The sequence below is a fragment of the Carya illinoinensis genome, chromosome 4, assembly GCF_018687715.1.
Source record: "Carya illinoinensis cultivar Pawnee chromosome 4, C.illinoinensisPawnee_v1, whole genome shotgun sequence".
NCBI lineage: Eukaryota > Viridiplantae > Streptophyta > Magnoliopsida > Fagales > Juglandaceae > Carya > Carya illinoinensis.
The window spans coordinates 22,437,443-22,509,531 of record NC_056755.1 but is presented as its reverse complement, the minus strand read 5'-3'; the positions used below and the strand labels follow the sequence as shown (position 1 = coordinate 22,509,531).

The window sequence follows — 72,089 nt, the reverse complement described above, 5'->3', positions numbered from 1 at the left end:
TACTTGTAAACTCAATTATGAGTTTGTCACTAAGGACTTGGGCTCTCTCAGCTATTTTCTTGGTCTTGAAGCTATCCCAACTTCTGATGGTCTCTTCATCAGTCAGCTCAAATATGCACGAGACATTCTTTTCTGAGCTCAATTACTTGACAGTAAGCTTGTTCACACTCTCATGGTTGTTTCTCAGCACCTGTCTATGGATGGCTCTCTATTTTCTGACCCCACTCTCTACAGATCTCTTGTCGACGCACTTCAATATTTGACCATCACCTGCCTGACATTGCTCATGCTATCAACTCTGTTAGCCAATTCTTGCATGCCCCCATTGAAGATCACTTTTTGGTTGTTAAGCACATCCTCTGCTATGTTAAAGGCACCATTCACTTTGGCTTAAAGTTTTGCCTCTTCTATTCTCCTAGTGCTCTCATTGCCTACTTTGATGCTGATTGGGCAGGCTGCCCTGATACTCGTTGTTCAACTTCTGGTTATTCTATCTATCTTGGTGATAATTTGGTTTCCTGGAGTGCTAAGAAATAGCCGATTGTCTCTTGTTCCAGGTGCGAATCTGAGTATCATACCCTTGCTTTCACTGCCTCCTAACTCATTTGGCTCACACATATTCTGCATGACCTCAGCAGCCTCTTCTCTTATGTGACAATAAAAGTGCAATTTTTTTGAGTTCCAATCCAGTTTCATACAAGTGGGCTTAGCATGTTGAATTGGACTACCACTTTCTCCGTGAACTTGTAGTCGTAGGTAAACTTCGAACACAACATGTCCCCTCTCATTTACAGGTTGCTGATATTTTAACCTAGAGTGTTCCTTGTCCTCTATTTGAGTTGTTTCACTCCAATATCCACGTTCGATTCAATCCGACGCTTAGCTTGTAGGGGGTGTTGAGGATATCACTCCTTAATCACAATCTTCCCATATGTGCCAAAGTTGACCAATGTGATTATAGGAGATTTGTTTGTATATTATTTCCTTTTTAATTGTACAACCATTGATTTGTATTCCAGTTAAACAATTTGTAAAGAACTATATAAAGCAATACAACTCACCTCCAAAAAGCAAGGAGGATTTCAAATAATCTCACCACCCACCAGCACTTCCTCTCTTATTAAATTAAAGGACAACATCATGGACAAGCAAGGCAGGACAAAAGTCATTATAATAAGTTGTTGTAAATATCATAATTAGTTAAAGTCTTACATTTATATTCATGATCCTACTTAAGACTAGGTAAGGCATGAGATGACATTTTACCCTTAGGCTTAATGTGGCAACATGCAACTTCTTCAGTTTAATTAAATATTTAACTTTCCACATTTGAAAGAAGGGGAAACCTAAGGTACACATCAATTTAATCGAGATGACAATGAACCAATTTTGTGGGGTACAATGCCCAGTACTCTCTCAAAGGGATGTTTGGAAATAATTTTCATCTCATCCCATCTCATTTTCTTCCCAAACACCATTGAAACATTTAATTTAATTCAAACTAATCATTACAACTTTTTCAAAATAATCATTAGAACTTTTCCAAATTTTTAAATAAAAAAACAATTCAACTTTTTCATATCCCAAAATAAAAATAATATTAAAAAATAATATTTTAATTTTATAATATTTTTTATTCAATTTTTTCTTCCTCCTTTCCCAAAACCTAAAAAATACCTAACTCAAACTATCTCATTATTATTCACAAACTATGTTACTACTATTCATAAAATTGTCATCCCATCTCATTCTCCTAACATCCCTTAGTCAATGTCCTAAGCTTGTGACCATTTCGGGTGGAAAGGGTGACTAGCGGAGCCATTAATGGATCGGGGGCATGCCCTTCTATGGATCAAAAGTACTTCTGATCTACACATAAAAGGCAATACATTTTTAGGATACGACCTCCTTGCTCAAGAGTAATTTTTTTCCTGATTCATTGGCTGTAGAAATGTCATTTGAACATAGATCATCACCTTTCAAAGATTACTAATTAGATGTTCAAAAGATACTCAATGAATGCAAATTATCTAACATTTTGTTTTGGGCAAGCAAACACTCCCCGTGTTCAATTAATGTTAATCAAAAGGTGCCATTTTATATTTGTTAAGAAAAAACGAACAATATCAAATTAATGAAAGGGAACGTATATGAAGATAGCTGATCATGGGTAGAGATCCCCTCACATACATAGATATTATATATATATATATACACATGGCTCACGAATATAATTCTTTGTAGTAATTATCTGCATACAAATCTCCACTGCCAAAAGCTTAGCATCTTGGAGTTCCGAACCCTACACTGCGCGCAAGCTCTCTACTCGTAAAGCATAGATAAAAAGCTTTTTATTGTGTTGGTGCGCTAGCTGCCTGAAGCCTCAATCTTGGCATGAGCTGGTAGATCGCTCTAAACACTGTGTATATATATATGACTATAGGCGGGAAAAATAATTAATGCAAGTGTAATATTCTAATACAAAATTCAGAAAGAAGGAGTCCAGTATTATATATAGCTGCGAGTGATAAACTTATATAATTGTATACAAACCAGAAATATCTGCAGGATCCTGACATTTTGTCCCATGCATGCAAGGTGCGGATTATGCATCAAATTGTGTTACTTCAACATCCAACAATAAATCCAGATCACTGCCTTTCCATGATTTTGATGATTTAAATCAATGTTTAATTACTTTGATCATTTCTTCCCCACGTAAAATGAATCCGCTCTTCATTTAAACCAGCAGTACTGCTTAAAATAACAGGAATCACAGCTAGCTATTTCTTTCATTTTTCACTCAACTAAAAAAAGATAAAACAAACCAGATTTACCCACTTCTTTGGTATAGATGAAAGCTAATATCATCTACGTACGATTTATATGATCGGTCTGTCTCTACTGATGATCTCAGTCTCCAATGCCGACACTGCATGCGTGGTGAACCAGCAGTGCTGTACAGAGAGCTTGGAAACTATGTTGTTTGTCATGCTAACTGTTGCTTTTATGTCATATTATATGGAGATTGTTGTCATAATTTACATCTCCAAAACAGTCAAGTTCGTGCGTACAGCTTCCTTTTTTTTTATGTTTCTCTTGTTTTGTCTTTGCTGATCATTCGTTTCCATTTACGTACACACATCATTCTCATGCGCCCTTTAATTTTTGACTCCTAGCTAGCAATTATGGCTCAAAAGGACATGGCCGGACGTGCAGCATGTGAGACCTGGCAATAATGTCTCTCCGTTCCTTTATTTCTTCCTAGGTATTAATTGGTAGCTGTTTTGATTTCATTCAGCAGGTAAATCATGGACATCGATCGTTGTAATTCATATAATTACAACCAAATTAGATCATAATAAGCTGAGACAAATATTGCTTGTATATATTTATAGGATGCTTCCGGGGATTATCAGTTGTCCAACATATATTTCTAGCAATATCCTGCTTGCATGGGATCATCGATTCATCAGTTGTCCAGCATGAGTACTCGTACGTTGGGGCTTGACAGAGAAAGCATCCAGCTAGACCAGTGAAAATTCACGCGTGCGTGTGCAGCTACTTTTATATTTTGTCCTCGATGTTTACGTTTTTCTGTACATTAACTATTAAATATTCAAAGTGGTAAATCGGCTTTGCTTTTGTCCACTACTTTCTCTGTGTCCTTTTTTTCTTTACGAGAAATGATAAAAGAACCATCACTTTACACCTTCCAACGCTTTTCTGTAATGAAAAGATTCTTTCCGTACATTCGAATCATTCATTAATTTTTTTAATTGTGTATACTAATTTTTATAATAAATCATACATCAATTTATTATTTTTTTATATTATTTAAATAATCATTTTATTAATAAATTTATAAAATCTATATATATATATATATATTATATTTATAATATATTTTGATATACAATGGAATATAATTCAATCTTATATACAAAATAAGAATATATAAGTTAAATAAAAATTAAAAAATTTCCATAAATTTTTATGAGTTAGATTACTTATGCCCATTATCATTAGCATTTTTCTACATTCTATAATTTTCATTTTAAAAATTGATCTTTTTTATAAATTATAAGAAAATTAAATAGTATGTATAACGATATGTACTTACAAGTTATGATATACACGTGACATCCTCACTTTGTTGACGTCATATTGACATATAGATATTATTAAGACGATGGAGGGTATCACTTTAACATATTTCAATTTGAATTAAAGAAAAAAAAAATTAATAATATGCGTAATGATTTATTATTATTACAAGTTATGATGTATGCATGACATTCACGTTTTGTTGATGTCAGCATATTATTAAGATAATGGATAGTATCACTTTAATATATTTCGATTTCAATTAGAGAAAAAAAAATTTAGTAGTATGCGCAATGATTTGTGATTACAAGTTATGATGTCCACGTGACATTCACATTTTGTTGACGTCAGCATATTATTAAGATGATGGGCAAGTAGTACCACTTTAACATATTTTGATTTAAATTAGAAAAAGTAAGATTTAATATTATGCGCGACTATTGTTATTACCAATTATGATGTATACATGAGATCATAAACCTAGGCAGGCTTAGAGGTTTTTTCTCTATGCTTGTTTAGTGGTTCTTAGGTGTGTTTAGAGGTGTTTCTGTTCTGTTTGGGTGGTTTGTGTTGGGGGTGTTTTGTTTCTATTATTTATGTAACCTCTTGTTTGTTTTTCTTATTTCATGATATTCCTCTTTCACAAGTAAAGATTTTTAATAAACTTGAGACGATGTCACTATTAGACATGTGGCTACCAGCTCTTTAATTAAAAAAAAAATACATTAGATCCATGTTTTGCTAATGTCACATAAATATTATAGAAAATCATAAAGAAACGATTGATGGTAAAATATATATATATATATATACATACCAATTAATAGCAGGAATTTGTTCAAATGTAGGAGACATGTTTGTTATGGGGTGACAAATTTGCATAGAGGTGCAATGATAAAACTTTCTTTTTAAGGCTCATCGATCCTGCATGTGGATGCATATGAGTATCGAATTATGAAGACCATTTTACGTACGTTTAACGTCTTTACTTTTCCCTATATATATAAATATATATAATTAGATCAATAATATAACATTGAAAGGAGAAAATAATTTTAATTTATTTAATATATATATAGAGTCATCTTTTGCATTATTAATTACTTAACAACTTGCATTAAAAAAAAGGGACATATCAGAATCACATTTCCTTTTTACTTTTTCACTTTTGGCAATGTTGTCCCTGCAGCTTGAGGTTTTGTTAATAATATATAATTAAAATGAGCATTATTCGATCCTTTTGATCTATCTCTTTCCTAGCTACCTAGCTAGGCCTTTATCTGTCAACATTAACCGCGGCACTACACTCTGCCGGTAGTCAAGGGAACACAATTAATTAGGATAGTTACCAAATTAAGCAATCACCAAATTAAGATCGAGATTATCTTCTAAAGCACTCCACTCGTTTGACGTTGGACCTTTCACTCATGGCCGACCGAGTGCTTGCCTTTGTTTGGAAGGGGGGCGGGGGGGCCTTGTAAGTCAGTGCAGTCCTTATGCGAGACGCCGAGATCCACTTCACTACAAATATGATGATATTTTTGCTCAATTTTCTAACTTTTCAAAGCACTCGTACGTGTAGTTGAACCCAAACGGCTACTTAAGCTAGCGGTGTGTGGGCTCATGATGGAGTTAAAAAAGCAGCTAGCAGAATCTAACACTCAAGTACTTCGACAACTGTTTTTCGAGACTTGTTTATTTAATCCACGACAATTTGATACCTACCCAAAGAGATTAATATAGTTATGCCTCTCTAAGAAAATGCCTCGTTCAAGTACATTAATATTAATCGCAATTTCTATCCTTTTTTTCTCTAATTTCATTTGTTCACAAAATCTGATTTAGGATAATGAAAATCTTTGTTGTACCTTTCTGCATGTTTTTTATTTTTAATAACTAAATATAGAAAAAAAGTTAAAGAATGATTATTCCTAGAAAGGACAATAATTGGACATTGTTGGGAGAAATTATTAGTTAGGTCTAACAAATGATCTATGGAGATGTCTAAAAAGCCCCAAGAAAGATATTATATACACCCATCTCCAAAAAAAAAAAAAAAAAATCAATTGTTAATAATTTGACATTGCTGGTTTAACTCCTTCCTTATACCATAACTATAGTTTATACAACTATAGTCTTATAATCATAAATGGAATCAAAGTCATCAGAATTTGTCTTAAATGAGAAGTGGCCCTGACCTAGTTTCGCGCTTGCATAAACAGGCTTGGGCCAATTTGTTGTCATTACATACAATCATCTCACTATCATCGTTATCATTATCATCACCTAATTTCTTGACTAAGTTGATTCTTAAGATATTATGTTGTCTCGAAATGTTTTATAACTTACGATGTCTTGTCTATTACCTATAAATTAATTACAAGATAAGTTGCTTGGAGTGGTGAAAGTACGTACCACTTTAGGTTACTAATTTAATATTTACTTAGAAGTGAAGAGATGGGTTATAGAACCTAGCTATTTGCTTAAAATAAAAGGTAAAAGAACTCGAGTTGTCAAGGAAATATTTGATGGCATGACCGAGAAACCACTTTACTTTTGAAAAGATTCGAAAGAATTAGCCTAAATGGAATCGTTCTTGCCAAAGAGAATTCATTATAAAACAGCTATTTTTCACTACAAATTAAGCCTCATGCATCCATATTTTGGTAGAAATTAGATCATAAACAAAGAGGTTTGGCATAGCATGCATTTAATTTGCTTCTTTTTTTGTTCGATCTTTTTTGTTTCTTTCTTCCACGCATTAATTAGTGTAATATAAACTAAGAGAAAACACTTCACCCTAAGGAAGAAACATTTAGGCTAAGTAATATATTATATTGTACGTAATTGCAATAAAGTAATAAATAAACCTCAAGAAACAAGGGTTAGATATGAATTGATTTGTATATAGCTAGCTAGTTTGCATCAAATGAAAGGATCGACGACCATTATGCAATGCATACCAAAAGCGATGAATTAAGCAGAGAGAGTCACATGCATATTTGAATATTGAACTAAAATATAATTGGATCCACTACACTACTACTGTTTTCTTTCGTGAACATATCCCTGCCGACTAATGATCAAGAGACATAACTTAATTTGTCGTACTCCGGCAGCCAGTACTCATGTGAAATGGTTCGTTTCAAGATAAAAGTTGTGGCCCTCTGAGAATATTTTCTCTTTGTCACTAAGCTTGTATATATATATATATATATATATATAAGTTGATTGAACTCACGAAACCCCACAAATCTTTTTCTCTTTTCGTTGACAGCGAATGCCTCCATCCCCGACAAACATCATCTTCTTAATTATTTTCTTTTAGTACGATTGGACTAAAGTCGAGATTGTGGTTCATGTCTTCTCAGTGTGTTTCAGTTGATAATTACTTCCTGATTTATTTTTGGCACTATTTTCTCTTTGCACCAAGATGGAAACTTAACTGATTGATGATCGATACAATACCCTACGAATCTTTTCCTCTTCTTGTTGGACAGACCCACTCGAAAACATAAAATAAGAAAAGTGGGGAAAAAAAAAAAATTCTTTTCTTGTGCATGATTGACAGTTGGTGATGATCCCGATGGTGTCCAGAACATCACTAGTGTTTGAACACATGCGGACACTCTCATTTCTAATATTTTATTATCGCACGATTTCTTCAGTCGTAATAGATGAATATTTTTCAGAAAAGCATGTTATATATATATACACTTTCTTGGGTTTAATTCTTGTACCTGATTACTTTGATCATAATCAAAGAGGCGGTAACACTTCAAATTCATCTCTTTTGTTTTACATTTTGCATTGCCACGTTTCATCATGCTCTATATGCAGTACTGAGATCTTGTGTCGTTAATTTTCTGTTGTTTTGTTTGTAGTGCATTGAGCAGTTACTATGGTCTTAAAGGGGATGATCTATGGGTGCCATCCTCTTAGTTTTAGTGCACTGAGGTTGTGTTTGGTTGTTGAACTAAATTCAACTCATCTCAAATTAATAATTAATTGGATCCATCACTTTTTCAACTTTCTATAAAAAAGTTTAACTCATCTCAACATACTTTGTACATTTGAACCTAAAAGTTAAACTTATCTCAACTTAAAAAAATTAAATCCATCTAAATAGGATTCACAAGATATTTCTATTTACAATTCAATATAACTCAACATTTAAACCTGGTGATGCATGGGGCTTTTGACGTAAGCTTTGATTTGATATTGTTGTTAGAAGACAATGGAGTTACTGCATGTATATATAGATGCCATCGGCCCAAATTTGGTGCATGTATAGATGCCAGCCTTATTGAAACAGTACTAGTTTGGGCTGGGTTAAGAAGCAAACTATCAATTTAGAGCTTTGTCATTGATGAAGCAAATACTTGTCTTGGGACTGTTTTCGGTGCTATGGTGATGCATTATTGGCATGGATTTTGTATGACACATGCATGAGGTGCGTAGAGGCGGTATGATGCCCTGACTCCCACGATTGGAAATGAAGGAATCGTGATGTCAGAATGATGACAACACGAATCACGCACCCCAACGATAAGTACGAAGTGTGTGCACATGCAATACGTATAAGATAAAAGACACAGCGAATAAATAAAAGTTAATTAACTAAGTACCAGAATTGTTAAATAGAAATTCACTTAATTACAACCGTTTCAAAAGATATTACAATTATCCGATGAAAATATATATAAACCAAAATATAATAACACAAAGCGAGAAATAAAATCCCAACTCATGAGAAAGTGATCCCCGATCACTCCTCTAGTGGAGCCGCATCATTAGGCTTTGTATCTTTATCTGCATCAAAATCTATGGTACCATAAAGTAAGTAATAGACATAATAGCCAAAGAGATAAAAATATATTCATACAACGACAAATATGCGTGCATATGATGAAATATATATGAGATCCAAAAATCACATTTTTCCATAAAATGATTATTTCCAACATACGCCAAAATCCTATTTTTGCCCAAGAACCAAGTTCATTAAAACAACCTATGCAATTTTCCCAAAAAACGGCCCAGTATCAAAATCCACAATTTTTTCAGAATATGTTTCACATAAATCCTTTTATTCAAACCCCACTAATTTTTTAGAAAATGGCCCAAATAATTAATTAACACTGTAGGTGGGAATCGCATAAAGTACTCTACCACTATCCCTACCAGGTGTATTGTAGGTGGGAATCACAAGCGGGACTACTACCAACCTTGCTTACCATCATCCTTACGGTTTCTATCTCTCAAACCATTCAATCAATTAATTTCAAATATAACCCAATTCATCTCTCACATGAAAATCCAGTTTTTAAATATACACATAAATATGCAGGCAATTAAGCGAAAACTCAGTTTTCATTTACAAAGATGAACGTGCATACAATTTTGCAATGTATATGACACGACACAAATATTCAACAGCCAACAAATCCCAGATAATCCAATCACAGAAACAACTTCATCCTCCAATCTAACCGACCCCAAAACTCCTCGGAGTCAACATTCGGCACAACCAACTAGATCACAAAAGATTTGTTAGCAAAAAATATATTTAAATCTCAAAAGTTTTTTTGAAAAATACTTACAGTGCTATAATATAATTTTTGAATGATCACGGAGGTGCTAGAAGTGGTGGCATAGCCACGCAACAATGCAAATGAACAAGGGTCGTGGGTCTAAAAAAATCTAACTTTTGAACAGGGACAAATGAAGATTTGGGATGGCTAGGGAAGGGCTTATGGAGGTCAATTGAGTTGATAGTGATAGCTGGTGGTCGTGGGTGGCGACGCATGGTAGAGATCGACCATAAAAAGTGGAAAGAGGTTGTGGGAGAGTGGAAGAGAGTGTGGTGGCTAGGGGTCACGGTGGGGCATGAGATTGGCTAAAAGAGGTCACCGGTGGATGAGAACGCCGGTTGGGGGTGGTGTGGTGACCAAGGGGTGGTAGACGGTGGCGCTGGATTGTTAAACCCGTGCATGAGAAACCCATTTCGGGATGAGAGGAAGCAGCATGTAGGGGCATGAAGGTGGTTGGGATTCATGGAGGCGGTCAAGGGTGGTTTGACAAGACATGGGTGGCTGAGATTGGTAGGGTTGGGTCGCCGGCGTGAGAGGGAGTGGTTGAGGTGGGTGGTGAGGAAGGATGGCGACGCACATCGGTTGAGTTGGGTAGGTTGTACGGAATGAAGGAGAGAAAGAGAAGATGCGGGGATCACATAGGCTAGGGGGAAGAAAAATAAGGAAAAAGAAAAAGAGAAGAATAAGAGGAAAGAGAAAAAGAAAAAGGAAGAGACAAAGTTGAGATTCAATCTTTTAATTCAGGGTCTCGAAACTAATCCAACGAATATGATTTAAAACAATAACTTAAATTAAAACACCGTAACTGAGACAACGACAAGACTCGTTGAGAACTCGTTCCAAGAACCTAGATTATATGAAAATCTAGACTCGTTGAATAACCTGTCTCAAGAACCTGGATTACAAAAGATGAACGCCACAAAAGTTATGATTTACCTTTGATAAGTTCAAACGTTCAATCAAAAACAAAAGGAGCTAAACTCAACTCACCAATAAAATTCAATAATGTCTTCCATAGCTTGGATTAAGTAGATCAAAACTAGTTCTCCTTCTTTCAAGCCCATCATTTGTGTTGGGCTATTGCTAGTTTCATCCCAATTGGATTGCACTTCCTTGATCTTCATGGTTCTTAATCTTGTAATTGATCCTTCAGACTTGGTCCGCCTTGGGGCCCATCATTCCCCCTCTCTTCAAAAGGATTCGACCTCGAATCTCCACCTGGATCAAACGGAAATAGTTCAGTAACATTGAAAATAGCAATTACATGATACTTACCTAGAAGATCCACTAAATATGAAGTATCATTAATTTTATCAATAATTTGGAAATGTCCATCCAAGCTACTTCTGTCATCAACAGGTAAAGGTATTAAATCAAAAGGAATAAGTGGATTAAAGCCAAAACCAACTTCAAAAGATGAATGAGAAATAGTAACATGCATGGTCTTATTATATGTAAACTCTAATAATGACAAATGATACTCTCGCAAATGTTCATGCAATAATTCAATGAATGGAAAATGATACTCCCACAAACGTTTATGAAATACATCTAAAGTCTTCCTTACATCAAAATGACCACTTCAATTATATGGGATTTTAATTACCAAAAGTTATCATGCAATATGCCTAAACTCTTCTTTACACCAAAATGACTACTCCAGTTATATGCAAACTCAATGAATGGGAAACAATACTCCCACCAATGTTCATGCAATACTTCTAACGTCCTCTTTACACCAAAATGTCCAATCAAAGCACCTCCATATACTAGCAACTTACGCATAAGACTAGTATGCTCATAAAGTTTATTCTCTCCAAACAAATACCAATCTAGTCTATAGCACTTACCAAACGATGTTTTCTCACGTACTCCATACACACTGGCAAAGTCATCATCATTAGCATGCAATTTCTTGTCATATTCAAATCTCAATAACTTTGTATCTAAAATAACGATATGATTATACCTTCTTGCTAATGCACAAGCCACAAAAGTTTCCTTACCATGTGTGTACTTGATTACAAGAGGAAAAGTCTCAATACATTCCTTCCACTTGGCATGCATTCTAGTTAATTTACCTTATCCTTTCAAGTGTATCAAGGACTCATGTTCTTCAAAGAAAGGTCAGGTAGGGATTATCGCACCTGACACAAAATCAATGTATTGCTCTATCTCTCTAATAGGTAGCAATCCACTAAACACACCGCTAGGAATCACGACCTTATATCCCTGCAACAAAGAAACGACAATACTAGATAAAGGTACGTCAAGTTCGTTAGTATTAAAACTTGCCTTAGCATAACAACTCACTTTTTTTTTTTGGTGTTCTTCTCATTTTCTGCACTATCTCTTCTCTTTTCACTCTCTCTTTTCTTTTCACTCTCTCTTTCTCTTCAGTCTCTTTATTCTTTTCACTTTCTTTTTTCTTTTTCCTTTTCACTCTATATTTTCTTTTCACTCTCTGTTTTTTCTTCACTCTCTTCGTTCTTTTCACTCTCTCCTTCTCTTGAGGTTTTGGCCTCACTTAATCTCACTTTCACTCTTTCTTTTTTTTATCAATCTCACTTTCTTTCTTTCTTTTTTGATCAACTTCACTTTCTTTCTTTCTTTTTTGATCGACCTCACTTTTCAACTTAAGTTGGTCCTCATGGACCTATGTTGGAGTTAAAGGAGCAAGTTTGATTATTTTTCTATCCTTTTTAAAACTGTACATGTTTCCAAACCCATCATAAATTACTCTCCTATCACACCACGGCCTTCCTAACAAAATATGGCTAGCATGCATAGGCACTACATCACAAAATACCTCATCCTTGTACCTCCCAATTGAAAAAGAAACCAACACCTGCTTATTTACCCTAACCTCCCTACAATCATTCAACCATTGCAACTTGTATGGTCTAAGGTGTTTCAAGGTAGGTAAATTCAATTTCTCAACTAAAGTAGTGCTAGCCACATTAGTACAACTCCCTCCATCAATGATCATACTACATACCTTGTTATTGACGTGCCATCCAGTATAAAAAATATTCTCTCTCTGCTGCTCCATATCATCTATTTTAATTTGTGTATTGACAGCAAGCTTAGCAATAAGAAACTCACCGTACCCTTTATTATTATCATACCTATTCTCAATACTAGGCTCACGTCTTCGCCTATCTCCCCCACTTTGCAAATTTCTAATCAATGTACCTTGTTGAACCATCCTATTCCCCACTTTCCCCAACGTCAAATTTAACCACTTAAGTTGTTGTTGCATGACTTGCAATACAAATGAATTATTTGACATCCCCTTTGGTTATGAGTCACTTTAATGAGACATTGTATGTGCTGCACAAAAAGAATGTTAGTGGAAAAGGACCTCATATGCTCTCCCTTACATGTTTACACTCAAATAATGGCACTCCACTCATGTATCCCTTTAAATTGGTTTTTTCCCGAAAATGATCTCACACTCTTGCATTTTACCTTAAGAGTTTTTCCACTTAAATTCTTTAAGAGCTAATTGAACTCAATCAAGATAGTACAACTTTGTTTTATCATAACTAGTAATTAGGTCTTAGAAACAAGAACAAGAGAAATACAGAAGGAATAAAATGACAAGGGAATCAAGGAAATTATTGGAATGGAAGGGTAACTATAAAATAAGATACCAACTAGAAAGATGTATTCAGCCCCTTTAAAGATAAGGTTCAATCAATGCCAAATTAATTTCATATGGCAAAGTATTTCAAACAACTATACTCAAAATCATTTTCCTTTCTTTTCAATTTTTTTTTTAATTTTTTTTGAATTTTTATTTCTTTTTTCTTTTCTTTTCTTTTCCTTCCATTTCTTTTCTTTTTTCTTCTTTTCTCAACAATTCAACCACAAATAGAAATATTCAATTGTGCTAATCAAACAATTGAATTCAAACACATATAAATTGACAAGAAAATAGAAGGGAATCAATGAAACTCTAGAAATTTCAAACCCTAGATGGTGCAAATTTTGGCAGCCCTAGGAAAAATGAATTTTTGTACTTTTTTTTTGGCAATCCTAGAACATTGAAACCCTAGAATTAACAATACAATAAATAAAAGATAGAATCAGACCTGATTGGAAACCTTGTTTTGAATACTAAATGATGTGAACCCCAATCGACTCGCTTTGAGACTCAACAACAATATTGAAAAACCAACCCAAGAAAGCCAAAATCAAGCCTATAGATGGAGAATCTAGACCCGTTGAGAACCTATTCTAAGAACCTAGATTATATGAAAATCTAGACCTGTTGAAGAATCTGTCTTAAGAACCCGGATTACAAAGGAAAAACGTCACAAAGGTTGTAATTTACCTTTGATAAGTTCAAACGTTCAATTAAGAACAAGAGGAGATAAACTCAACTCACCAATAAAATTCAATAATGTCTTCCATAGCTTGGATCAAGTGGATTAAAACTAGTTCTCTTTCTTTCAAACCCATCATTTGTGTTGGACTCTTGCTAGCTTCATCCCAATTGGATTGCACCAATTCTTGCATTGCTCCCTTAATCTTCGTGACTCTTAATCTTGTAATTAATCCTTAAGACTTGGTCCACCTTGGGGCCCATCAGTAACTAAATAAAATAAAATATAAATCCAACAATACACTGATTTAAAATAAAGAGCATCTTAAATAACCATCAATAATTAACAATAAAATACATTGAAATGAATTTCACAGTTAAAAGATGTAAAATAATACCACATAAATCATCTAAAATTTAAAATAAGAAAACCCATACTTCTAATAAATGCAATAATTTCTTAATTAAAATACACATAGATACGGGGTATCACATGCGGTGTGCCACCCATACTCGCCATGAGCTTGCCGAACTCACTTCTTCTGCTTCGTCCATCCAGGACACCCCCCTTCCGACCGACATCCTCGCATACCCTCTCTAATTCCTCACCCTCCCTCTCTCTCTCTCTCTCTCTCTCTCTCTCTCTCTCTCTCTCTCTCTCTCATCCTGCCTTCCTTCATTGCCCATGTCGTTGTCACTCCTAGCTATGCGGTTCCCCTTCATAACCCTCTCAATCTCGTCCTCCTTCCCTTAGATCTCTCAACCTCACTCTATCTCTTGCTCTGTGTCCTGCAGTTAAGATGCGGCCTTATAAACCACCACTCTCCACTACTCAGTGAAGGTCATCCAAGCACCCCTCACCCCTCTCCAGTTCTAACTTGGCATCTCCCTTCTTAGATCTTCCCTAATATTGAAAATAGATCTGTCTCTCTTAGGGTTTCAAACCATCGCTAACCACCACAAGCCACTGCTAGTGCCCCTCCCCATTCCCTAAGTTCATTAGATTTGCCACCCATAAAGTTTTCCAGGTTAAGCCTCATTTTGCCCAAAAATCGCCATTGTTCAATGTGCCCAACCATTGTCGTCACCTTGCTCAGTCCAACTTGACACCACCATACGACACGTGCACGCACACACGAGATACCTTAGACAACGTGCTCGATCATCAAAAATTGCTTTCCACATTGTAAGTAAAGCCCTAGACTGACCCTTGGAATGTTGATATTGGAAAATTATATTTTTATTGTAGTCTGGTTGTGATTGGTTAAGTGGCTGAGGCCTGTGGAGCATTGGGATAAAATCTATAGTTTATCTAGAGTTGGTGATGGATTGTTGCTGAGGGCTAAGTGGAGCATTGGGAATCGTGTGTAGTGGTGAAAAACGTAAAATTCTGAAATTATGCGCTTCACTGTGTTTGATTGATGTATTATGATGTACCATGTCATCTAATAATTGTTTATTGGATGACTACATTTCATTTATTATCTATCATTAATTTATTATTTATGCTTGTTTTGTGCTTGTGCTATGAATTTAGAAAACTGCAATTTTTGTTTTAAAAGATTAAAAACATGTTTTATGGGTGTGTGCGTATCACGACCCTAAATCAGGATGGGGTATTATCTCGGTGAATCTCCTATGGTCACTCAGGAATGTGTAAAATGTGAGGGAGGGAGGCTTAGAAATGGTTTACCCATGTGTTAGTGTGTTTTGAATTTTTTTTTCTTAAAAAATACAAACTGGGTACCGAGTTTTAAATCCGATACCCAAATTGCTTAATCACATCCAGATTGGATAGAATTGGGTAAGTCAATCCCGGTTCTAAACTGGATTTATTCGGGCTGGAAACTGCATCCAGAATTTGGGTTTTGGACAGGTTGGGATAAAACTGGGCCTGGATGAATATTCTTAAAGGGTGGAGCTTTTCTCCTCTTCCTTCGAGTTAGGGGGTGTAAATCAGTCTGGTCCTGTTTGGTGGGTGATGGACCTAAGTTTTTGGTTCATCATTTCCCTAGACCGAACCGAACCAAACCTCCATAAGGACCGGATCGGTAGCTACCGGTCTGGTCTATTCGATTCGGTCCAATTATTTTTTATTATTTGTTTCTTTTTTTCAAATAAATTAAAATTAAGTGAAGTATTAATGTTGATTATATAACTAACTCATTAAAAAAATACTTCACCATAATTATATTTATGATATTGATAGTTACTAGTAGTTATATAATTAGATCATAGATGTAGATGTTAGTAATTAGTTAATGGTGAATTAGTGATAGGTTAATTAATTGATATCATACATTAGTTAATTACAATTTACAATAATATTTGTAATTGCTTTATATTTACTTACAACTTAGGTATTTTACAAAAACTTTATCTAATAACTCTAATTAGATGATAGGTGTAGATGTTAGTAATTAGTTAATGGTGAATTGGTTAATTAATTTATAATTACATATTTAAAATTTTATATTGTTACAAGTGATAGGTTAGATGAAAATTACATAATTAATTATATTATTTTATATATTATATAATTTTTATATAAAATAATATACATTATATTTAAAAATTAAAAATATATATTTTCCTATTGAGTTGGTCTGGGAAAACCCCACACTAGAACTGGACCATAAATCAAAAATTTGAAATTTTTTGAATTGAGATCGACTGGTCCCAACTTTAGACCGGATCCTTTTAGTTCCTCCAATTGGGACCAACTAGCTTACAACTTGCTTTGAGTGATATTTGAAGTGGTAGGTAGGGGGGTGCAAATTTCCAATCACTCCGATTTTAGCCCATTTTCTCTCCGATTCTGACTCCAATGGAATTAGAGTGTTTGGAAGTTGAAGTCGAAATCGGAATAATTCCAACTCCATGACGGAAGTCGGAATCGGAATTGGAACCCAGCAGGACTCTGACTTCTGACTTCTAATTCTGACTTTTTTTAAATTAAAAAAAAAAGATGCGAAACGACTCTGTTTTGCATCTGAAATGGTTTCAATTGACTGACTAGAATGACGCCATTCCATTTAAATAGGAACGACGCCGTTTTAACTCATTTCGGTCTCTCATCATTTCTTTATTCTTCCACGTTTGCTTCAGTAGTTTAGCCTTCATTCTTCCCCACAAGTCATCTTCAGCTCTCAGCCTCTCACACCACAAGACGCCATGGCCCACAGTCACTCCGCCTGTCCGCCGTTGATTGCTTCAAGCCGCAGTGCCTTTTTCCTGCTGTTTCTTTTCAACTCGTAAGTTTATATTTTTTGGGTTTGAAATATGGGAATATCCTCCAACTGATAGATATTATTTGGCTGGACAAATTGAAAATTAGATTGTGTAGATTATATAAGTGTGGTTTGTGTGGAAGGCTAATGTATTGAGGAATATGATCATGATGTTTCTTTTGTTAAATTCTTGATTTTGGACTATGAAGGTAAGAGACGTTGTGTTTACAATAGCATTCTCTTTGACTTGTTTTAAAAGGCCTACGAAGCATGATGTCAAATGTGCTTTTTATAAAACATTTCCATTTAATTGTTTTTTTTAACTAAATGCCATTTTTGTACTTTGAATGATCCCCTCAGTCATTTAAGGTGAGTGGTTATACATATGAAATAGATTATCGCAAGACCTAGATATCATTATGTAATAGTAGAATATTGTACACTACTATGTACAATGATGGAGAAGTTTATGGAGGTGAAAAATCACATCACGAGACTATTGATAGATGTTCCATTCACCCTAAATTGATTTTCTTTTTTTCGCGACACCCTTCATTGGCGCTGGCTCAAAAACCTCATTAACATTGGTCATGCCTATTTTAATTACAAAGAAATCTTCAAGATTTGTTACAAAAATAGACTCGCGGGCATAAAAGCTAGTCCTTTGTACAAAATATAATGTACATTTGGCCTTATGGATAATAGTCGAGGGGCCAAAGAACGTAGGACCCTTCCTCATCCATCATCTTCTTCTCTCTTGTAGACACCCATGTATCTCACTTGAAGTTAGAAACATGATCGAGTCTCCAAGTACGTGTCAAGTAACTCAACATGATTGACCAATCTATGCGAATTGTACGTTCTTGTTTGAATTTCTCTCCAATTTTTGAGTAAAACAATATATGGAATTGAAGTACTAACTTTTAACAAGAAGTAAAGATATTATATAAATATAGTTTGTAAAGACCTTAGCTTGTTAGTACAAGTGCAATATCTATTTTAACGATAGTCTATACTTAAATAATATAAAAATTATTAGAACGTATGCAAGTTATATATAGTACCATATATATAGTAGAAACTACCATATAATATTCATGTCTGGCTCGAGGGCTTATATTTATTATATATCTTATTTACTATGCTTTCAAAATCACAAATTAATTCAGATGAAAAAAAGCATGCATATTTTTATATTACTTGTGAAACACAATGTTTGTGACCTAGTCAATAAGTATCACTGACACTTAGAATTTATTATCCTTGTTTGGTGTCTATTAAGTTATCTAAAAGATTTGTGAATGTTTATGTGTTTTTATTAGTTTCTATATTAATTAATTCACTTATATCTTAGCATTATATGGATTTCTATGGGTCTTTTCTTCTTCAAATTATAGTGTATGTCATTGTTTTGACATCTCGAGACTCTTACTCAAATCTTTGTTTTGACATCTCTAGTATCTCGATATCAATCCCAACTAGCTTTTCTTCACATTTAAAATACGTGGGTAAAAGTATAATATTTCTATATAAATTTGGTCATTTAGAAAGAACATGTGTTCTTTGTAACAGTAGAGACATTATTGGTCTTGCATTATGTGAATTGTATTTAGCATACAGTCATCTTGTAGACTTATTATGTAATGCAAATAGACAAAGTTTCAAACACTTACCCTCAAAGACTTTCATCGAAGTGCATCCTTGGAAAATAGCATTCATTCTATATACCAGAACTCCCAGGAATCACTCAAATAACAATTGGGCAGGGGTTTCAAGAGTTAAGAGGGAGAGAGAGATTTTTGTTCATAAATGGCTATGGGTTGAGTTTTGATAATAGTCAATATTTTGGCCTAATGTTAGAACGAAAAATGGGGGGCATTGAGGATGTGTTTGGTTTTTGAAACCAACTCAACTAATTTCAAACCAATCATTGATGAGATTGACCACTAGTTTTTCAATTTCCCACAAAAAAAAAAAAAAAATGTTAAACCCATGTCAACCTACTTCATATATTTCAACCTAAAATGTTAAACTCATCTCAATATAAAAAAGTTAAACTCATCTCAATTGGACCTACAAAATACTATTATTCACAACTCAACTCAGCTATTATCAACATCCAAACGCAACCTAAATGCCTATTGTCTAGTCATGTTGCGGTACTACTACACCATATCGCATTATCTCCAAGTTGCCCAAGACACAGAACCATCATTTCATAGGGGTCACCATTTGAACAAATGTTATTAAGACTAGGATATGGGCATCTATCATGCGTAGAATGTCATGTTGTTTAATGCCTTGAATTAGTGAATTAAGCTCGCATATATATTTACGGTTAATGTCCTGGTTGTGGCAATTGCCAATCTTGTGGAACAAGTTGCAACTTAGGAGCTTTTTGTTCATTGCCATTTTCGTATTTGATGGATGATAAAGTAGTAGAAGAGTATATGTGAGAGTGGTCATATATTGCTTGTAAGATTTGGTGTAGTTATCCATGTCATAAAAAGCTAGAATGTGCATATAATATCCCAAGTATACAAGATACTAAACTAACAACAACATAGAAAAAACACAACAAACATGCTCTCAAAGTCAAATATTTTACAAAACAAATGGACATATATGTCATGATACTAGAAAACATTACGCAGCCTAGTCTATAAAGTGCATATATTTAGTTTTTTCCCTCCTTTTCCACCTGTTGAGGATATCACTCCTCAATCACAGTCTTCTCATACATGCCAAAGTTGACCAACATGATTAAAGGAGATTTATTTGTATATTGTTTCGTTTGTAATTGTATAGCCATTGATTTGTATTACGGTTAAACAATTTGTAAAGAACTATATAAAGCAATACAACTCAACTCCAAAAGCAAGGAAGATTTCAAATATTCTTATGGTATTAAGAGCCGAACTAGTTTAGCAGCCCATCGATCCCCTTCTTCTTCTCATGGCTTCTGAAACATCTCCCACCCTTCCCCTCTTCAACACCTTAATTCACATGATCACTATCAAACTTTCTTCCTCAAATTATCTCCTCTAGAAAAGCCAACTTCTCCCTCTTGTTGAGAGTCAAGAATTATTAGGCTATGTTGATGGCACTCTTGTGCCACCCCCAAGATTTGAAACCGTTGATTCTCTCACACCAAGTGACAAACATCTAGCTTCGAAGGATACTGATCAATGCTTCCTCAGTCTCTTTCTTTCCTCCCTCAAGAGGAAGCAACGTCTGAGTTGGTTGACCTCTCCACAGCACATGACATATGGCTCTCACTAGAGAACACGTTCAACCATCGTTCAAAGGCTGAGTTATGCCTCAAAGATGATTTACAGTTGATGAAACACGACACCAAATCAGTTGTCGAGTATGCTCATACTTTCAAAGCACTTTGTGACCAACTTCAAGCGATTGGTCGTCCCGTTGATGGCACTGACAAGGTGCACTGGTTTCTTCGTGGGCTTGGCAATGATTTCTCCAGTTTTTCTATAGCACAAATGGCTTAAACCCCTCTCCTATCTCTTGCAGATTTAATCTCTAAAGCTAATAGCTTGAGATTTTCCAAAAATCTCTGGAACCATCTCCCTCCTCTACTGCAACTTTTCAAGCCACCAAAAACTCCACCCATCGTGGTGGTTCTTCCCGCAATCATGGAGGCCGCACCAGTGGAAATGGCAGTGGTTCCTCCAGCTATGGACAAGGACACTCCAACTTAGGCCAAGGGTGTCGTCCTCCACGATGCCAAATTTGTAGGATTGATGGCCACTACACCTATCGCTTCCGCCAATGCTATGATCAGAATGAGCCCTCTGCTCAACTAGTCGAGGCATTCACAAGCTCATGCTCTGTCATTGAAGATATGGGCTCAATTAGTTGTTGGGAATGGTGCGTCTCTACCCATTACCTACACTGGTAAAATTTCTCCTATCCCAAATCTCCATCTTCTCGATGTCCTAGTTGTACCTTACCTCACCAAAAATTCACTTTCCATTCGTAAATTAACATATGATTTTCCATTATCTATTACATTTACTAAAAATTTGTATACTGCTCAGAATCGCAAAATAGGAAGGGTGGTGGCAACTTGCAAGCGTGATGGAGGCTTATATGTGCTCAAGCGAGGCAATTCTGCTTTTATTTCTATCCTTAAAAATAAATCGCTTCATGCATCATATAATTTATGGCATGCACGACTTGGACATGTCAATCATTCTATTTTTTCTCTATTAAATAAAAAAGGACAACTTTATCTTACCTCTTTGTTGGCTTCTCCCGCTTTATGTAGCACGTGTCAAATTGTAAAAAGTCATGGGTCATCTAAAGTGCTTGATCTTATCCATTGCAACATATGGGGTCCCTCCCTCTTCAAATCTAATTTAGGGTTTGTCTACTAAGTTCTTTTTATTGATGACTATTCTTGCTTCACGTGGCTCTATCATTTGAAATTGAAATTTGATTTCTATAATGTTTTTATTCAATTTCAAAATTTTGTGGAAAATCAATATTCTGCTCGTATCAAAATTTTTCAAAGTGACAGAGGTTCTGAGTTTACTAGTAATTTCTTTCAAGATCATTTTTGTTCTTCTGGCATTCACCATCAGCTCTCATGTCCATACACACCTACCTAAAATGGTTGTGTAGAAAGAAAACACCACCATGTGATTGAGATTGGATTAGCACTTATTTTTCATTCTCACATTTCTCCTCATTTTTGGGTTGACGCCTTCAGCACTGCAGCCTACATCATCAACTGCTTGCCCATAGCACTTCTTGGAGGTCAATCACCTTTTGAGCTTTTGCATGGTAACCCTTGGAATTATGAAAAATTTCACCCTTTTGGTTGTTGTGTTTATCCTAGTCTAGGTGATTATATGTCTAGCAAACTTTCTCCTCGCAGCATTCTGTGTATTTTACTAGGCTATAGTTCCTCTCACAAAGGGTTTCACTGCCTTGATCCCACCACCTCTAGGCTCTATATTACTCGCCATGCTCAATTTGATGAAACTCATTTTTCTTCCCTTGCTACCTCTCAGGCCCACCCTATACCCTCATTTCATTTTTCCAGGTTCCTTGAATCCAATCTCATCCATACAGATCTTCCTCCCTGTCCCTCTGACATATGTTCCCGACATATTACTCAATCCAGGTCTAGTACATATATTATGTGTACTGATCCAATGGATGAGCCCTTGCAGGTTTCTCATTCTCTTGCATGTCCCTCTTTGTAGCACTCGGCCCCAAGTCCATCTTCTCCTGAGTCTAGTCCACCTTTCCTACCTGCTCTAGTGGTTCTGTTGGGCACTCACCCTATGCTTACGAGAGCTAAAGCTGGCATTTTCAAGACTCATCATCTAGCAAATCTCAGTTTGTTGGGCACTTTTGGTCTTCTTCCTATTGTCCTTGCATCAACTGAACCTAAAGGTTTCAAATATGCTACTAAGAATCCTGCTTGGCTTGCTACCATGGATGAAGAAATTCATGCACTGAAGAATATCATACCTGGGCTTTGGTCTCTCACCCTACCAACACCAACATTGTGGGCTCCAAATGGGTTTTCCAGACCAAATAATTGCCCTATGGATCTGTTGACCCCTCAAAGCCCGTCTTGTTGCCAAGGGTTATACATAGATACCTGGTCTTGACTACACTGATACTTTCAGTCCTGTAATCAAGGCTACTACTATTCACATTGTACTCTATCTTGCTATGGCACAGAAATGGCCTCGTCATCAACTTGATGTCAAGAAAGCGTTCCTCAATGGTACTCTCATTGATCAAGTTTATATGGAGCAGCCTCTAGGGTACATTGATCATCGCTGTCCCAACCACGTTTGCTAGTTGAAGAAAGCTAATCTATGGTCTCAAGCAAGCCCCCCGTACTTGGTTTCAGCACTTTAGCTCTTTTCTCATTCACCTTGGTTTTTCTTTTAGCCGTGCTGACACCTCTCTGTTTATTTTTTATCTACTTGCTTCTTTATGTCGATGACATCATCATTACATGCAACAATTCCTCAATTCTTGACAGCTTCACTTGTAAACTCAATTCTAAGTTTGCCACTAAGGACTTGGGCTCTCTCAGCTATTTTCTTGGTCTTGAAGCTACCCCAACTTCTAATGGTCTCTTCATCAGTCAGCTTAAATATGCACGGGACATTCTTTTCCTAGCTCAGTTACTTGACAATAAGAATGTTCATACTCCCATGGTTGTTTCTCAACACTTGTCTGTGGATGGTTCTCTGTTTTCTGACCCCACTCTCTACAGATCTCTCGTCAATGCACTTCAATATTTGACCATCACCCGACTTGATATTGCTCATGTTGTCAACTCTGTTAGTCAATTCTTGCATGCCCCCACTGAAGATCACTTTCTGGCTATTAAGCGCATCCTCCGCTATGTTAAAGGCACCATTCACTTTGGCTTAACTTTTCACCTCTCCTCTTCTCCTAGTGCTCTCGTTGCCTACTTTGATGCTGACTGAGCTGGCTGCCCTAATACTTGTTGTTCAACCTTTGGTTATTTTATCTATCTTGGTGATAATTTGGTTTCCTGGAGTTTTAAGAAACAACCAACTATCTCTCATTCCAGCTGCGAATCTGAGTATCATACCCTTGCTTTCACTGCCTCCAAACTCATTTGGCTCACACATATTCTGTGTGACCTCAAGGTACCAATACCTCAGCAACCTTTTATCTTATGTGACAACAAAAGTGCAATTTTTTTTTAGCTCCAATCTAGTTTCACACAAGCGGGCTAAGCATGTTGAATTGGACTACCCCTTTCTCCGTGAGCTTGTAGTCGTGGGTGAACTTCGCACACAACATGTCTCCTCTCATTTATAGATTGCTGATATTTTTACCTAGAGTGTTCCTGACTCACTAAAAAATAAGTAGCACAAATGCTATCCCAAGTGCAGGAGGATATTGTGTAATAATTAGGAATAAAATTCCTAGATCGTCTTCTCGAGAAAAGTTGTTTAAATCTAAACTCGTATAAAATGGTGAAAAGTTTCACAAACTAAAGTGGTGGTATGTACAATGAATGGAAGAGTGCAACTAAAATAAAAAGGGCACTACTCATAGATTAGATTCATGTTTTCGGATTTTTTTTTAGTGTCGAAATGAACTATAAAAGACTAATGAATTGAAATTAATAATTAAAGAACTCAACTACACTAAACAATTTTAATTAATCTAAAAATTAAAGTATAAAACTAATTTTATTTAAGTCCATTAACCTTTAATCAATCTAAAATGCAATTGTAATGTATACTTAATGAAAGTTTAAAGAAACAAGAAAACAATAATTGACATAAAATAAAATGAAGAGCAAATAAAATGCCCAAAATTTTAAACCAAAAATATCAAAAGTACTCCATAAACTTCAAATCAAAATTAAATATAAAGTTGGGAATGAAAAGAGCAAGCCAGATGAATGGTGATGGAGATGGATAGCAGTGGAAGAGGCTGGACTGTAGCAGCAATTGGACCCCTCAAGGAGCTCTTGAACGGCACTACAGTGTAGACCCAAACATCTCTATCCCCGTGTGCTTGAAAATGAAAATTTGTCCAAGAGAAATATGTGTGCTACCTGAATCAATTAATGCCCAAAGAAATAAAATTGTTGTGTCGCTGAATGATGAATTAACTTGCTGATCGAAAATAATATACGGCTTGAAATAAATGAATTAACTTGCTAAAGGAAAAGAAGGTGTGCAGTTTGAATTGAATGCCACAAAGAAAATATAAGTGTATGGCGCAGAGAAAATAAAAGTGTGCCATCCTAGGTCAAAAGTCCTGTATGCATGTGTATATTTTGAAAACCCAAGGACTCCTATGGGTCCTATGTGAAAGTTGCTCCAAGTGAAATGAAAATAATCTACTCCACTTCTTTTGCATTCAAAATGAAAGTAATGATAATATCAAGGTGGGTCCCCCGTCCATAAGCAATAATTGCTTCGTGTCTTTTGCATCTCTTCCGTTCAAATGAAAAGCAATTGTGCTGTGCATTTTGCTTCAAGTCAAAATGCATGTCCTTTCCTTTTACTTTTTATATTCATCTATTTATATAGACAAAAAAAATAGAAATCAGAAAAAATAAAAATGAAGAATAAAATATTAAAGATGTGTTATGCATGTAAAAAAAAAATATTTTCCAATCAAACCACAAGTTATAAAATTAAGCATAAATCATGCTATTAACTAATTTAAATCACAACTCAGATTTATTCATTTTAACATTATTTTATATAAAACCAATAATAATATAATAAAATATATTAGTTCTAAATGTATAAAAATATACAATATTTCAGCTTAATCACACCCCCAACTAGCATTTTGCTAATCCCTAAGTAAAATAGTAAAAATTAATTGAGATGAACATTGCATAAAGATTGAAATTCAAACAAAAGCAATCAAATACAATTCTGAATTCTCACAAAAGGTGATCCATGACTACTCAACCCCAAGAGCTATACCCATCAAGAATGTCTCAGCAATCCTCCACATAGAATTGGGAAAAATGTCTCAGAACTCATATGTGTGTGTTGCTACATGGTTGTGTATTCCTCATTATTAGTCAGGATTTGTCATAGAATTTTTCAACATTAAGATTAATTATTATTGATTTTAACTACCTCAAAGTTTAAGAGACTAGCAATTTTCACGCCAACTCAGTGTTAAAAGCTAAACACTTAACTCCTAAAGTTAGGATAACTGTTCCTATCCCTTTACTTAGGAGAGTTCACTAAGCTACCATTATCGATTCTTTTCTTCTTCTTCTTTTCTCGATTCTTTTTGAATCTTTTTTTTTTCTTTTTTTTCTTTTTTTTTTAGCATGGCTCAGTAGTCTTGCAGTTTGCTTCTCTTGTGTTAAATCAGTGGACAGTAAATGATGAACACTAAGGCGTAAGCATGTGTAAAAGGTCCTTCAAACTTTTCCCTTCGTTCTATATAAATCTTATCAAGTCTTATCTCAATAAATATAGCAGTACAGTGTTTCAAACCATATATCAACAAAATATGATGTATTAGAAATCATGTTCTATGCTCAAGTTTGAAAATAAATCTTCCCAAAATAATTCTGCTTAACCACTCAACCAAGGTGCTCAAATTTCACAAAATACTAGAAATAAAGTGTGTGTCAATCATATATGTATCACTGCACATCATATCAATGCAATTTTGTTTTTTAAAAAAGATCTATGCACACATGCCATCCCTAACTAGTGAGAGACATGGTCCTCAATAAATCGAATGAAAGAAAACAAAGTGCACAAGAATAAGTAAACAACACGGACAACCAATCATGTGATATAAAATAAAAGTAAAACAACAAATATAAATAAAAGATCAAATGTAATTAAATAAATAAATAATCAAAATAAAAAAACTTCGTCGGGGTCTTGCAAAAGCAAGATCTCATCACTTGGATCAAAGGTAGTCATAAACGATTTTAGACGTTATCCATTGATAGTGAAGCTATTGCCAATCTTCGGATTGACAATGTCTACTACCCTGTGAGGATGAACCTCCTTTACAATATTTGGCCCACTCCATCAGGATTTCAGCTTCCCAGGAAAAAGATGTAGTTTTGAATTATAGATGAGTACTTTCTGATCAGGGACAAGATGTTTGTCATGGATCTTCTTGTCATGCACGGCCTTCATTCGCTCCTTTGCCAAGTGAGAATTGTCGTAAGCCTCCCTCCTTGCTTCATCAAACTCCAAAATCTGCAACTTTCTTAAATTTTTTACAGCATCAAGTGAAAAGTTAATTTACTTAATAGCCCATAAAGCACGATGTTGAATCTCAACAGGTAAATGACAAACCTTACCATAAACCAATCTATAAGGTGACATCCCTAAGTTAGTTTTGAATGGAGTCCTATAAGCCCAGAGAGCATCAACCAAATTTTCAGACTAGTCCCTTCGAGTGGGACGGACTGTTTTTTCAAAAATAAGTTTGATTTCTGTATTGGCCAACTCAACCTGACCATTAGTCTGGGGGTGATATGGAGTAGAGATTTTGTGGGTCACTTCATATTTATGCATAAGTTTTCTGAAAGGTTTGTTAGAAAAATGTGAACGCCCATCACTAATAACTACCTTGGACATGCCAAAACGTGCAAATAATTCTTTCAAGAAATGGATGACAACCTTATGATCATTTGTTCTACAAGGTATGACCTCTACCCATTTTGAAACATAATCCACAACAACTAAAATATAAGAATTCCCAAATTCATTTGGGAATGGTCCCATAAAGTCAATCCCCCAACAATCAAATATCTCAAGTGTAAGAATAGGAGAAAGGGGCATCATGTTATGTGCTATGATTTTTTCAAGTTTTTGACAAGGCTCACATGCCTTGCAGAAAGACTCCACATCTCTAAAAATATTAGGCTAGTAGAGTCCATTTTGCAAAATTTTGGCAATAGCTTTCTTAGTTGCAAAATGGCCTCCACAAGCCCCAGTATGGCAAAAGTGGAAAACAGAGGTAAACTCATCATCGAGAATACATCGACGCACCAACTGATCAGCACAATACTTAAAAAGATAAGGAGTATCGAAGTAATAAAATCATACCTCTGCAAGGAACTTACGCTTGTCCTGACCAGTCCAATGCTCTGGCAACCGGTCAATGACAAGGTAATTCACAATGTCAGTGAACCATAGAGTGTGTGACACTACAAAAAGATGCTTAGAAGGAAAATCTTCATTCAAGGAAGGAATGGATGTAGACACATCAGGTGGCTGTAGTCGTGACAGGTGATCGGCTACCACATTCTCGACTCCTTTTTTATCCCGATTAGTGATGTCAAATTCTTGGAGCAAAAGAATCCAACAAATCAACCTGGGTTTAGCATCCTTCTTTGCCAACAAATACTTTAGAGCAGAATGGTCAGTAAAAATGATAACAGGAGACCCAATAATGTAATAACGAAATTTATCGAAGGCAAACACAAAGCTAATAACTCCTTCTTGGTGGTGGTGTAATTTTTTTTGTACATCATTCAAAGTACGACTTGCATAATAAATGACCGAAGGCTTATTCTTCCCTCTTTCGCCAAAAACGGCACCAAGAGCGAAATCACTAGCGTCGGTCATAATCTCAAACAATAAGTCCCATCGAGGAGTTTGCATAATAGGTGCAACTGTTAAGTGTTCTTTTAGGGTCTCAAAAGCATGCTGGCACTCATCAGTCCAAACAAAAGTAGTATCATTTTACAACAAAATACACAATGATTTTACAATACTATTAAAGTCTTGAATGAAATGCTGATAGAAGCCAGCGTGACCAAAAAAAGAACGAATATCCTTCACTGTCTTAAGAATAGGTAGTTGAGATATTAATTCTATCTTGGCCTTATGAACCTTTATACCACATTCAGAAACTAAATGCCTAAGTACCAAACCACTAGTGACTATAAACTGACATTTCTCCCAATTCAGCAATAAATTCTTCTCCTCACATCTTTTCAATACAGCAGTAAGATTTTTTAAATAGACATCAAAAGATTTACCAAATACAAAAAAATCATCCATAAAAACCTCACACATGTCATTAAGCATATTAGAAAAAATGCTCATCATACAGTGCTGAAAAGTAGCAGGTGCATTACATAAACCAAATGACATTCTTCTAAAAGCAAAAGTACCAAAGGGGCAAGTGAATCTGGTCTTCTCTTGATCCTCTGGTGCTATGAAAATTTGATAATAACCAAAGAAGCCATCCAAGAAACAATAAAAAGTATTACCAGCTATTTTTTTCTAAAATCTGATCTAGGAAAAATAATGGGAAGTGATATTTTCGACTGGCTAAATTCGACATTCGTTTGTCAATACACATTCTTCAGCCCGTTACCTTCCTAGTCAGGATCAACTCACCATTAGCATTTTCAATAACAGTTAAACCAGATTTTTTTTTACTACCTGTGTCGGACTTACCCACTGACTATTGGACATAGAATAAATGACGCCCACAGCTAACAATTTTAGCACTTCATTTTTTACCACCTCCTTCATGGTAGGATTTAACCTTCGTTGTGCATCACGAACTAGTCTAACATCTCATTCCAGAAAAATGTTGTGGATACAAATTGAAGGGTCAATACCTTTGATATCTGCAATAGTCCAGGCTATCGCTCGTCGATGATGTCTCAGCACTGTTAATAACTTTGCTTCCTACTTCGAAGTAAGCTGAGAAGAAATTACCACTAGAAATGTATCCTCAATTGGGTCTAGAAAAATATACTTCAAGTTCTCAGGTATTGGCTTCAGCTCTAGTATTGGGACTTCTTCTTCTTATGACTTTATGGCTCTTGATAAATCAAGTGCTTCAAAGACTGGCCTACGCCAATTACTCGTGTAACTTACATCTAATAACTGAAGAGACTCAGTTGTCTCTATCAACTGCTCATCTGATTCTATTAACTCTAATGATGTAGGAATTGTCTCAAAAAGAACCTTAGACTACTCAGGAAAGCCATCCTTAAATGCACTCTCAGAATCAAATACTGATAACAACTCCAAAATGTCAAAATCATATACCATATCAACAACATGCGCATCTGAATCGTCACATCCACTAGACATCTTGCAAATATTGAACACATTCATCTCTACTGTCATATTCTCAAAAGTGAAATTCAGTACTCCATTTCGAAAATTGATAAGTGCATTGGAATTAGCAAGGAATGGGCGTCCAAGTATGACAGGCCCATGCTGAATAGTGGAGACTGGCTGCTGCATGTCAAGAACTACAAAATTTACTGGGTAGTGAAATATGTTCACCTAGACCAGCACATCTTCAAGTATACCCCTCAGTACTTTAATTAATCTATCAGCCCACTGTAGCATTATGGAGGTCTTTTTAGCTCACCTATTCCCAACTGCTCATACACTAAGAATGGTAGCAAGTTCACACTACTCCCCAAATCAAATAGAGCTCTCCCAATGTGTGACTCACCAATCATAATGGAAATGTGGGGAGAGCTGGGATCTCCAAACTTCTGAAGAGTTTCGCTCAATATCAGTGCACTAACTTGCTTTATTAAGAAGGCTTTCTTCTTCACATTCAAGTTTCTCTTCACTGTGCACAAGTCCTTCAAAAATTTTGCATATGAAGGCACTTGTTGTATGGCATCCAAGAGTGAAATATTAATCTTTACTTGCTCGAAAATCTCCTTAATCTCAATGTAATATTTGTTCTTTTGCCCAGCTGCCAATCTCTGAGGATAGGGAACCACAGGTTGGTACTCCCTACTAGTTTCAGCCTTTCCACTCACAGGCTTCTTTTACTCTAGCCTCACTTCCTCTGTTTCTTTCTCAACTTCATCAGTCTCTGTTACATCTTCAGGTTTAGAAGCAACTACTTGTCTATCCATAGTCATCTCAAGTTGGGAAACTTCCTTTCCACTTCTCAAAGTAAGAACGGCTTTCGCTGTCTCAATAACGTTCCCTGAGACATTATGCACTTGCTATTGTTGTTGCCTGTATACTTGAGGATTAGGCTAAGGCTGTGCTGGAAATTTTCCTCCCTCTATAGTGCTCAGTGTTGTGCTCATCTTATTAATAGTACCATGTAACTCATTTATGAACTAAGTGTTCTGATTGTTTGTGGTGGCCTGAATCTGCATGAATTGCTGAAGTGTATTGGCCATCTGTGTGATACTGTCGTCTAGAGATTTCTTTGTAGATGATGGAGCTTGAGAACTCTGATATGGCGGATACTGGTGCTGAGGGGCACCTTGATGAAATGTTTGCTACAAAGATGATGGAAACCGCCAGGCTGATCATTTATCCATGAGAAATTTGGGTGATTCCTCCACCCCGAATTATATGTGTTAGAAAAAGGCTTATTTTGTGCTCTATTAATCTAGTTAACTGGTTGCATCTACTCAGACCCACTTTCTTGAAATATTAGCATAATTGGACAGTCCTGGGTCTTATGGTTAAATCAGCACACATAGAGAATGCCTATACTACTTTCACAGCCTTCACTTTTTCCATTTCCATGACCTCCAGTCTTCTAGTTAATGTAGCTATTCAGGCTTGAACATCAGTGTCCTCCTTAAGCTCATATCTACCCCCACCATAAATAGCCCTTAGTGCCTGTGCTGTTAACGACACTTGATCAGTACTAGTGTTCAATTGTTGTGCGCTCTCGGCAAGATAGTCAAAAAATAATAATGTTTCATTGGGTTCCTTGCTAAAGAATTTCCCTTTGCACATCGTCTGGACAAACCGCTTGCATTTTGGAGTGAGACTAGTGTAAAAATAGCTCACCAACGTCCAAGATTCAAAACCATGATATGGACATATGTTTACTAAATCTTTAAATTTTTTTAAACTGGCCTGAAAAGTCTGATCAGGTTTCTGATTGAATTGACTGATTTGCTCTTGCAAAAACTGAGTTCTCTGAAAAGGAAAACATTTTTGTAAGTATTCTCGCTGCATATCAGACCAACTAGATCGAGATAGAATTATGTCTCAAAATTAAACCAAATCTTCCCTTTATTCTTTAAAGAGAAAGGAAATAAATGAATTCTAATAAATTCATCAGTAATGGCCCTAGTAATAAAAGTAGTGCAGGTCAACTCAAAGTCTATCAAGTACTGGTAAGGACTCTCAGAATCCATCCCGTGGAACTGAGGTATCACTGACATCATGCCATACTTAGTAGAAAAATTAGGTGCATCATTAGGTAAAACAATGCATGAAGGTGTAGTGGTGCGAGTGGGTTGCAAATAATCTTTAAGAGTATGTGGTGCTGCCATGGTTTGTTCAATTTCAATGTCTTCGCTCATAGAAAATACAGAAGAGCTATTTATCTCTAAGCTGTGTATACTACTCTCAATGCTCGATGTAACTCCAAGTAACCAATTTGAACTATTTCTCACCCATTACATGAAACATCAATCTAAATAGCATAAATACAGTTCAAGCAACTGAGTGGTAGATGGCAAATATGAAATGTGTAATCAAAGATAAGATAGTGAAAAAAAAAATAACAAGTTTAAATTTAAATTAGACAACTATCCCGGCAACGGCACCAAAACCTTGACTCACTCAAAAATAAGCAGCATAAATGCTATCTCAAGTGCAGGATGATGTCATGTAATAATTATGAATAAAATTCTTAGATCGTTTCATCGAGAAAAGCTGTTTAAATCCAAACTCGTATAAAATGGTAAAAAGTTTCACTAGAAAAAGTGGTGGTATGTATAATGAATGGAAGAGTGCAACTGAAATAAAAAGGGCACTACTCATAGACTAGATTTATACTTTCAAATTTTTTTGAGTGTCGAACTGGAATATAAAAGACTAATAAATTGAAATTAACAATTAAAGAACTCAACTACGCTAAACAATTTTAATTAATCTGAAAATTCAATTATAAAACTAATTTTATTTAAGTTCTAATTAACCTTTAATCAATCTAAAATGAAATTGTAATGTATATTTAATAAAAGCTTAAAGAAACAAGAAAATAATAACTGACATAAAATAAAATGAACAGCAAATAAAATGCCAAAACTTTTAAGCCAAAAATATCAAAAGTACTCCATAAATTTTAAATTGAAATTAAATAGAAAGTAGAGAATAAAAAGAGTAACCAAATGAATGGTGATAGAGATGGAAAGCAGTGGACGAGGCTGGACTGTAGCAGCAATTAGACCCCTCAAGGTGCTCTTGAACGACGCTGCAGTGTAGACCCAAACACCTCTGTCCTCGTGTGCTTGAAAATGAAAATCTGTCCAAGAGAAATATGTGTGCTGCATGAATCAATTAATGCCCAAAGAAATAATATTGCTATGGTGCTGAATGAATGAATTAACTTGCTGATTGAAAATAATGTGCGGCTTGAAATGCATGAATTAACTTGCTGAACGAAAAGAAGGTAAGCAGCTTGAATTGAATGCCCCAAAGAAAATATAAGTGTGCGGCGCAAAGAAAATAAAAGTGTTCCGTCCTAGGTCAAAAGTCCCGTATGCATGTGTATATTCTGAAAACCCAAAGACTCCTATGGGTCCCGCATGAAAGTTGCTCCAAGTGAAATGGAAATAATCTACTCCATTTCTTTTGCATTCAAAGTGAAAGTAAGGATAATATCATGGTGGGTTCCCCATCCAAAAGCAAGAATTGCTCCATATCTTTTGCATCTCTTCCGTTCAAATGAAAAGCGATTGTATTCATGTGCATTTTGCTTCAAGTCAAAATGCATGTCTTTTCCTTTGACTTTTTATATTCATCTATTTATATAAACAAAAAAAATAGAAATCAGAAAAAGTAAAAATGAAGAATAAAATATCAAGATGTGTTATGCATGTAAAAAAAATTTGTCCAATTAAGCCACAAATTATAAAATTAAGCATAAATCATACTATTAATCAATTTAAATCACAATTTGGATTTATTAATCTTAACATTTTTTTATATAAAACAAATAATAATATAATAAAATATATTGGTTCTTAATGTATAAAAATATGCAATATTTTAGTTCAATCAGTTCCTCGTTCTCTATTTGAGTTCTTTTGCTCCAAGTTCCACATCCGATTCAATCTGACGCTTAGCTTGCTGGGGGGTGTTGAGAATATCGCTCCTCAATCACAGTCTTACCATACATGCCAAAGTTGACCAACGTGATTATAGGAGATTTGTTTCTATATTGTTTCCTTTTTAATTGTACAGCCATTGGTTTGAATTACGGTTAAACAAGTTGTAAAGAATTATATAAAGCTAGCAATACAACTCACGTCCAAAAGCAAGGAGGATTTCAAATATTCTCACCACCTACCAGCACTTCCTCTCTCATTAAATTAATGGACAACATCATGGACAAGCAAGGCAGGACAAAAGTCATTATAATAAGTTGTTGTAAATATCATAATTAGTTAAACTCTTACATTTATATTCATGATTCTACTGAAGACTAGGAAAGGCATGAGATGACATTTTACCTAATGTGGCAACTTCTTCAATTCAATTAAATATTTAACTTTCCATATTTGAAAGGAGGGGAAACCTAAGGTACACATCAATTTAATCGAGATGACAATGGACCAATTTTGTGGGGTACAATGCCTGAGTACTCTCTCGAGAGGATGTTTGAAAATAATTTTCATCTTATCTCATCTCATTTTCTTCCCAAACATCATTAAAATGTTTACTTTAATTCAAACTAATCATTACTACTTTTTCAAACTAATCATTACAACTTTTTTAAATTTCTAAATTAAAAAAAAATAATTCAACTTTTTCATATCCCAAAATAAAAATAATATTTTAATAATATTTTAATTTTATAATATTTTTTATTTAATTTTTTCTTCCTCCTTTCCCAAAACCTAAAAAATACCTAACTCAACCTATCTCATTACTATTTACAAACTATGTTTTTACTATTCATAAAATTATCATCCCCTCTCATTCTCCTAACATCCCTTAGTCAATGTCCTAAGCTTGTGACCATTTCGGGTGGAAAGGGTGACTAGGGGAGCCATTAATGGAGCGAGGGCACGCCCTTCTATGGATCAAAAGTACTTCTGATCTACACATAAAAGTTAATACATTTTTAGGCTACGACCTCCTTGCTCAAGAGTCATTTTTTTCCGGATTCTTCGGCTGTAGAAATGTCATTTGAACAGAGATCATCACCTTTCGAACATTAATAATTAGATTTTCAAAATTAAGATACTCAATGGATGCAAATTATCTAACATTTTGTTTTGGGCAAGCAAACACTCCCCGTGTTCAATTAATGTTAATCAAAAGGTGCCATTTTATATTTGTTAAGAAAAAACGAACAATATCAAATTAATTAAAGGGAACGTATAAGAAGATAGCTGATCATGGGTAGAGATCTCCTTACATACATACATATATATACATATACATATATATAATTATATATCACATGGCTCACGAATATAATTCTTTGTAGTAATTATATATATGCATACAAATCTCCATGATATATGTTGGACAACTGATAATCCCCGGATGCATACTAGAAATATAGACAAGCAATATTTGTCTCGGCTTATGATCTAATTTGGTTGTAATTATATGAATTACAACGATCGATGTCCATGATTTACCTGCTGATCAATGAAATCAAAACAGCTATCAGTTAATAACTAGGAAGAAATAAAGGAACGGAGAGACATTATTGCCAGGTCTCACATGCTGCACGTCCATGTCCTTTTTGAGCCATAATTGCTAGCTAGGAGTCAAAAATTAAAGGGCGCATGAGAATGATGTGTGTATCATGTAAATGGAAACGAATGATCAGCAAAGACAAAACAAAAGAAACATAAAAAAAAAGGAAGCTGTACGCACGAACTTGACTGTTTTGGACATGTAAATTATGACAACAATCTCCATATAATATGAGTAGAGAGCTTTACGAGTAGAGAGCTTGCGCGCGGTGTAGGGTTCGGAACTCCAAGATGCTAAGCTTTTGGCAGTAATTTTATATTTTGCCCTTGATGTTTACGTTTTCCTGTACGTTAACTATTAAATATTCAAAGTCGTAAATCGGCTTTGCTTTTGTCCACTTTTTCTGTCTTCTTTTTTCTTTACGACAAATGATAAAAAAACCACCAATTTACAGCTTCCAACGTATCTAAACCTTTTCTATAATAAAAAGGTTCCTTCCGTACATTCCAATAATTCAAAAAATTTTAATTTTTCTATATTACATACTAATTTTTATAATATATCATAGATCAATCTATTTATTTTTTTCATATTATTTAAATAATCTTTTTACCAATAAATTTACAAAATCCATATATATTTTTTTATATTTATAATATATTTTGATATACAATGTAATATAATTCAGTCTTATACACAAAATATGAATAAATAAGTCAAATAAAAATTAGAAATTAAATCAAAATATGAAAAAATTAGATAAAACAATATTTCCAAGATTTTTTTAGAAAAAAATGAAAAAAATGTGTTTTAAATGATGAAAAAAAATTGCTTACAAAGTGAAAATCAAAGTAAAAGAAAATGAGAGAGTAAATAAAATATAAATAACAAAAAAATGTTTACAGGAAGAACAATACCCGACTAAATGTAGTGGGTTACTGTAGCAAATTGTATTTTAGATGTCTTTTTATATAATCGGATGGAACTCCTAAATTTTTGAGCAATTATTCAAATAATTTGCATTTCTTGTATAATACATAAGCCATTGAGAATGCTCTAACATATTCAATCTACATGTTAGCAAACAGGTTGACTATTAGTGCTAAACAAAATTTTCCATGAATTTTATGAGTTAGATGACTTATGCCCATTATCATTAGCGTTTGTCCACATTCTAGAATTTTCTTTTTAAAAATTGATCTTTTTTATGAATTATAAGAAAATTAAATAGTATGTATAACAATTTGTAATTACAAGTTATGATATACACGTGACATCCTCGTTTTGTGGATGTCATATTGACATCTAGATATTATTAAGACGATGGAGGGTACCACTTTAACGTATTTCGATTTGAATTAGAGAAAAGAAAATTTAATAGTATGCGTAATGATTTGTTATTATTACAAGTTATGATGTACGCATGACGTTCACATTTTGTTGATGTCAGCATATTATTAAGATGATGGGTAGTACCACTTTAACATATTTCGATTTGAATCAGAGAAAATAAAATTTAATAGTATGCGCAATGATTTGTGATTACAAGTTATGATGTTCATGTGACATTCACATTTTGTTGACGTCAGCATATTATTAAGATGATAGGTAAGTAGTACCACTTTAACATATTTTGATTTAAATTAGAGAAAGGAAGATTTAATAGTATGTGTGACTATTGTTATTACAAATTATGATGTATACATGAGATCATAAACCTAGGCAGGCTTAGAGGTTTTTTCTCTACACTTGTTTAGTGGTTCTTAGGTGTGTTTAGAGGTGTTTATGTTCTGTTTGGGTGGTTTGTGTTGGGAGTGTTTTGTTTATGTTATTTATGTAACCTCTCGTTCGTTTTTCTTGTTCCAGTGTATTCCTTCGCCACAAATGAGGGTTTTTAATAAACTTGGGATGAGGCCACTATTGGAAATGTGGTTACCGACTCTTTAATTAAAAAAAAAAAATACATGAGATCCATGTTTTGCTAATGTCACATAAATATTAGAGAAAATCATAACACTACAACAAATTTGATTTTTAGGGATGAAATTTGTTAGGGACAAAATTTATTTCATCGATAAAAATATTTTTTCGTTTCAAAACATGGAAAACCTTATAAATCCGTTCAAATGGATATATATTAGTTCGAACTAGAGATTTTGGAATAAATTAGATTGTCTCCAAAAGTCTAAACCGTTTGAACTAATAAAATTTAATTCGAATAGAAAATTAGTCTATTCGAATGCAATATAATATGTTCAAATGGTTATTACATTGTTCGAATAGGATTATTTAATTGTAATAATATATTGTTAAAATTGTAATTATACATATTTTTTCTATTAATTTGATATCATTTTCAAAATAAATAAAAATGTCTATATATTATGTATTATGATTTACAATGAATTAAAATATTTACGAATTCATAAATTAACTTTATGTAATTAATTTAAAAATATTTTAGTTAAATAAATATTACTTTATAGATAGTATCATTTTTTCTATTATCGTGAACATTAAGTATAATGAAAAGAAAATATAATTAATAATAAAAAGACTAGCAAACACTAAAAATGACAACTTTACATTAATTACATCCTAAAAGGAGTTAGACATTCTATACAATATAAAAAAAGTAAAATCATAACTAACAATATCTATTTGTTAAGTAAATCAAAATCCTTCTATAAAGTATATAAGCATCCATCCAGGTCCTTAAGTTTCTCCATGATGGGCTCAATGAACTCCTGCTTTATAATTTGGCATGCTCTGCCAATAGAGCTCGTACCTCATCTAAAGTAGCCCCAGCAGTCTGTCTCTCAACACGGGCAGCATCAGTAGAAGCTGGATTAGTAGGTGGGGGCAAATCTTGTACTGCATGAGTCTTCGACAAGTGACCTTTGCTCTTGCTGATTGTGATATTGTTAACGGGCCCCATTTGTGGTGACCTCCACTTACTCGAAGTCAATGTAATCTTCAATTGGAGTAGGAGGTTAGATATCAGTAGTACAAATGGTAAACTACCTCCACCCGAATAACATGACTCTGTTTGAATGCTGAGGAAGAAATACAATGCAAGATCAATCGGCTCCTCCTGTACTATCCGTAATAAAAATCTAGCCCACTCAATCCCGAAATTAGTCTTGTACTTTTTGGGATCAATGTTATACCCAAAAATCAAATTAAGAATTTTGAAAAATGCTATAAAGTCGGCTTATCGAATCACTTTACTGCCATCATATGGAGGAGTCGAAGGGTCTCCCACTAGCTCACGAACCTATCATCTGTGAGATTGTCAACAGGTACCTTATCACTACTCTCACTATCATCCAAGCCAGCATCCAACTCAGCTGTCTCTACACTCGACGCTTGCGATGAGGATACGGTTGGTGTGTCCGCATCAGATGGTGCAGTCACTGCTCTCAATGCTGTCGCTGCCGCTGCTGCTACAGAATATGCATCGAGCTATCACCACAGATCAAGAAACTCAACAATAACGTGCGGAAGGAAGATAATACTCACTCCCCGGACTACTAAGTTGTAGCACAAATCATCACCAAACTGCTTTCCCATGGCACGGTAAAACTCATTGAACCATCTCAGGATATATTGTGCCCCTCTGCTGACAGATTGGTGTCCATCCATGATCGGTGATGATGTCATGTATGCTTGACTCACTCAAAAATGAGTAGCACTGATGCTATCCCAAGTGCAGGAGGATGTCGTGTAATAATTAGGAATAAATTCCTAGATCGTCTTCTCAGGGAAAGTTACTTAAAATTAAACTTGTTGAAAAATGTGAAAAACTTCACAAAAAGAAAATAAGAGGATGATTTGTACAATGGATGGAAGAGGTTACTAGTCATGGACTAGATTCATATTTTTAGATGTTTGATTGTCGGATTGGAATGTAAATGACTAACAGATTAAATTCAGAGATTAATAAAACTAAATTAAGAACTAAACTAGATTAGAAAATAATTGACAAAACATGTATTGAAAATTGAAAATGTATAAAACCAATATTCTAGGGTTTATCATTGTATCCAAATCACAAATTTTCAAATTAAACCATAACAATTGTAATCACTATTAAAATGAAAGCTTAATGAAACAATAAAAATAAATAACATGAAATAAGTAAACAACAATTAAATTACCCAACTAAAACAAAAACAAAAGCTCTCTACCAAACCCTTCTTGCAATAAATTAAAAATCTAAAACAAATCACGTCCCATTCCACAATCCAAGCTTAAAAAGAATTAGCTACACATGATATTTTTAACAATAAAAATATATCTAAGCAAAGCTATAAAAAAAACTGAGTGCTGAATAAAAAAAATGGAAAAGAAACGAAGAGAGAAAAAAAAAAACTCAAAAGCCCGAGAAAGTGCCACCGTCTACCAACATAAAGTAGGACTAAACACGAGATACAAATAAAATGTGCCCAACCGAGCGTAAAACTGGAAAGAAAATAAATAACTATGCGCCGAACAGCTCTTGGTCTGCAAAACGTAAACGTAAAAGCAAAATAAACATGAAACTTAGCTAAAAATTCCAAAATCTGGAAAAACGCAGGAAAAGAAAATAAAAATAACCAGCCGACTGAAAACTGAAAAAGTGGACGTAAAACAATCCAAAAATGAAAGAAGCTGCCTTCCGTCTATACGAAAGGAAAAGAAAAACTAAAGACTGCTGCTGCTGCTTCTTCTAAACAAAAAGAAAAATAAGTCCAAAAGAAAAACTGTCGTGCTGCTACTGCTAGCTTCTAAACGGAAGGAAAATAAGTAAACAAAAACTGCAACTCTCTCCGTGCTGCTGCTGCTAGCTTCTAAATGAAAATAAAACAAGTCAAAAACTAAAACTGCCTTCTGCTGCTGCTGCTACCAGCTATAAATAGCTGATCTCCAGCTGCACGTCCGAGTGGTCTGCATGTGTGAGCTGCTGTGGGTCCAGCTGTGTGCTGTCCGAATGATGCTGCATGTGTGATTGGCTGTCAAAGCATGTTCATTTCTTTTGCTGTCCATGTGCTGCATCTGTTTTTCTGCATGTGTGATTTTTTCCTTGCTGCAGCAGCTGCTGCACATCCGACTTCCGAGTGATCTGCATGTGTGATCCAAGTGATCTGCATGTGTGAGCTTCTGCATTTCTTCTCCTGCTGCTTGCTGTCTGCATGTGCATGGTTTGTTTGAGTGCTGTCCATGTGCTGCATGTGTTTAAAAGAGTAATCCTCACTTCCTGATGTGACAGATACCCAATGATCATTCAATACTTTGGAACCAAGCTCTGTTCTATGGCTAACTGAAGGTATCGAATAAATCTTTGGCAGCAGACGGTAACTGGGAGTGCAGCGCTCACAATTGGATAAGTCAAGTTCATTAATAGGTTTTGCCATATACTTATCCTTGCTGGAAAATAAAGACATCTTATGACCCCCAAGAAAACAAAGCAAAAATCCACCTAGAAATTACCTGGTTAAGTCAGATATTTCCTTGTACTTCCATTGAAGAAAAAACAAATAGAGAGATTTTTCATACATCATCTAACAAACCCATGTCTCTCTCTCTGCACGTCTCCCTCACTTTGTAGCTTCCAAAGAAGTATTTGCAGTTGGGGGAGAGAGAGAGAGACAGAGCAACAAGGAGAATAATGGTACAAACACAAATGATAATAGAAAGCAAGAAAAATTATGGACTAGAATGCACAGTAATCAATAGTTGGTAGAATTCAAGCAGAAATTCATGCTTTTAATTAATTAAAATCACAACTTTGATTTATTCACTTTAACCATTTTTCCATTTAAAACCAATAATAATGTCATGTTGAATTTAAAATACATTGGTTTTAATTAGCTAAAATATGTAATATTTCAGCTCAATCAATGCTCCATCCCTCCCAAGTAAGATTGCGGAAGTTATCCAGAATGATCTCTCGCTCAACTAGTATAGGCCTCATGGCCGGCTGAGAAGGAGCTGCTCCACTACTTTGGCCTGTCTAGGGTCAGGATCATTTTCTTCCGCTGTTGCTTGCCATTAGTATACTATTGATCCACAAAATAATCATGTAATCTAATTAAAGTGAAGAATTTTGATGATGTTTGCCTAGTATTTGGCAACTGCTTATTCGAATGGATTCTAATCTGTTTGAATAAGCGCTGGCAAACATCATCTTTCATTCAAATGATCTTAAATTCCATTCGAATGACATTAAATTTCATTCAGATGACCTTAAATTCCATTCAAATGACCTTATAAACCTCCATTCGAATGACCTTAAATTACATTCGAACGAAACTCAGCCAAACAGACATGGCTGAGTCAACTCAATCCCGAATTTTAAAATCAAGGATTCTTAATAATCCTTGGTTTTAATCGGTAGAAATGATTTAGGAGTGAAGCTCCATCATTTCTACCGATTGCTTTTGTGTCATTTGGCTCCAAAACAACAAAATGGGGTCAGATTGATTCAAAATCCGACCCCCTCAAAACCTATGTTTATTTTCAAAAAAAAAAAAAACAAACCAACAGATAAGATGAGGATCCATACCTCTTGTTCTTTGATATTTGAGGATTTGGTTAGAGTTGGTAGTGGCGTTGTGGCTGCGAACGGCGGAGGAGATGATCCGACGATTCGAATGAGAGAGCATGAAATGAACAGAGAAGAAACTGTATCACGACTTATATAACGTCATTTCGTTTGAACGGAAAGGGTATAAGTTCAAACGGTAAGGGTGTTCGTTCGAATGAAATATATAATAATGAGAAAAAATATATATAAGTACAACAGGTAAAAAAAATACGTTTCATATTTCTAATACTATTATATAATACTAATATTAGTATTAATAAAAAATTTATGGACTAGTATATATAATATATATTAGATAACTATATATAGTATATAGTATAGAGTATTATATACATCCTAAATATATATTATAATTAACTAGTATATATGTAATATAGTATATATATTATGCATTAGATGAGTATACAATAGTATATAGTAAAACATTGCATTAAATATAAGTATAAAATACTTATATTTAATATATTTATATTAAATATAAGTAATATACTAAGTACTTAGAATATATTATAAAGTATTATAGTACTATTAGTTTTCATATATTTATGCTATATATTTGTACTATAATATCACTTAGTATTATACTATTAGTGAGACTTAGCATTATACTTATAGTGATACTAATAAGTATAACACTATTAGTGATAATAATTAAAATATTATACTATTAGTGATACTTATATTATAGATTTATAAGAAACTCAGGATTATACTATTAGTGACACTTAGTATTATATAGTGTACATAGTTTTAATATATTGGGTGTATTATGTATACTTATATATTGCTATAATTAACTGTTCGAATTAACTTCAAATAAGTTTGAATGGAGGTAAACTCTGTTTGAACGCTTTTTTTGTTTTTTTTTGTTTTTTGTTTTGGAGGGAAATCATGCCAAATTATTGATATATACTGGAGAATATTCTATTTTTTGTTCGAAATCTAATATTATCCATTCGAACGGGAAAATATTGTGAAAAAAATTCATAGTTTTTTTATTTTCGCGTCATAACTTCTAAAAAATCCATTCGAACAGAAATTTATATATTATTAAGCTGATCCTTTCATTTCATTTTCACTCGGATTGAAATTTGACAGAGAGAGAGCATGGTAGACAACTTTGAGAGAGTGTCGTGGAGAGAGAGAGAGCTTGAAAGAAGTGAGAGAGAAGAGATTCTTGAGAGAGAAAAGAGGTACCCCAAGACGTAATATGTTTTTATAATTCTTGAGATAGAAAAGAGGTTTAATGTGTTTTATGCATGTATATAGGTATTGTGGATTGATATTTTTCTTGAATTGCAAAAATTAAAGGTAAGTTTCTATAGTTTTTAAAGTTATTTAATAATCATATTTTGGTATAATCATATAGTTTTCAATATATTGTATTGAAATATACCATCATGTATGTGAAAATTAGATTCTGTGATTCAGTTTTTTCTGTTTCGTGATTGGTTTTTTGCTTGGTCTTATTCGAATACTCTGAAACCCGTTCGAATTGAATTTACCCAGTTCGAACAGAATTTTGTTCGAACATTGGGCTAATTTGTTCAAAAAGAATCAAACCCTTTAAGCACTCTAATTAAAGTGATGTTTGCTTAAAATATACTTATAAAATATTTAATTCAAAAACTATAATGTACAATTAGAAATCTTTAAGCACTCTAATTAAAACCATTTGTAATACTTCAAATATACTTATAAAATATTTAATTAAAAAATTATAATGTATAATTAAAAATCTTTAAGCACTCTAATTAAAACCATTTGTAATACTTCAAAAACATTTATAAAATATTTAAGCACTCTAATTAAAACCATTTGTAATACTTAAAACATACTTATAAAATATTTAATTAAAAAATTATAATGTATAATTAAAAATCTTTAAGCACTCTAATTAAAACCATTTGTAATATTTAAAATATACTTATAAAATATTTAATTAAAAAATTATAATATATACTTAAAGATATTTAAGCACGCTAATTAAAACCATTTGTAATACTTAAAATATACTTATAAAATATTTAATTAAAAATTATAATGTATAATTAAAAATCTTTAAGCACTCTAATTAAAACCATTTTTATTGTAATTTTGCAATGTATTTGTGATTTTGAATGTGATTATAATAATTGTTATGTTTACTATTGAATTGTTGGATTTGCTAGTTATTTTTACATGCAGTTAAACCTTAGACTCGTTTGAGAGTTGTGGCCAAATATTCTCTTAAATAATGTTTGGGTACAACTCTTGAATTATCCAAAGTGGACAATTTGGAATTCTATCATATATATGGCATATATATTCAGTTTAAACTCTCGTGTTAGTCAATTAAAATTTTGGTTTAGCATTTTCTTACATTCTTCGGGTATGTAGTTCGTAAATTTCTCAGCCCATTAATAGGATCGACGACTTATCGTGACTAGTATACTTGGAGAATTGTAGAAAAATGCTACCGAAATTTTTACTAACATACGAGTTTTGAACTGAGTATATATGCGATATAGATGATAGCCTCTCGAATGTGATAGGACCAACTACCTTAAAAATAGATGGTAATTAAACACGTATATTGTAATGGTTTCTTGATAGTGTTTATGACTTTTTTTATAGATGGATAAGAGTTGGATGTTGTTGGGGTTTTTTATAGATGGATAAGACTTGGTCGAGACTATAAAGTGTATGCATAAGGGATGAAGTCTTTCTTAGAATTTGTTTGTGGGAGTGTTGACAATCAAGGATTTAAAGATGCCCGTGCAAGATATGTAAAAACCTTAGTTCATATAATATGATCGTAGTGGAGGATCATTTATTCTCAAATGGAATTGATCCTAAATACTCACATTGGGTTTTATATGACGAACCATTTCTTAAAGTAGTTAGATTTGGCAATCAGTTCAACAGATGGATAAATGTAACGAGATCAACATGGAGGACATAAATGTTGATGTTTCTGATGATAATTATGATAATGGAAATGATATGATTGAGATGTTAGAGGATCTTGGCGTAGGCATATTTGGTGCCAGAGATGGAGAAGGAACAACTACTCAATCATTTGAGGGAAATGAAGACTTTGGAACACTATGAGAGGATCCACAACGAGAATTGTACGAAGGGTGTACCCGTCATAGAAAGTTGTCATTCACTATCAGGCTGCTCCACATTAAGTCTATTTGTCATATTTTGTTGCGCCTAAACTTTAACTCAAACTAATGAACCAAAAATTTAGTGCAGTTTTATCTGCAAGTATACAGATGTTGTAGTACCTCACAGGGTCTAATCCACAGAGATTAACTTTTGTGATAAAGAAAATAAATTCAAACAATGAAAAGAAATTACTAAAAGAAATGTGCAATTGAATAAAATTACTGAGATGAAGATTTGTAAAATAATTGAATAAAACTAAAATGATAAAATGAATTGATATGGAGAAAGACTAAGGTTTTGATGATCTGTCTAATAATTTATAATATTGTTTCCGATCGATTTACTTTAATTAATCTAGAATAATGATTCCGTTTACTTGGAAGATTTAGCATTTAAGATCAAGAAAAATAGTCACTAATGATTGAGCATGAACGATTGATTATTAAAACATTCACAAATCTATTTGAATATCACAAGGATTCTTCAAGCATTCATTGTATTCAGAAATCACAATGAATCAAGATAAATAAATAGATAATCAAAATATCAAATAATAAAATCCCACAAAAGAAATTTTACATTGATCCGAAAATAATGTTTAAATTATTAAACTTCACCTCTAACCTTAGTATGGAAATTTAGCCAACTATGCTCATCACAAGTGCTATAGAAATCACATAAATATTTTCCATTAGAAAACTAAAATAAAATACAAGAAATACCAGAAAACAACTTAGAAGCAATAAAATCTGAAACCCAGCCGATGCCTACCAAAAGCAGAAACAAGAAGAAGAAAAAAAAAAAGTAACCCAGTATGAGAGAATCCTAAGAACTAACAACCAAAAACTTGGAAAACCAAAAAAAAAAAAAAATACTTCAAATGAGAGAGAGAGTTCCCTCTGTCCCTCCTGAACAAAAAACTAAACTACTCAAAAGAAAACTAAACAAGCTGCCGCCCACTAAATCTCAACAAGAAAGAAAGAGTGCTTCCGCCAACTCTCTTCAATGAAAACTCAAGAAAAAATCTGAATGAAAAACTGCTGTCCTCAGAGAGAGTCCCACTGACACCTCTCAACTCCCCACTTCCAGAAGTAGAGCGAGGAAAATCAAATTAAATAGCCTCCTCATGTCCAAGACACCATACACGAAGACCTTTTTCTTTTCGTATACGTGCTAAATTCCTTCCCCCCCCCCCCCTCCCCCAAAAAAAAATCACTTGCCTTTTTCTCCATAAAATCCACCAAACATCCTCTTTTTCTTTTCCTTTCCGTATACATCCAGACCTCCTCCATTTTCTTTTTAAATCCCCAGGTCAGAACGGGACTTTTCGAAAAGAACTCCTTCCCCTTTCGTCTAAGCCTTTAGTGTGTTATTATTACTTTCCTTTTTCGTAAAGTCCAGTCTTCTGTCAATCCCACCAATGTAAAGTCCTCTTTTCTTATTTTTATTCTCTTCTCAGATTTTCATTCCAACCGATTTTCTTCTTTTGCCGAACCTGTTCTTGACTTTCAGCCCCTTTCCATGACTTTTACGTTGCATGTGTTATCCACCGCAAACTATTTTCTTCACCGCGTGCGTCTATGAACAACCAAGGCAAGAAAGTCACCACCGAAAAGTCATCTTCATTTTGTGTCTTTCTTCAGCTGTCCAAGTACACTACTTCCTTCCTTCTCTTCATTCCTCTCAATTAGTATGCACTTTTGGTCAAAAGTTCTAACCAGATCGCATGTGAATTTTATTTAAACTGAAAATAAATAAAGAAAAATAGCACTCAAAGCTAAATTAAAATAAAAAATAGATTATCAAAAATAGATTATATTTGTGAAGTGACAAAACTGGAGTTCTGCCATGGATTGATGATCAAGTTGATGAACAAGCAGAAAACAGAGAGAAAGATTTGGGCAGAAATTCACTCGTGTACTTTTGGTGAATGATTTACAATCAAAAGGAAGTATTTATATGTACTAAAATACAAGGGCAGAAATGTAATTGTACATATAAAGAAAAACTAATGTATTTCTAATAGTCCCCCTCAAGATGGAGTGTATATATCTAGGACACCCATCTTGCTAAGCAATGAATGGAATTGTTGAGACCCAAGTGCCTTTGTGAAAATGTCACTAAGCTGAGAATGGGAAGCAACATGAAGAGTTTTGATCATCTTTGCTTGCAGCTTTTCTCTCACAACATGGCAATCAATTTTGATGTGCTTTGTCCTTTCATGAAAAACCGGGTTAGCAGCAATGTGAAGAGCTGCTTTGCTGTCACAAAACAATAGAGCTGGTTTGGCATGAGTAATCTGAAAATCTGCCAACAATGTAATTAACCAAGAAATATCACAAGTAGTAGAGGTCATAGCCCGATATTCAGCTTCGGCTGAGGACTTTGAGACAGTTTGTTGCTTCTTAGACTTCCAGGAAATTAAAGAATTTTCAAGGAACACACAAAAACCGGAAATTGATCTTCTAGTATCCACACAACCAGCCCAATCCGAGTCACAAAATGCTTTAAGATGGAAATCAGAACTGGCTGGAAAGAAAAGGCCTTGACCAGGTGCTCCCTTCAAGTATCTAAGCACTCGGTGTAGAGCATTTAAATGTGTTTGCCTTGGTTTATCCATATACTGACTTAGAACTTGCACAGAATAGGAGATGTCTGGCCGAGATATAGTGAGGTAAATAAGCCTCCCAATTAACCTCCTATATAGAGAAGGATCCTCTAAAAGTTCACCATCGAAACTTGAGAACTTTGCATTTTGTTCCATGGGAAAAGCAGCTGATTTGGTAGCTAGAAAACCTGAATCTTGCAAAATATCTAACACATATTTTCTTTGACACAATGTTATGCCTTTGGAAGACCTAGCAACTTCCATCCCAGGAAAATATTTCAAGATTCCAAACCCTTGATTCTGAATTTATTGTCCAGAAATGTCTTTAAATCAGAGATTAAGTTCAAATCATTGCTAGCTAGAATAATATCATCAACATAGACTAACAAAGCAATGAAGGAACTGTTTTCTGACTTAATAAAGAGAGAATGATCAGATTTAGCTTGCTGAAAACCATACTCAATAATGGCTTTGGATAACTTGGAGAACCATTGTCTAGAGGCTTGCCTTAACCCATAAAGGGACTTTTGTAACTTTCAAACTCTAGAGTCCCCCTGTTTGGCATATCCGGGTGGAATGGACATATACACTTCTTCATTTAAATCTTCATGCAAAAATGCATTATTTACATCCAATTGATGTAAATGCCAATTTTTGGCAGCTGCTATGGCCAATAGACATCTGACTGTAGTCATTTTAGCAACTGGAGAAAAAGTCTCCTGAAAATCAAGACCCTCAATTTGGTTGTACCCCTTTGCAACCAAACGAGCTTTGTACCTCTCAATGGTACCATCAGCTTTATATTTAACCCGGTAAACCCACTTACAGCCTATCGGCTTCTTTCCCATAGGTAAAGTAGTGAGAGTCCAAGTTTTATTTGTCTCAAGGGCTTTGATTTCAGCATTCATAGCTTCTTGCCACTGAGGGATTTGGTTTGCTTGTGAGAAAGTTTGAGGTTCAGAAATAGAAGAAATGGTTAAAGCAAAATGTTTGTGAGAGATAGAGAGTTTGTCATAAGAAAGGACATTAGAAAGAGAAAATTTGATACTTGAAGACTTGTCCTGCAAAGAAATAGATTGTGATGAATGTTGAGAGGCCAGCTGACAATGATAGTCTTGCAAGTATCTTGGTGGTTTTTTGATTCTTGTAGAGTGCTGAATTGGAACATTGGAATTGTTTGAATTTGAAGAAGAGTTATCTATGGAAGGTGCTGAATCTGGAAATATAGAGATTGGAGATGATTCTGCTGAGTTGGGAGAAGGGATTTGTGAAGAAGATAAAGGAGAAAATATGGAATCTGGAAAATCAGAAACTGGTTTGGGAAGAACAAAAGAGCTACAAGGTTTAATAGGAAAAAGAGAGGAAGAGAAAGGGAATATATGTTCATGGAACGCAACATCACGAGATATGAAAGTTTTGTGGGTTTCAAGATCATATAATTTGTATCCTTTTATAGCAAAAGGATATCCAATGAAGATGCATTTTCTTGCTCTTGGATCAAATTTAGATCTATCATGACGCAAGGTGGAAGCAAAACAAAGACAACCAAAAACTTTGAGGTGATTATAAGGAGGAGGTTTAGAATACAAAACCTCATAAGGAGATTTATGTCAGAGTAATGGAGTTGGTGTTAAATTTATTAAATGGATAGCAGAAAGAATACAATCACCCCAAAAATTTAATGGCAAGGAAGCTTGGAATATGAGGGAACGAGCAACATTTAGCAAATGTTGATGTTTCCTTTCGACGACCCCATTTTGTTGTGGTCTTTCAACACAACTTTTCTGGTGTATAACACCTTGGGAGGAAAGAAATTCTGGCATGTGAAATTCAGTCCCATTATCGGTTCTGATTTTCTTTATTTGAGAATTGAATTGAGTTTGAACTAATTGGAAGAAAGATTGCAAGTAAGGTTTGGTTTGGGATTTATGTTGTAGAAGATATACCCAAGTAGTTTTAGAGTAATCATCTACAATTGTAAGAAAATATTTTGAACCATCTAAAGCAGAAACAGAAAATGGTCCCCACAAATCACAATGAATCAATTCAAATGGATAAACTGAATTTGATTCACTAGAAGGAAAAGGTAAACCTTTTTGTTTAGCTAAAGGACAGATTGTACAAGTACAAGAATTATTGGATTTTGATATGTGAAAATCTGAAACACTATTGCTAAGCAATTTCAATTTGGAAAAAGAAATATGGCCTAACCTATAATGCCATAGACTAACATTCTGATTTATTGAAGGACAAGAAATAGAACAACCAACCAAAGAACTTTGCTTTAAGTAAAAGAGGCTAGCCTTCTCCTCAGCCATCCCAATCGTTTTCCATGTAGGCAAGTCCTGAATGAAACAAAGATTGGAAACAAAAATAAGGCAGCATGAATGGTCACGGGTTAATTTACTGGTAGAAATTAAATTGAAGGAAAAATCAGGAACACAAAGGACATTGTGCAAAGTCAAGTTGTCTAGTAGTTGGATAGTACCAGTATGTGTAACGGGAACTGAATGGCCATTTGGTAATTTGACAACAGAAGAAAGATTAGAAGTTATGGAAGAAAATTGATCAATGGAGCTAACCATATGGTCTGTTGCTCCAGTGTCAATTATCCAAGGCACGAGATTACCTGCAAAATTATCAGTGGAAAGTGGCTGTGGAGTTGGTAAAATGCCAGAGCTGGCTTGATTCACTGATGATGAAGTAGATTGTGGTTTGAGCATGGCAAGTAGTTGCTGATATTGATCTTGAGACAAAGAGAACTTCCGAGCATCATCATTTGATTTACCCATGGATGAATAAGATTGATAGGTTGAAGCATTATTTCCTCTTTTGGATTTAAAACCAAGAGGAAAACCATGAATCTTATAACACTTTTCAGAAGTGTGACCTGTGTATCCACAATGACTGCACACAGGTTTATCCTTTCAAAAATTGGTTTGCTTAGAAGCATTAGTACCAATTTTCATAGGCTTTGCTGTCAAAGCAGCAACCGATTCAAGACTAGGGACAGAAGCCTCCAAAGTAATCTCTCTCTGCTTCTCTTCTTGTAATACCAAGGATATGACTTTGTTCATAGAAGGAAAAGGATCAATTAATAGTATCTGACTTCGAATACTATTAAAAGAGTCACTTAGTCCCATCAAAAACTGCATTACATACTCCTCTTGTTGAATTTCTTCAAAAAACCTTAGGGTTTCAACAGAACATTGTGGCAATCGCCTATAATTTGCTAGCTCATCCCAAAAAGATTTCAATTCAGTGTAATAATCACTCACAGACTTCTAATCTTGCTTTAATGAACTAATCGCCTTACGTAATTGAAAAATTCGTGGACGATTACCTTGTGAGAAGCGGTCTTGCAAGTCTTTCCACATATCGGAGGCATTATCAATGTAGAGAATGTTGGATCCAATGTTCTTTGCCACAGAATTGAGGATCCATGAAACTACCATGTCATTACACCGAATCCATGGCAAATAGAGTGGATCTGCTTCAGACTTCGGCTTTTTGTGAATTCCAGTGATAAATCTAGTCTTGTTCTTCACACTGATGGCTTTGGACATGGACCATGACCAAGAATGGTAATTATCACCATTTAAACGATCGGTAACAAGTATAACACCAGGATTTTCTCCATGGTGTAAGAAATAAGGGTTTGAGGGGTTATCAAGAGAAGCAGGAAGAATAGAAGATGGAGAATCAGAATCAGATGAATCTGAATCCATGACAAATCTCGTAGAGCAGCGGTTTATGCTCTGATACCATGACAAAATTGGAGTTCTGCCATGGATTGATGATCAAGTTGATGAACAAGCAGAAAAGAGAGAAAGATTTGGGCAAAAATTCACTTGTGTTGTATTACTTTCGGTGAATGATTTACAATCAAAAGGAAGTATTTATATGTACTAAAATACAAGGGCAGAAATGTAATTGTACATATAAAGAAAAACTAATATATTTCTAATATGAAGAAATATTGTCCAATTTAATCATAGTTATAAAATTAAGCATAAACATGATATCAATCAATTAAAAATCATAACTCGTATTTATGCTTATTAACAATTTTTCCATCTAAAACCAATAATAGTGTCATGAAAAATTTAAAATACATTAGTTTTAGATAGCTAAAATATGTAATATTTAAGCTCAATCACACCTCCCAACTAGCTTTTTGCTAATCCTTGAGTAAAATAGTGAAAATTAATTGAAATGAACATTGCATAAAGATCGAAATTCAAACAAAAACAATCAAACATAATTCTAAATTCTCACAAAAAATCGATTCGTGACTACTCAACACTAGGAGTTGTATCCACAAGGAAAGTCTCAACAATTGCTCATATAGAATTGGGGCAAATGTATTAGAACTTGAATATGTATGTGTGGCTAAACCTTTGTGTGTTCCTCATTAATATGCATGATTTATCATAGGATTTTTCAACCTTAAGATTAATCATTATTGATTCTAACTACCTCAAACCCCAATGGACTAGCAGTTTTCACGCAACTTTTTTTAAAGGTTGAACACTCAACCCCCAAAGTTTTGGGTAACTATTTCTAGCCCTTTATTTAGGAAAACTTACATGATTTCATCTTCTTTTTGTTTTTCTTTTTTTTTTTTCTGTTTTTTTTAAAGGCTCGTTAGTCCTACAGTTTCTCCTATTTTAAATTAATGAACATTAATCAGGAACACTACAAGGGTAAGCATGTGCAAAATGTTCTTTCAAAACTTGCCCTTCATTCTATATAAATCATACTAATTCTCATTTCTGTAAATATCGCATCCTGGTGTTTCCAGTTACTTTTCAACAAAATATGATGCATCATAAGTCATGCTCTATACTTAGAGTTGAAACTAAATTTTTACAAAATAATTCTGCTCAACTACTCCACCAAGGTGCTCAAATCTCACAAAAATGCCAAGAGTGTGTTAATAATTTATGTTTCAATGCACCTCACAATAATTTTTTTTTTTTTGGTACTAACACATTTTCAACAGAAAACCCTCCCCCCAACTATATGTGACATTGTCCTCAATGTTCAGCAAATGAATGTTCGATGATGTATGCTATACAGACATGAATTGAAGCAAGATAAAGATTGTAGAACATATATTGAGACAAAAATGATTAAACAAAGAGGAAAGAAGTCACCTGAGATACTCAAGTGCGCATAAGGAGTAGATTTCTGTCAAACTTAGAAGACACAAAGAGCAAAAGAAAGAAAAACAAAACAAACAAATACGGTATATACAATGAGGAATCAGAAATTAATTCTGATAAGCAGAATCCTCCAGAGTAGTGGACTCAATCTCTAAAGTAAAATCACCCAAAAATGGTTTCAACCTTTTTCCATTAACTTTAAAAACATTACCATTTTCTGGATTTTCTATCTCAATAGGCCCAAAAGGATAAACAGTTTTACAACAAAGGGGCCGATCCATCAGGATCAAAACTTGCCAGGAAACAAATGGAGCCTTGAATTATACAACAAAACTTTTTGGAAAGGCTTAAAAGATTTTCAAAAAATATTTTTGTCATGAAAAATTTTCATTATTTCATTGGAAATACAAGAATTTTCGTAAGTTTCATTCATGATTTCCTCTAACTCATTAAGCTGAAACTTACGAAGAGAGCAAGCTTTATCCACATCAAAATTAAATTGCTTAATTGCCCAATAAGCTTTGTGTTCCAATTCCACAGGCAAGTGACACGCCTTTCCAAAATGAGTCAATATGGGGACATACCAATCGGGGTTTTAAAAGCAATACGGTATGCCCAAAGTGTGTCGGTTAATCATAAAGACCAATCTTTGCGACTTGGGTTAACCGTCTTTTCTGAAAAAATTTTGATCTCCCAATTAGATAGCTCAACTTGGCCACCTGTTTGTAGAAGATAAGGGGTAGCAACCTTATGAATAATACCATATTTTTGCATGAATGTCTCAAAAGGCTTATTGCAAAAATGTTTACCCCTCATCACTGATAATGGCTTGAGATGTTCCAAACGTTGATAAAATATTTTCTTTCATAAATTTCAGTACAACTTTGTGATTATTGTTCTTGCATGGAACGGCCTTAATCCATTCAGACACATAATCCACAGTTACCAAAATGTAGAGATTGCTAAAAGAAACTGGGAAGGGTCCCATGAAATTGATGCCCCAACAATCAAATATTTCAACAACCAAGATTAAATTTAATAGCATCATATTCTGTTAGGTAATCCCTCCCAATTTTTGACAATACTCACAAGTTTTACAAAATTCATGGGTGTCCTTGAAAATGGTAGGCCAATAGAAACTACATTGCAAAATTTTAAAAGCAGATTTCTTTCCAGAAAAATGGCCACCACATGTCCCAAAGTGACAAAAAGACATCACACTTTGAAATTCGTTATTAGGAACACGTCGTCTAATTATCTAATTTGAGCAATATTTAAACAAATATGGATCATCCCAAAAGAATTTTTTTACCTCCACAAAAAATTTCCTTTTATCTTGTTAAGTCCAAATGTGAGGTATTTCACCTGTAGCAAGAAAATTAGCAATGTCAGCGTATCAAGGCACTTGAGATATACCAAAAAGTTGCTCATTTGGAAATGTATCTCTAATAGGAACTGTCTCTATGGAATCTGAAAGAACAAGTCTAGACAGATGATCAGCAACAACATTCTCACTTTCTTTTTTATCTTTAATTATCAAATCAAATTCTTGCAGTAAAAGGATCTATCTAAGCAACCTGGGCTTTGCGTCTTTTTTCGCTAAAAGGTATTTCAACGTAGCATGATCAGTAAAAATGACAATTTGAGATCTAATCAAATAAGAGAGAAATTTGTCAAGTACAAAAATTACTGTGATGAGTGTGCGAAAGTGCACTCTATATACCCTATTATTGGACTAAAATGCTAAAATGTGAATAGAAATCATAGGAATTAATGTGTATTCTTAAATTGAATTTCTATTTACGTTGGGATACTCATAAGCAGTTTTTTTATGTCTAATTTCAGAGTTTATAAAAGAGCAAGTCAAGCCTAGTCAAATTCAACGGAGGACATTCGTGGAGTTTGAGAGCAATTTGGAAGAAAAGAAAAAGAAAAAAAATCACAAAATGAAACCACAAGAAGTCCAAGTCCGAAATTCGCTAGGAGACAGTCTGGACATACTTTAGTCTTTTGACTGTATCTTTTTACTCATATATCGGATTGATGTGATTCTTGATGCATTGGAAAGCTATCTTAAAGGGCTATAACTTTATCTCTAATAAGGATTTCCAAATTCGAAATCCTGAAGGCTGTACATGACTGCCAAGATAAGTCTTAAAATTTAGGCGATTTTTTTATGCGAAAATCAATAGGACATTAGGGTTTCTTTCTTATCCTATATAAGCATATAATTAGCACGAAATGGGGGGGAGGAAGAGGCACAAGAGGCAGATCTGAAGAGAGGAGAAAATCACTTCCATGGCCACTGTTCGCTTCAGTTTTCTCTGGAGATTTTTGTTGTCCATTATATTTATGGGTAACTAAATTCTCAAGTAGGGTTAGGGATGAACTTGCACATTAGATGGTATTTCTAATTAATGTATTTGATTTTCAATTGCTAAAACTCTTTTGTTTTATCATTCTCAATTCATCGTTGATGTTTTCTTCTCCGAATAATTATAGAATTTATTGTGTTTATGGATTCAGTCATGCTTTTTCTATTGAATGGATTAGTTCTTTGATTATGTGTGGATCAATTATTTATCTATATTGATTTAGTTTTTTGCTGTAATATCGCTTCCTAAGTATATTGTCGTCATTGGATTTTATCAATAGGGTAGTAATTCACGTCTTTTAAAAGTGGTGAATGTTTTTTCAAAGGGTTACATTTGATTTAAGTCTGGTTTATAAATCTATACCTTCCGATTGGGATTTGCGGGAATTGAGTTCCTAATTGAGTTATCCAATGAATTAAGAATAATTAAAATACCAGATTTGTGCAAGGGATTCCCGACGCTCTACTGTTTGTCAAATTTGAATACTTTTTCTGTTAATCACTTTGCTTCACTTGAATTTACATTTAAAATTAATTTTTGTTCTCTATTACTTATTTAATATTTTTTCTTTAATTTCTTTGTTCCTCTTGCTATTCTTTTAATTTGTCTCCTTGTGGAATCGACACCCCAGAGCTGTGCTACAACTACCGCGTTATTCTTTGGGCGTAATCAAATTTTGGCGCTGTTGCCGGGGAGATGTTAGAAGAATTGTGAGATAGTTTTTCTTTTCAACAGTTTGTAAAGGCGGTAACTTCGTTCCCTATTTTAGCTTGCTGCATCTTTTTTTTATTTTCTTTTTCTTTTTGTAGTTTTTTTTAGTGTTGGGTTTTTCTCTACCTTGCATGCACAGGTATAGAGACGCCTTGGGTCGGTTTGCTTGTAGACCTGTGTTAGAGTCAGAGTTTAATTTTTCTGATCATTTGTTTGATAATTCTTCTAATTCTAAGAAAATGAGTGAATATGAAGATCAACCCACTAGGACCCTTCAGGATTACCTCCACCCTACACGCACAGCCACACCATCATGCATAATGTTTCCAGCTAATATTCGCCAATTGGATTTTAAAACAGGGATGATACAGTTACTCCCTACTTGTTATGGCTTGGAAAATGAAAATCCATATGTGCACATTAGGGAGTTTGAGGAAGTAGTTGCGACTTTTCATAGTCAAAATGCAACTGATGACATTGTGAGACTTAAGTTCTTTCCTTTCTCTTTGAAAGATAGAGCTAAGAGTCGGCTATACTCATTGAGACCACGATCTATTGGGTCATGGAATGAGATGACTCAGGTCTTCTTTAATAAATACTTTCCCCAACATAAGACCAATGCTTTAAAAAGGCAAATCTCCACCTTTGTACAAAAGGATAGTGAGACTTTGTATCAGTCTTGGGAGAGATTTAAGGAGCTATTGAGTATGTGTCCTCATCATGGATATGAGAATTGGTGCTTAGTGAGCTATTTTTATGAGGGACTTACACCTAGAGAGCGTCAATTTGTGGAGATGATGTGTAATGGTGAGTTCTTTCAGAAAGATCCTGATGAGGCCATAGAATACCTCAATGAGCTTGCTGAAAAAGCTCACACTTGGACTGGACCTAGTGCTACTGAGAGCACAAATAGATCACGACCTACAGGAAACCTAAATGGTGGTGGAATTTACCATCTCAGGGAAGAAGATAACCTAAAGGCTAAGGTTGAGATGCTCACTAGGGAGCTAGAGGTGTTGAAGAATAAAGACTTAAAGCCAACACACGTGGCTAATCATGCAGAGTCTTTTGGACGATGTTTTGTGTGTGGTGGGGTAGATCACCTTGCCCAAGAGTGTCCCACATTTGCTGAGATGAGAGGGATGCATGAGGAACAATGTAATGCCTTAGGTATGTACATGAAGCCTGTTGCACCTTTCTCTGATACCTACAATCCTGGGTGGCGTAATCACCCCAATTTTAGCTTGAAGTCTGAAAACCAGCTGCCTGCACAACCCCCTAGATCATATCCTGCACCATATCATGCACCTTCATCTTCTAGGAGTTCTTTACAAGACACTTTGCATGCTTTTATTGAGGCACAGAGTAAAACTAATCAAAAGTTTGAATATTTGATTATGCAGGTTGTTGAAGAAAACAAAGAGATAAAGAGTCATATATCCAAGATAATGAGCTCCTTGAGTGTGAATGAGCATGGCAAGTTTCCTTCTCAAGCTCAATCCGCACCCCAAGGTCAGCATATGGCACAAAAAAATTTAAAAGAAGTCAATGCCATTATGACAAGAAGTGGTAAGTCCTTACACATCCCAACAACTGATAAGCAAGAGGATGTTGAAGAGGAACAAAGCAATGATAGCACCGAGTTCTCCAAGGATGCCGAGGTAATCAAGAGTCCAGTTAAGGTACCATTTCCTCAAGCTTTAAAATCTGGTATGCGAACTTTAGATCCTAGTAATGAAATCTTGGAGAACCTCAGGCAGGTAAAGATTAACCTTCCTCTTTTGCATGTTATTAAACAAGTTCCCACTTATGCAAAAGTTCTTAAAGATTTGTGTACAGTTAAGAGGTAGCACCATGTTAAGAAGACAACATTTTTGACAGAGCAAGTTAGTGCTCTAATTGAGCAGCGAATTCCTCCTATGTACAAGGATCCTGGTTGTCCAACCATTGCATGTAATATTGGGAATCATGAGTTTGGGCAAGCCTTGCTAGATCTAGGAGCTAGTGTTAATTTGATGCCTTATTCCATTTATTTGCAGCTTGGTTTGGGTGAAATTAAGCCTACTTCTGTCGTGCTTCAGTTGGCTGATCGTTCAATTAAGAAACCGAGAGGGATAGTTGAGGATGTTTTGATCCAAATTGACAAGTTTTATTATCCTGTTGATTTCTTAATTTTGGACACTCAATCAGTTGTTGAGTCTAACTCTAAAGTTCCTCTCATATTAGGTAGACCTTTCCTTGCTACGGCTAATGCACTTATAAATTGTAGGAATGGGTTGATGAAGTTATCTTTTGGAAACATGACCATGGAGGTCAACATTTTCCATATTGAGAAGCAGCCAACAGATGACGAGTGCCACTAAACGTATATGATTGATGCACTCATAGACAAGGGAGTTCACACAACTCATGATTTTGATCCCCTTGAATATTCCCTTGTGAATTCTGAGTTTAATACATCTGTTAGTGATTCATTTGATGTTATTGATATTTGTGTTGTTTTTGATGAAACACAGGTTTGGCAACAGAAATTTGAGGAGTTACCTAAGAAATGTGGAAAATAGATTCCTGTAAGTATGAAAGTACCAAGAGTTAAATTGAAATCTTTGCCTAAGTCTAAAGTCTATAAGGTTAAAATGAAAGCGTTTCATGATAAAAATATTCTTAGGAAGAGGTTTAAACCTAATAACCGAATATGCTTATATGATTTTGGATCTCACAAGCACAAAGGAAAACTTTGGTTTAGGTGGATTGACCCATTTCTAGTGAAAAATATTTTTGTAAATGGGGTGGTAGAAATAGAAGATCCTAAGGATGGTCGGATCTTTAAAGTACATGGTCAACGCCTTAAAATATTAATTGATAGGCAAGTTCCGGAAGTGGAAGACATTCCACTTATGGATCCAGTCTATCAACCTTGACCACACCACCAAGGTATGTGTTTCTTTATTTATTTTGTTTTGCTTTGTTTTGTTTTTGTTTTTTCTTATTTTCTTTCTTTTCCTTTTTGTTTGCTGTTGTTTTCTTTGTTTTTGATTGCAGGATAGTTTCATTTCGTCATTTCAGATTACCATCTTTGGTGTTTAGGGAGCTACCCACGTCACTCATTAGGTATATTCTACCATTTTCAGTTACTCCCCATTCAATTTTGATTCTTAAACATTGAGGACAATGTTTCATTTAAGTTGGGGGGTGGTGGTGCAAATTCAGTATTTAAAATACTTGTTGGAACTCTGTGGCATATTTTCATGTGTCAATTTTTTTTTAATTTGCATCACACGTGCATTATTTTCACATGTGTACTCATTCTCATTCATAGCCATCTTCGTGAATTCACCAAATCCACCAAATCATTTTTTGCTGAAACATTCACAGAATTCTTAATGCACTTATCCAAGTTTTGTGGTAAGATGGTGGTTTGACACATGTAACTAGAGAACTCTTTTGTTTAAGTATTCATGTCAGTTTGGAGAGGATTGAGAGCATACAAATGCAGTAAATTGTGATAAGCGTTCATTGATCTGTTGAATTGGGCACTTCTTTTGAGAATATCATTACATGGTTTGCGGTACAATGGTGGATATACTTGGGATATGACGAAGATCAACTTAGGATTAACGTTTGAACCTTTCAAGCTATCCTTTCCATCATAGACCCCTAGTAGCCAACTTTGAGCCAATAAACACTTATAACTTTTTCTTTTCATATGCCCATATCATCCATGACTCTCCACATTGGAGTATAACCTATATACAGATTTTCTTACTCTTTTTACTTCCAAGTGTATACTAGGTGTGGAATTTGTATTTTCTTTCTTTAATTTTATCATTTTCAATTAAAAAAAAAAGAGAAGAAGAAGACGACGGAAAAAAATAGAAGAGTACAAGTTGCAAAGTGTTCAATTGAGTGAGCTCCAAAAAAAAAAAAAAAAGAAGTTGGTATAGATGGAAAGAATACAAAAGTGGCATGTGTTTGTCCATCAAATTGTTGAAAAAAAAAAGGAAGAAGAAGGAAAAGCATTATTATTTGATGATCTGAAAAGTTGGAGAGTATATTAAGTGAAAAGTGTGGTCTATTGAGATATTTAATAAAATTCCATTTGTATGTACTTGGAAGTTTTTGAATCCCTTTCATCCTTTTTTTTCATATAACCCCAAAACCAAGCCACATTATACAACCTTTTGTGTTGACCATTCTGATCCTAAATAAGCTGTTGGAAAGATTGATGGAAGTCTCATTTGTTAGTGTTCATATCATAAGATCAATGTTTGCTTGTTGTTTGTACATAATTGCCTAATTTTCCATGAGAGTGTATATACACCCGTTGTCAACTCCATAGAGAGAGCCCTTACATGAAACACTATTATACCCGTGAGTTATGGAGTTGAACCTTTTGCTTAAGATGTTCTTGATGCTGCATGTGTCAAGGTTAGTGGTACGATGGTTATGGCTTGGAGAACACACACACACTCTGTGGATTGCTATAGGTGGATTGATCTTGATGGGTTATTGGATTCCTTACATTGTTTTGATATGTGAATCTGGAAAGTGTGACTTGATGGCCTTTATGTGTGATTTTCTTTGGTCTCTTTCGTTGTTTTGTCATGAAAATTGCTAGGGACTAGCAAGGAGTAAGTTGGGGGTGTGATGAGTGTGCGAAAGTGCACTCTATATACCCTATTATTGGACTAAAATACTAAAATGTGAATAGAAATCATAGGAATTAATGTGTATTCTTAAATTGAATTTCTATTTACGTTGGGATACTCCTAAGCAGTTTTTTTATGTCTAATTTCAGAGTTTATAAAAGAGCAAGTCAAGCCCAGTCAAATTTAAAGGAGGACATTCATGGGGTTTGAGAGCAATTTGGAAGAAAAGAAAAAGAAAAAAAATCACAAAATGAAACCACAAGAAGTCCAAGTCCGAAATTCGCTAGGAAACAGTCTGGACATACTTTAGTCTTTTAACTGTATCTTTTTACTCATATATCTAATTGATGCGATTCTTAATGCATTGGAAAGCTATCTTAAAGGGCTATAACTTTGTCTCTAATAAGGATTTCCAAATTCAAACGCCTGAAGGCTGTACATGGCTGCCAAGATAAGTCCTAAAATTTAGGCGATTTTTTTATGCGGAAATCAATAGGACATTAGGGTTTCTTTCTTACCCTATATAAGCATATCATTAGCATGAAATGGGGGGGAGGAAGAGGCACAAGAGGCAAATCTAAAGAGAAGAGAAAATCACTTCCATGGCCACCGTTTGCTTCAGTTTTCTTTGGAGATTTTTGTTGTCCATTATATTTATGGGTAACTAAATTCTCAAGTAGGGTTAGGGATGAACTTGCACATTAGATGGTATTTTTAATTTATTTTTAATTCATGTATTTGATTTTCAATTGCTAAAACTCTTTTGTTTTATCATTCTCAATTCATCGTTGATGTTTTCTTCTCCGAATAATCATAGAATTTATTGTGTTTATGGATTCAGTCATGCTTTTTCTATTGAATGGATTAGTTCTTTGATTATGTTTGGATTAATTATTTATCTATATTGATTTAGTTTTTTGTTGCAATATCGCTTTCTGAGTATATTGTCGTTATTGGATTTTATCAATAGGGGTAGTAATTCACGTTTTTTAAAATTGGTGAATGTTTTTTCAAAGGGTTACATTTGATTTAAGTCTGGTTTATAAATCTATACCTTCCGATTGGGAATTGCGGGAATTGAGTTCCTAATTGAGTTATCCAATGAATTAAGAATAATTAAAATACCAGATTTGTGCAAGGGATTCCCAACGCTCTACTGTTTATCAAATTTGAGTACTTTTTCTGTTAATCACTTTGCTTCACTTGAATTTACATTTAAAATTAATCTTTGTTCTCTATTACTTATTTAATATTTTTTCTTTAGTTTCTTTGTTCCTCTTGCTATTCTTTTAATTTGTCTCCCTGTGGAATCGACACCCCAAACCTGTGCTATAACTACCGCGTTATTCTTTGGGCGTAATCATACTGCAAATAGTTATTTTTCAGTTGTTGAATAATTCATTTGAGCACTATTTAAAATTCTACTTGCATAATAAATAACATAAGGCTTTTTATCCTTACGTTGGCCAAATACAGCTCCAATAGCATAATCATTAGCGTCACACATAATCTCAAATGGTAAATTTCAATCAGATGATCGCATAATTGGGACTGAAATCAACATACCTTTTAGTTTCGTAAAAGCTAACTCACAATCATCAGTCTACACAAAAGAATTTTTCTTTGACAATAAATTACAGAAAGGTCTAGAAATTGTGCTGAAGTCTTTAATGAACCTCCTGTAAAAACTTGCATGACCTAGAAAAGATATGATATCCATGATATTCTTTGGGATGGGCAATTTAGAAATTAATTCAATTTTGGCCTTGTACACTTCAAAACCTTGAGAAGAAACAATCTGACCAAGGACAATCCCTTGAGTGACTATAAAATGACACTTCTCCCAATTTAAAATCAAATTCTTTTGTTTGCATCTAATCAACACTCTTTCCAAATGAGTCAAACATTCATCAAATGAATTACCAAAAATAGAAAAATCATTTACAAATATTTCTACGAAACGCTCTACCATGTCACTGAATATGCTCATCATGCATCTTTGAAATATAACAGGAGTATTACAGAGTCTGAATGGCATCTTTCGATATGCAAAGGTACCAAATAGATATGTAAAAGTGGTCTTTTTTTGTTCTTCAGGAGCAATCTTAATTTGGTTATATCCAGAATAATCATCTAGGAAGCAATAAAATTTATGGCCCGCTACACGTTCAATGATTTGATTCATGAATGGTAGGGGAAAATGATCATTTCTGGTGACAGAATTTAGTTTTCTGTAATCAATGTATATACGTCAACCAGTAGTAACTCTGGTTGGGATCAATTCATTATCAGCATTCTTAACTACAGTTACACCAGATTTCTTGGGTACTACCTGCGTGGGACTAACCCATTTGCTATCAGAAATAGGGTAAATGATCCCTACATCTAGAAGTTTTAGCACCTCTGCTCTGACAACCTCTTTCATGTTGGAGTTTAGTCCACCCTGCATCTCCCTAGAGGGTTTAGAATTGTCCTCTACATATATCCTGTGGGTACAAATCAAAGAACTGATACCTTTGCAGCTATGGTCCATCCTATTGCCTCTTTGTATTCAATTCTTTGTATTCAATAAGAACACCAATTAATTTTCTCTCCTGAATTTCATCTAGTTTTGATGAGATGACCATCGGTAATGTCTCTGTTTGGCCTAAAAATGCATATTTGAGATTAGCAGGTAAAGGTTTCAAGTCGAGTTTTGGTGTTTGCACACTTGAGGGGAGAGACACGACATCATGAGGTGGCAATTCCTCAAAACGTGTTCTCCATTAATCAGTGTCCATTATAGGAGTAGATTCTAGCAAAAAATTCATAGATGCAAGCACATAATCATTATCAAAATTTTCACCATGAATCAAATAAGCCTCAAGAGGGTCAGAAAGAATTGACAAATCAAATTTATTTTGAACAAGAGTTTGGATCAAATTTATTTCATGCACATCATCATCATCGCCAGGTTGTTTACAAATATTGAAAATATTCATATCTAAAGTCATGTTACCAAAAGAAATTATCATCACACCACTCCTACAATTTATTAAAGCATTCGAGGTTGCAAGGAATGGCCTACCCAAAATTATAGAAATTTGAGTGCAAATATCAAAGATAGGTTCTGTGTTCAAAACAATGAAATCCATTGCAAAATAAAATTTGCCTATTTGCACTAACACCTCAGTATTTTAATTGAACAGTCAGCAAGTTGGAGTATTATTTTGGTAGGTTTAAGTTCACCAAGACCCAACTGCTCATATACTGAATAGGGTAGGAGGTTAACACTAGCTCCGAGGTCAGGTAAAGTTTTTTCAATTTTAAAATTTCCAATCACGCAGGAAATTGTTGGACAACCCAGGTCTTTGTACTTTGGTGGAGAATTTTTCTGAAGGATGGCGCTTACTTGCTTAGTGAGAAAAGCCTTCTTTGGCACTTTCATCGTACGCTTCACTGTGCACAGATCTTTCAAAAATTTAGCATACAATGGAATTTGTTTAATTGCATCCAACAAAGGAATGTTGATTTTTATTTATTTAAAAATTTCAAGAATATCAGTATTTTGAACCAACTTGTGAGCATGTTGCAACCTTTGAGGAAATGTGGCAGGTATTGGGGCTTTCACAGGCATATCTAGCTCGACCTTGTCAAGCTCACCATCACTCTTGGAATTTGAAGAATTGTTGGTCTCATCAACTTTCGTTGAAATACTCTTATCAATTATTTTTCTATTGCGTAAAGTGGTGATGGATTTGGTGTGACGCCCCCAAATCCCCACGCACGGACACGAGAAAATCGAGACGTCCGGATGGTGACAACCCGGGTCACCACCCTAACGACGGGTGCCAAGTGTGTGCAAAAGCAACATATGTGCACAAAAAAACATGCAGCGGATAACGAAAGTCATATAACTAAGTACCAGAATTTTTCTTAACGTAAAACAAGCTGTTTTAAAACATACACAAATAAATAAAATATTATAAAACATGAATATAGTTTTAAACCAAACTATAAAGCCTAACATCAGCAACTCGGCGGAGCCGCATCCTCGGGCTCAGCCTCCTCCTCCTCATCCTCGAATCCTGCACTAAAATCTACGGAACCAAAAATGGTACCGCAGGTAAGTAAAACCGAAACACCACCAGATAAAAACACATAGAACTCAAACAACATGCATGAAGTGATACCGATGCGCAAAACCCATAAAACATAATTTTGCACACACGCCAAAAATCACATTTGGCCTCTATTCATCTCAAACCATAATCCATTTTAACCCGTACGCACCATGACCTCCCCTAGGGGTCATCCGCACACCCTAGCTCCAGTGCCACACAGCAGAGTACCACCACGCATGTGACACCTAACGAGCGATGCCCAGTTCCACGCCCCGCGTGTTCGTAGCCAAGCATCCTCTAGCCCTCGCCAGCGAAGGGCCACGGAGTCGGTGCGTAGAGCGATGCCTGGTTCCGTGCTCAGCGCGTTCGTAGCCAAGCACCCCCTAGCCCCCGCTCCCGTCGTTGCCCAGCGACAACCCAGGGGACATCACTCAGTTTATTCCGCTCCCGAGTGACCAGAGCAGCTCCACCAAGATAATACCCCATCCCGACTTGGGGTCGTGATACACACGCACCCGTAAGTCCACTTACGCCAATAAACAGGCTTTTCACAATTAAACAAAAACACACGTGCATGCACCATGTAAATGCTATATCAATGCACAAAAATAATCAACCAACATAATTCAATAAAACAAGCAACTCCGTCCTCCATCCATCCGACCCCCAAACTCCTCGGACTCAGTCTGGAATCAGCCAACCAACAGATAAAATTATTGAATGAGCAATATATTTTTAAATCTAAAAATAGGGTTTGGAAAATACTTACAGCGCTATATGGTATTTTTAGAAAGCTTGCGGCGTTGCAAATGACGGAGAAAAAGCAACGTAACAGTGAAAATTCACTGTGGCCGTGGGTTGTAAAATACCCACTTTTGAACGGGGACAAACCAGGGCTTGGGATTGATAGAGAATGGTCTAAGGATGATTATGAAGCTATTGGAAGTGGTGGTTGGCCGTGGGTGGCTGCAGAAATGGAGGTTGATGGCCGAATTTCCCAAAATGGAAAGCTAGCTCGTGGGAGCTATTCTGGTGACTATTGGAGGCCAAAAATGGGTAGGTTAGGACGGCAAGGGACCGGTGATGAAGTGGTGAAGAAATGGTGGCCGGAGGTGCAGCGACGGCGGTGGATCGAGGCAAAAACTGTGGGGGCTTTGATGGCATTTTCCAACCAAACGGCTGGCCGGATGGGGCTGGGATTTGGTGGGGAGGTGCGCCGAAGGGAGGGGGTTCGATCGGTGGGGGCGGTGTGCCGCACGGCGGCCGGACGGCGGTGGGTCGAAGGGTTGGGCTGCAACGGCATGGGAGAGGAGAGAGAGAGAGAGACGGGGTCGACGCGGGGAGGAAGAAGGAAAAAAGAAAAGAAAGAAAAAAGAGAACAAGAAAAAGAAAGAAGAAAAAGAAAAGAGAAAAAAGAAAAAGAAAAAAGGAAAAAGGAAAAAAAAGAGATGTAGGAAAAAGATGAGGTCCAATCCTCACTCCGGGAAAACAAAACAAATCCGCCGAAACGAGATTAAAAACCGTAAAATGACTAAAATAAATAAAACACAACATCAAATAAATTAAAAACCAATTTTAAAGCACAATAAATTAAAATAAATAAACTAATATTAATTAAAATAAAAACAACCCTTCAGCGAAAATACACGCAAAAGCGGGTCATCACATCCTCCCCCCCTTAAAAACAATTTCGTCCTCAAAATTTGCAAGATCAACCACCAACTTAAAGAAGCCACATAAAAACACACAAACCACCTGTGACCAAGATTAAGATACGTACCTTCATTACTCAAACAAGTATGGGTACTGCTCCCTCATGTCCGCTACTCGCTCCCAAGAGAAGTCTTGTGCTAACGAATCTCCCCACGCCACCTTAACCAAAGGTATCGTCTTGGACCTCAACTGTTGCTCCTTCCAATCTATGATCTGCGACAGAACAACTTCATAAGTGAGATCCGGTTGCAACTGAATACCCTCTGGGTCGACGAAGCGTGGCTCTTGCTGTCCAAAGCTCTTCTTCAGGGATGATACGTGGAAGACATCATGAATATCCCCAAAATATCCTGGCAAAGCAACTCTATAGGCGACGGACCCTACCTTCTCCAGAATCTGAAAAGGGCCGACATACCTCGGATCCAACTTCCTCTTCTTACCAAAACGCTTAACACCTCTCATGGGAGAGACTTTAAGGTAAACCCAATCACCTACTTCAAAAGATAACTCTCTCCTCCTGGTATCAGCGTAACTTTTCTGGCGACTCTGAGCTGCCGCCATTTTATCTCTGATGATCCGGACTTGGCTTTGCATCTCCTGAATTATTTCGGGTCCAATTATCCTACTCTCTCCGACTTCATCCCAACACAAGGGCGACCTGCAGTTTCTCCCATAAAGAGCTTCATAGGGAGCCATCTGAATGGTCGCATGGAAGCTATTATTATATGCAAACTCAATGAGCGGCAAATGGTTTTCCCAACTCCCTTGAAATTCCATGACACATGCTCGCAACATGTCTTCAAGAGTCTGAATGGTGCGCTCTGATTGACCGTCTATCTGCGGGTGATATGCAGTACTGAACTTCAACTTAATACCCAAACCTGCCTGCAAACTCTTCCAGAACTGCGACGTGAACCTCGGGTCTCGATCCGACACTATACTCTTTGGTATGCCGTGCAGCCGCACTATCTCCTTGACATACAAGCGGGTCAACTTACCCAAGGAATCGGTGTTATTAATAGGCAAGAAATGAGTACTTTTCGTTAACCGGTCAACAATCAACCAAACAGAATTTTTCCCACTAGGCGTTCTCGGCAAACCCACTACAAAGTCCATCGTGATGTCATCCCATTTCCACTCAGGAATAGGGAGGGGTTGGAGCATACCTGCAGGTCTTTGATGCTCGGCCTTCACTTGACGGCATGTGTGGCATTTCTCAACATATAAGGCAATATCCTTCTTCATTCCATCCCACCAGTAATTTTTCTTCAAGTCCCGATACATCTTTGTACTGTCGGGATGAACTGAATAAGGGGCCGCATGAGCTTCTGCCATGATCCGCTCCTTGAATTTTGAATCTTTGGGGACCACTCTGCGATCTCGGAACCGAAGTATCCCATCTTTATCCATGCTATAATGCAACGGCCCTCGAGATTTTCTGACTCTTTTTCTGATATTCAGCAGCTTCGGATCCTTCCTTTGAAGAGTCTTCAATTCTTCAAAATCGGTTACCCGAATATCCAGAACTGAAGATAAAATCTCTTCTTGCTGCGAACTCTCAATAAGGAGCCTTCTCATCCCACACAGCAACGAATCCAATTCTGACGGCTCGGCTTTATCTTCCAAGTGCGACTTTCGGCTCAAAGCATCAGCAACTATATTAGCCTTCCCCGGATGGTACTTGATCTCACACTGATAGTCACTGATTAGCTCTAGCCATCGCCTCTGCCTCATATTCAGATTTTTCTGGGAAAACAAATGCTTCAAGCTCTTGTGATCAGTAAATACCTCGCAAGCTTCCCCATACAAGAAGTGCCGCCAGATCTTGAGAGCAAAAACAATCGCAGCCAATTCTAAATCGTGCGTCGGATAATTCTTCTCATGGTCCTTTAGCTGACGAGATGCATAGGCAACAACCCGCCCTTCCTGCATAAGGACACAACCCAAACCAAACTTAGACGCATCACTGAAGACTAAGAATGGCTTATGCGGTTCTGGGAGCGCTAACACTGGTGCCGTCGTCAACCTGTTCTTTAATTCTTGGAAGCTCCTCTCACACTTATCTGACCAAACAAATTCTGTATTCTTCCGAGTCAAAGTTGTGAGAGGTCCGGATAGGCGAGCAAATCCCTCCACAAATCTTCAGTAGTATCCGGCGAGCCCCAAGAAACTCCGGATCTCGCGCACTATAGTCGGGCGCTGCCATGACAAAATGGCTTCTACCTTACTAGGATCAACAGTAGCTCCATCTCGGGAAATTACATGCCCAAGAAAATTAACTTCTTCCAACCAGAATTCACACTTGCTGAGCTTGGCGTACAATTGGTGTTCTCTCAATTTCCCAAGTACCAGACGAAGATGATACACGTGCTCTTCAACATCTCGGGAATAAATCAGAATATCATCGATGAATACTACCATAAAGGAATCCAGATAAGGTCGAAATACTCGATTCATTAAATCCATGAAAGCAGCAGGGGCATTAGCTAACCCAAACGGCATCACCTTAAATTCATAATGCCCATACCTCGACCTGAAGGCAGTTTTAGGCACATCCTTGTCTCTGATCCTCAGCTAGTAGTATCCCGACCTCAGATCAATTTTAGAGAACACGGTTGCTCCTTGAAGCTGATCAAATAAATCATCTATCCGCGGGAGAGGATATTTATTTTTGATGGTCACCTTATTCAATTCCCGATAATCTATGCACATACGGAGGGTTCCATCTTTCTTTTTAACAAACAAAACTGGTGCACCCCACGGTGAAGTACTAGGCTGAATAAATCCCTTCTCTACCAGCTCTTGCAACTGAGTTTTCAACTCTTTTAATTCAGCCGGTGCCATGCGATAAGGAGCTTTATGCACAGGAGCCGCTCCAGGTTCCAAGTCTATAACAAATTCCATTTCCCGCACAGGGGGTACTCCGGGCAAGTCATCCACAAACACATCGGGAAATTCTTCCACAATTGGAATGTCTGCCAAAGACTTCTCCTTGGACGGCGTGGACACCATCTGAACTAAGAATGCATTCGCTCCCCATGCAATCTCCCTTCTTGCTTGAATTGCCGATATAATTACCGGCTTTTCTTTCAATTTACTCCCCGCAAATTCCAGACAATCACCATCTGGAAGCTGAAAGCTAATCATCCGACTTCTGCAATTAATACTCGCAGAATATCGGTATAGCCAATCCATCCCGAGGATGATATCAAAACCCAACAGCTTAAACACCACCAAATCAGCATCCAAGAACCTTCCATCAAAATTTAACGGGCATCCCAAAGCAACCTTGGAACACCACACCATTTCACCATCGGGTAGAGCCACTACCATAGACTTTGGCAACGGTTCCGTGACCAAATTACACACCCGAGCAAAAGCGGAAGATACAAACGACTGTGACGCACCGGAATCAAACAAAGTGCAAGCATAAAACTCATACAAACGAACTCTTCCTGAACCAAACACATTAACCCATGAAATCCAAAAAGCAAAGGAGAAACCAAAAATACGAAAAATTAAATCCAACTTAAAATTAAATAAATCCATACCTGTAATTACTCCAGCATCATGGGTCGCTGGTGCCTCATCATCCACCTCTCCGGGTGTGACAGCATAAACCCGGGCTTGCACTGCTTCTCTCGGGTTGGTTCTTCCACTGTGTCTACCTCCACGGCTTCCTTGAACTCTGACGGGGCATTCCCGAGCAATATGTCCCACTTGGCTGCACCGGTAACACTGGGGTCCACTACTCAGCCGACACTCGCCCTCATGAGCTCTATTACATGCCCCACAAATTGGCACCCGTTCTCCCATACAAACACCTGAGGACGTTTGAGGTCGAGTTCCAGTCCGCTGAACAAATTTCTGAGGCGAACCCGAGCTGCTTCCTTCACGAGAAAAACTCCGCCTCTTATGTCCTGGAGGGGAGCCCATACTCAGATTATTTTCTCGCTCCACAAGGGTGGCCACATCTACTAATTCCTGAAAAGTGGATATCCGATGGCTGACCACCATACGGCGTATATCAGGGCGTAGTCCCTCCTGAAAATGATCAGCTCGCATCTCCTCTGTGGCGATAAGGTGGGGAGCAAATCGCCCAAGTTCTATGAATCTCCGGGCGTACTGTTCCACTGTCGTGCCCCCTTGGACCAGATTTGAGAACTCTCTTGCCATTTGCTTCCTTACCGCTGCGGGAAAGAAGCGGTCATTAAATTCTTTCTTGAAGCGCTGCCAGGTCACGGCAGCGAAAGATCCCAATTCTGATTCCAGCATGACCCTCTTGGTATCCCACCAATCAGACGCGGTGCCTTACAACAGATAGCTGGCGTAGAGTACCTGTTGCGCCTCGGTGCATCCACACACCTCAAATGTTCTTTCCAGGTCTTTGATCCATTTCCCAGCTTGGAGTGGATTCTCTTCTCCAGTGAAGTGTGGGGTTCTATGCGCCAGGAAGCGCTCATAGGTGCATCCGGCTTGCACCATGCTACTGGACCCTCCTGGGTACATCCAAGGCCCTTCCTGATGTGGCCAAGGACCTCCTAGTTGTGGCCAAAACCCTCCTTGCTGTGGACAAGGCCCTCTTTGTTGTGGCCAGGGACCCCCTTGTGGTGGCCAAGGTCCTCCTTGTTGTGGCCAAGGCCCTGTCTGTTGAGGCCTAATATTCTGCTGCATGAACTCTGTCATCTACCGTATTGCTTCGGCTATGGAGTTATCTCTTGAGGTATTGCCCCGTGGCTCCTGAGTAGATTTCCTTGGTCTCCCCATTTTTTTTCCTGCCACCACAACCTTTGACCCCATTTCAGAAAATAAAAACAAATAAAACCAACAACAAACAAAAACAGAACCACAGACCAACACCACATCACAGAAAACAAAAGAAACCAACTTGCAAAAACATAACTAAATAAATGAAAACAAACAAACAAGCTCAAACAAATAAAACAAATTAAATAGTTGTACTTAACATAATTTTTAAAACACAACTTTGAAAGTATTCTGGTACTACCTACGGGACATGTGGTTTTACCCAGAGCCAAACCGCTCTGATACCACCTGCGACGCCCCCAAATCCCCACGCACGGACACAGAAAAATCGAGACGTCCGGATGGTGACAACCCGGGTCACCACCCTAACGACGGGTGCCAAGTGTGTGCAAAAGCAACATATGTGCACGAAGAAACACACAGCGAATAACGAAAGTCATATAACTAAGTACCAGAATTTTTCTTAACGTAAAACAAGCTGTTTTAAAACATACACAAATAAATAAAATATTACAAAACACGAATATAGTTTTAAACCAAACTATAAAGCCTAACATCAGCAACCCGACGGAGCCGCATCCTCGGGCTTAGCCTCCTCCTCCTCCTCATCCTCGAATCCTGCACCAAAATCTACGGAACCAAAAATGGTACCGCAGGTAAGTAAAACCCAAACACCACTAGATAAAAACACATAGAACTCAAACAACATGTATGAAGTGATGCCGATGCGCAAAACCCATAAAACATAATTTTCCACACACGCCAAAAATCATATTTGGCCTCTATTCATCTCAAACCATAATCCATTTTAACCCGTATGCA

At 35.7% G+C, this 72,089-nt stretch overlaps 1 protein-coding gene, 1 long non-coding RNA gene and 1 other non-coding gene across 3 annotated transcripts in view; 1 reads left to right on the top strand and 2 right to left on the bottom strand.

Annotated features, from left to right (window-relative positions):
* Positions 1-537, top strand: part of LOC122306364 (uncharacterized mitochondrial protein AtMg00810-like) — a 583-nt gene extending 46 nt beyond the window's left edge. The window contains exons 1-2 of the mRNA XM_043118793.1: positions 1-152; positions 235-537. The exon at positions 1-152 is cut by the window's left edge and continues 46 nt beyond it. Coding sequence (XP_042974727.1) covers positions 1-152; positions 235-537 — 455 coding nt within the window. The remainder of the gene's footprint in view (positions 153-234) is intronic.
* A 37,452-nt stretch (positions 538-37,989) lies between these two features.
* LOC122308224 lies at positions 37,990-39,201 on the bottom strand. Its single transcript, XR_006241959.1, has 2 exons — positions 38,954-39,201; positions 37,990-38,874 (listed from the first exon to the last, which is right to left on the bottom strand). It is a non-coding gene; the product is annotated as an uncharacterized LOC122308224 (long non-coding RNA).
* A 17,453-nt stretch (positions 39,202-56,654) lies between these two features.
* LOC122308584 lies at positions 56,655-56,762 on the bottom strand. The gene has a single exon (XR_006242104.1). It is a non-coding gene; the product is annotated as a small nucleolar RNA R71 (small nucleolar RNA).
* Positions 56,763-72,089: the final 15,327 nt, after the last annotated feature.